The sequence below is a fragment of the Globicephala melas genome, chromosome 15 (assembly GCF_963455315.2).
Source record: "Globicephala melas chromosome 15, mGloMel1.2, whole genome shotgun sequence".
Taxonomy (NCBI): Eukaryota; Metazoa; Chordata; class Mammalia; order Artiodactyla; family Delphinidae; genus Globicephala; species Globicephala melas.
This window is the reverse complement of record NC_083328.1, coordinates 44,566,432-44,638,520: the sequence shown is the minus strand read 5'-3', so window position 1 is coordinate 44,638,520 and position 72,089 is coordinate 44,566,432.

Sequence of the window (72,089 nt, the reverse complement as noted above, 5' to 3'; positions counted from 1 at the left end):
GCAGGGGAAGCCTGAATAGTCATGTTTTTGAAGTTGTCCCCAGGAGCAGCTAAGGTTGAGAACCTCTGCAATAAAGGAAACCCTATGTTAAAGGACAAGGTATCCAAGCTCTAGGTTAGGAGGTCTTAAAACGTGGTCCTGAATCAGCAGTATCAGCATCGCCATCAGCAGCACCTGGCAACTTGTTAGCACGACACATACTTAGACCCATCCCAGACCTACGGAATCAGAAACCCTGGGGGTGGGGGGCCCAGAGATCTGTTTTAACAAACTCTCCAGGGAAATCTGGGGTTCGCTCAAGTTTGAGAACTACTACTCGAAGCCCTTGGCTTCCCCCCAGATGACCCCCTGGAAGCTGGACTCGAGAGCAGTAACTGAGGCAGGGTCCACAGCCAGCTGCAGGCACTGCTGCTCAGATAGTAGCTGGGCTGGTGGAGGGACAAGGAAGGAGACCATTGATCAGGCTGTCAGGGACATCTGGCTTCTAAGCTCAGTGAGATAAGTTCTGCAAGTGACTTTGTAATGGGTGTCACCCTTGAACGCACAGATGCAGGCCCAGCTTTAGGCAGAACTGGGAGGTAGCTAAAGCCAAGCTTGGATCTTCCCTTTTTGCATTCCTGCCCCCTTCTCCCACGTTTCATCCACTACCCCCAATTCTCCGATGAGGTTGCTGTCATGGCCTTCATTGCTATTAAGGTGAAACCCAAAAGTGACTAATTACTCTTGAAAGTGTCACAGCCTTCCAAGGGTATACTCATTTCAACAGGGACAACTGGGATGGGCAATGCTTAACACAGCAGAATGTGTCTTCAAGGGTGGAATATTGGGAACTTGACTCCTAGTAGGGAAATAGATTGTATTATTCAGACGTTTACCTCTAGAGGTCATTATCTCTGCCCGCTCTTGTTCTCCGTATCCTAAGTAGAAGCAATATGGTATACTAGTGGAGGCTACTTTGCACCTCGAATCTGGGCTGAGCTTGTGACTTGCTTTAGCTAATGGGACGTTAGAAACGATGATGCAGAGACTTGAATAGCGCTTGAGCATTGGGGCTTGCTTTCTTGCTGAGACAACTGTGTAAATGAGCCCAAGATGGTGGCTTGAGAACGAGAGGCCGTGTGGAGGGGGACCAATGTACTCCAGCCGTGAGTGAGGCCGTCCTAGATCATCCAACCAGCCAATTTGCCAAATGACCGCAGAGGAGCAAAGCCCAGCAGAAATCAGCCGAGCGGATCCAGAGAGAAGAATCACCCACCTGAGCCCCGAATGGTGAACTAAATAAACTGTTGTTCAGAACCACTAATATTTCGGTGGTTGTTTTTTGTTTTTTTTTTTTGCGGTACGCGGGCCTCTCACTGTTGTGGCCTCTCCCGTTGCAGAGCACAGGCTCCGGACGCGCAGGCTCAGCGGCCATGGCTCACGGGCCCAGCCGCTCCGCGGCATGTGGGATCTTCCCGGACCGGGGCACGAACCCACGTCCCCTGCATCGGCAGGTGGGTTCTCAACCACTGCGCCACCAGGGGAGCCCTGAGTTGTTTTCTATGCAGCAAAAAAACTCACTGATACTCCTGATTACACTAAAGACTGTCTTCATCACATCTAAAGATTACCTGGAAAGAGAAATCACCTCAGAAGTGTTTCCTCTTCTGCAATGCCTTCCCTGACCATCTCTCCCCACATACCCTCAATTGCTAAGTTGCTAACCCCTCGTATGTTTTCCTACAGAATCGGTATTTATGTCTGCATAATACTTGCCCCTATAATTTCTACTTATGCTTCTCTGCCTGCCCTTGACCCTCGATCTTAGGGGCAGAAACCTTGTCCCAATTGTCTTTGTCTTTCAAGCCCCTAACTCATTTCTTTGTGTTATGCTGAGCTGAACAAAATGAGATACTTGATTAAGAGGGAGCGGGGAGTGAGGTAGAGAAATCTGCCAGGGATGGTTTGCTTTACTCACAGGCTGCAGCCTAGACTCTTCCCCTTGGACAATCCATTCCTACCAGGCTCACAAGATCCAAAAGAACTAATGTTTATCTGGCCCAAGACCCATCAGAACATGGAAGTCTTTGTCGTGTGAGCCAGGGAATATCCACCCCCTTCACTTCATAAGAGTTTACAGGTAAAAAAAGTTTTATTCAAATATTCCAAAGACATCTAGTTTGCATTATTTTCCTCATGTTACCATCCATAACGGGACAGGAAGAGGCCCAAAACGATAGCACAAATCCAAGACAACTAATTCGACTCCTTTATCCAAACACCTGTTTCCCTCAGTCACAGGAAAATCTGGACATAACTAATGATAAAAGAAAAAAAGCTTGTTTATCCAACTGCCATTAGGACCCAGCATTATGCTCTGAGCTCTCCATGCATCACTTACAGCTCTTGAAGAAGTTATTATGATATGCATTTAACAGATGAGGCCTCAGAGACTCAGAGATGAAAAGATTGACGCCCAGGTAGAGGACCCAGATTTTCCTGATTCTGAAACGATATTCTTAAAATTATGGTGATGCTGAAATGCATGCTATGGATGCTGTCTAGCTATCATTTGGTATCTTGTTTCCCTCACCCACCCATGTTGCTGACTTGCTTTGCAAAGGAGAAATCATCTCCGGAGTGTTGCTTTGCCAAAGGTCACTCAGCAAGGGATGGTGAGAGTCCCCGGCCAGGCAAGCCTGCATCGTTGTTTGGCCCGTTACGAAGATGGGCTGCCTGAAATGGCTTCAGCAAAGCTGCCACCTGAGTACATCATTAGCATAAAGGGTCGATGGGCAGTGGCAGGCAGTCAGACGGGGATGGCAAGGAGGAAGATTAAAATAATTACAGCTCAAAGTGATCAGCTCTGCTCAAGAGGAGATTAAAAGGGAAAAGGCATACTGAAGAAGGCACTCGACATCCGCCCTGGGCCAGATTCCATCTGCCGCTGTAGCCAGACCTCCTCCCCGCCCTCCTGGCCCTCGCTCAGTCCAGCAGCCCACGATGCAGAGCCCGCGCCACAGCCCTGATGAAAGTCACTCTTTGTGGAAGGCATCAGGTCGTGCTCCCGTGAAGAACTGCTTTCACGAACAGCAGGGAGGAAGCAGCTCCGAGCAGTAGATGGTGGCCTCCTGTTGGCAACCCCCCAGCACTGGGCTGCCAACAGCATGTGGAGAATGGGGAAGCAGATGCCAAGAGCCAGGCCGGCCCGGGGCAGGAGACGGGAGCAACAAAGACAAGCCTGTGCCTTGTCATCCGATAACCTCACACCCGCAGACACAGCCTGGGCTCCAAGAGCACCAGCCCTGCTTTCAGCTCGGCACACTTCCTGAATCAGCTTTTGGTTTCTTGTCATTTGGGAGCAGGGCCAGGGAGCAGTTTTGGCTTGTCCCTGGCACTCTTCCGGAGGATCTGGAGAAGAAGGGCAGCAGCAGGGACTGAGGCCAGGGAGGAAATGGGAAGGCACCTTAGCAGCGGCCCCGGCACTTGCCAGGTGCATCTGTTTCCATGGGGCCTGAGTAAGATCAAGAGCAGGAGATGGAAACAAGGGACATGAAGAAACCTCCGGGGTGCCTTTCCCGTGCGCACGGCAGGCAATCACACCTAGAGGAAGGAGAGCTGGATGGAATCCTCATACCTTATGTTTGGGCTCACTTCTGACTTGTGACGTGATGCAAAGGAGGACAAGCATCACCAGAGACCTGAGACCTCAAGGTTCACCTTCTATTATAGGAGCTGCTGCAGGAATCTGTGCACGGTTCAAAAGAGGGAATGGTGGGTCAGGAGGTCAGGGCAGGGTGGTCATTCACCCACCGTGAGGACTGTGAAAACCGAGGAAAACCAAATCACTCTGTCTCCTCACTGCCAAGGTCAAGCCAGTGCTTCTCAAACTGAAATGTTCATACCAACCACTTGGATTTGAAAGTGTGGACGATGATGCAGACGGCCTGGGGTGGGGCCTGAGCTTCTGTATTTCAGCAAGCTCTCAGGTGATGCTGACACTGCTGGTCCATGGATCACAGTTTGAGTAGCAAAACTCCAAGCTATTTTAGAAACAGAAAACCTTGTGGGATGGAAGCCCCTTTTTTTTTTGATGTGATGTGATGAAGATTCTGCTGGCTTCGAAGATGGAATGGGGCTATGAGCCAAGGAATGTGGGCAGCATCTGAAACCTGGAAAAGCAAAGCCCTCTTACTAATGCTAATGTGGGATTGGAGATCACGGCTAGACGTAAGGCTACAGTGGCCTTCATGGCTCTTTCTCCCTTCTCCCCCAACAGCTGAGCTGAGGATAGTTGCACCTTTAGAGCAGAGGCATTCTGACTTGTCTAGGGCCACAGAAGGAGAAAGTGCAAACCACAGAGCTGAGAACTGGCTGGGTCTACCAGAAGCTGACCTTGTGATCAGCTATAGCCATTAGGATAGGATAGGATAGGCTGCAGTAACAAACAATCCAAAGTCTCAGTGGCTTCAGAAATAAGTGTTGCTTTCTTACTCACATAAAACCTGCTGTGCATATGAGTGACTCTCCAGGTACCTTCAGGCACCCCCCCACACACACACACATCAACCTGAGCTCCCGTGGTCTCCGTGACAAGGGGGAATGTGCTGGAGAGCCAAGCACTGGCCATGAAATGCTCTCATCTGGAAGTGACACAGGTCACTTCTGCCCACATTTCATTGGCCAAAGCAAGTCACATAGGGAAGAGCAGATGAGGAAGAGGAAAGAAGGACGACTGAACTCATTTCCTTCCGGTGGGGCGTGAAGGCGCAACCTTCACTTGCAACCTCCACAACAGTTTGTTTTGAGGATGAATCATGGTTTTACAAGAGGCACTCTTTAAAAACGGATGTTATATTTTTACATTTTGCATATTCTAACATGATAGTCTCCTTTGGGGTGACTTAGGAGAGCTTTTGTATTGGGGATTTTTCATATGATTTTATGTTCTAATCAGAGGCGTCCAGGCCAGGAAGCCAGGAGACCTGATTCTTGCTTCCAGCTCATCCTCTTCTCATTCTATGATGTTAGATGATTGATTCATCTTTTTTTTTTTTTTGCCTGTAAAATTGTACTATATTGAAACCAGGGTTGCTATAAAGATGCATTGACATAACAGATGGGATGTTAAAAATGCAAATGTGCCAGGCTTTTGTTACATGCATAAGTCTGTCACAAGACATCTCTTTGGTCGTTCTCTCACCCTTTCTGTGAGAACACCAGACTGTCCTCGATTATTTTAAAAATAATTCTGGGTTTCCCAGGGATTATCTCCCAAATCTCCTATAGTCTTCAGGCTTCAGCTCTACCATCTTTTTCCTCTCTCCTTCCAGCTCAGGGGTGGAGTAAGAGATGGGTTGCAGCTCACAGGCTGAATGCAACAGGCTGTGCTCATAACCCTGCCACAGCTGAAACTTTGAGAACTGATTTTAGGTCCTCTAAAAATGCCCAGGGTTAAAAACGACATGGCAAAATGTCAAAACGTCATGTTTTCATGCCTTAACCTGATAAAGGATATTTCATAGCAAAATGAAACCATACCCCAAAGCCATCCAACATCATCCTTGATGGTAAAATGATAAATGATTTCCCTTTGAGATGGGAACTCCTCAGAATAAATCTAATAAAAGATGTCTACCCATAAAAGTATGAAATTTTACTGAGAGAAATTAAAGAATACACAAATAGATGGGTTTGTAAGATGATACTGTATAGATGTAAATTCTAAGTTTGAGAAATTAAAGAATACCCAAATCGATGGGTTTATAAGACAATATTGTATAGATGTAAATTCTAAGTTTATGTATAGATTTAATGCAATACCAAACAACATCCCAACTGTCTGTGTTTGTGTCAAAATTTATAAACTGATTTTAAAATTATTAATATAAACAAATGCAAAGAGCCAAAAACCCAGAACAGTCTTGAACAAAAAGAATAAAGTTGGATGATTTACTTTCCCAGACATAAAAACGTACTATGAGCCTACAGTAAATAAGTACACAAGAACAGATAATACAGCAATGGAGCGTAATAGAGGTGGGGCACTAACTCATGCATAGATGGACACTTGATTCATGACAAAATTTGCAGAACAGAGCAGGGGAAAAAGAATGGATTTTCCATTAAATGGGGCTGGATAAACTGAATATCCACATGGAAGAAAATGAGGCCTTTAAACAAGTATTAAGGAAACAGTGAAAAATGATGTACAAAAATCAATTCATCAATTGCACAGACTGCAAATCTAAATGAGAAAAGTAAAGTAATAAAGCTGTTCAAAAACCCATAAAAGAATATCTTCCTCAACTTAGAGTAAGCCAAGATTGTTTTAAGAGTGTACAAAAAACACTAATCATAAGGAAGAAATTGTTAAATTGACTATATTAAAATTAGGAACTTTGTTCATCAAAAGACACCATTAAGAAAATGAATTGACAAGTCACAGAGTGGGAGAAGATATTTTCAACACACTCAACTGATAAGGGGTTCACATTCAAGCTATGTAAAGAGCTACAAATCACTAAGTAAAAGACAGATAACGCAACAGAAAAATGGAAAAAATATTTGAGTAGTCACTTAAGGAGGATTTTCACACAATTAGTAAATACACGAAGAAGTAAATACCATATTCAATCTCATTAATCAGCAAGAGATGGCAAACTAAAACCACTAAAAGATACCACCACACGCACTCTAGAATGGTTAAAATTTTAAAGACTGATAATACCAAGAATTCAGAAGAATATAGAGAAACCAAAATTGGTAAGAGTGAAAATTGGTACCCTCACTTTGGCAAACTGATTAAAAGTATTCATAAAGTTGAACATATATTTACCCCATGATCCAGTAATTCCACATGGGAAAAAAAAAAGAAAACATGAGCAAGAATGCTCACAGCAGTACTATTTGTAATAGCATAACTGGTAACAACCCAAATGTCTATAAACAGTGAAATGGATAAGTAACTATGATATATTCATGGAATAAAATACCATATAGCAATAAAAATGAATGATCTACATAACAATATGCATAAATCTCACAAATATACTGTGTACTGGAAAAAAGCCAACCATAAGAAAAGTACATATCACATGATATGTAATAAAACAGATAGAACAAATCATCATGTTATAATTCTGGATAATAGTTACCTTCAGGGAGAAAGAAGAAGAGAAAGTAACAGGATGGGGTATGAGGGGGCTTCTGCAGTGCTGATCACGTTCCTGGTCTTGGCCTGGGTGTTGGATATGCAAGTGTCATCACTTTGTAATAATTAATTGAGCCAAACATTTACCATTTGTACACTTTCCTGGAAGTATACTTCAATGAAACATTTATTATTAAACACTTTAAATAAATTTTTAAATGTTATGCTCCCTACTGGACATAAGAGTCAGGGAGAATCAATAATCTGTGACCAACATCTTCAAGGAATTTTTTCTAATGAAGGGAGGCCAAGATGTACAAAATAATTGGGAGAATAAAATTATTTTTTTCAAAAACAGAAAATATTTTCAAGCTTTTATGACAAACATTATTTGTACAAAGACAATAATTATCCACTGAAAGAAGGTTCCCTGGGCCAAAGAACGGAGTTTGTCATTCTCCAACAAAGAAAATTTAGAGCAGTAAGTGAGTCTCTGGATATTTTTACTTTGGAAAGGTTTATGTGAAGATTCCTCTGGCCTTGAAAAGAGTCAAACAAATGGGATAAGGAATTTGAATCCCCTAGAAACACATAATTAATTGCTAGATCTCCTGTCTTGTAATTCAGTGTTTCTTAAAAGCCATCATCCAGCCATCATCATCAACCAGCCATCATCCAGCACACAACTCCTGACATTTATTTGTATTGACCAACTTAAAGAACATCACCAGGCTGTGACCAGGGTGCAATTCCTGTAGAGGAACTGAGCAGGGTCAAGGGGAGAAGTCCTTTGTTCTCCTGTCAGTGTTGGTGTGTCTATGAGTGTTGAGGACGCAACGTGCACACGAGTATGAATCCTGCATTCTCAGTTCCTTGAGTCTCACAGGACATCCTGTGAGGAAACAGGATCAGGGATGATAAATCTGGCAGACCCATTCTTCTCATTACCAGCAAGTTCCCTCTGTCTATAATTTTAATAAATGGAGGTCACAAATAGGAGCGTCTTGACACTGTTTTGAGAATAATAATGCCTACAACATTTGGAGTGCCATTCCTCTACAGCACTCCACGTGCTCCCCACTTGTTGCTTTCATGAGCGTTCACAGCACTTAGCACTTCAGGTGTCTCAGACACCAACAAGTAAGCACTTCAGAGAAACCACCTTAGGGCAAAAATGATCAGTATTGTTGAATACACACTTGTCAAACGTTGTCCCACTAGCAACAAAAATGTGCTTTCAAACACTCAACAAAATGAGTTCAACAGCAGACTTCAGTCTAATTGTGTCAGTAAGAAGCCAACCAAAATAGTGCTCTAGAGAGGAGAGCCATCACGCTCCATTCCACCATGACTGCCTCTCTTAGGGGCCTTGTAGTTCCTCCCATGGACTCTGCAGTAGCCTCCTAGTTCACCCCCAACACCAGAGCTACCCGAAAGAACTTTCTGTGATGTTGGCAATGCTCTATGTCTGCACCACCCAATATGGCAGCCATGAGGACTGGAGACAAGATGGTAGAGTAGAAAGACCTTGAGCTCACCTCCTCTCACAAACACACCAAAATCACAATTAACTGCTGAACAACCATCAATAAAAAAGACTGGAACCTACCAAAAAAAGATATTCTACATCCAAAGATATAAAGAAACCACAATATGGCAGCCATGAGCCCCACATGACCAGTGAGCACTAGAAATGTGGTTCGTGTGGCTGAGAAAGTTTTTAAATGTAACTTAATTTTTAAACAGATACAAATGTTCATGACTGCCATATTAAACAGTACAGCAGTAGCTCCTCCACAGCATTCCTAGTCGATGTCCCCAGCAAGATGGCCCATGGTAGTGACACAAGTGACAAAATGCATGAAAGGTGGGGAGTGAGGGTTGCAAAAAATACCCCAGAGAAATGTGGCCTGGTACTCACAGATCTCCTTTTTTCCTTCAAGGAAGTTTGAAAATTGGATTATTTTTATAATGTTAAGTCTCTGCCATGAAAAAAAATTTATTAAAAAAAAAATATCTTGGAATCAAACCAACCCTTCCTGCTGGTCCCATCCAGCCCAAGGGACACCAAATTGCAATTTCTGTACTAGTTAACTTCCTAGGAGTAGATATAACTTTGTTCCAACTCTGCTTCAAAAATCATTCTCCATCACCGATAAACAAAGCCCAAACTGCCAACCTGGCACTTGAGGACTTCCCCGTCGTGGCCTCAACCTTTCCTCCCAGCCTCCCCTGCACCTGGCCATCTATATGCGCTGGATTGATCTGGTGCTTAGTTCTGCACTTCATCCTCTGGAATGGTTTTCCATGTCCCCCACCCCTTAAATAAAACTCATCTCTTCTCCTAGGTTGCTTACAGTCTACCTTGCCATGGAGCCAGGAGTCAGCCCGCTTGCCAGGGAAACCATCCTTGTACAGCTCTGCTGTGAGGGCTTTGCCTGGCCTGAAGCAGCTACTTCATGAATGTCTGTCAAAGTCAGATGGATTGAACAGAGATTCCTTCTCATAGTATTTTTCTGAGACCTTAGTGTGTTCTAGAATAAACAGGCAATTCGAGTAAAGACAACGAAGCTAACTTAAGCAGGAGCAACTCGCTTGAGTTCTTGGTCACATAATAGCACAGTCCTTGGATTTTCACAGCTCAAAGCAGTCAGGGGCCCAGAAGAAAAGAAATCACACCCTAACCAAAAAAAGATAAAGCAATTCAGCTGATAATGTAACCACCGCAGAAAAGGAATATAACAATGGTAGTTCTTTTTTTAAATATTATTTAAAATTTTATTTTTAATGTTATTTTTAAGTTTTATTTTTAAAATTTTCATTTTTAAATGTTATTTATTTATTTTTAAATTTTATTCATTATTTATTTATTTATTTTTTTGGCTGCCTTGGGTCTTCATTGCTCTCCACAGGCTTTCTCTAGTTGCGGCGAGCGGGAGCTACTCTTCATTGCGGTACACAGGCTTATCATTGCGGTGGCTTCTCTTGTTGAGGAGCACTGGCTCTAGGCATGCAGGCTTCAGTAGTTGTGGCATGCAGGCTCAGAAGTTGTGGCTTGCAGGCTCTAGAACGCAGGCTCAGTATTTGTGGCACACGGGCTTAGCTGCTCTGCAGCACATGGGATCTTCCTGGACCAGGGCTCAAATCTGTGCCCCCTGCCTTGGCAGGCGGATTCTTAACCATTGTACCACCAGGGAAGTCTGGTAGTTGTTTTTCTAGAGTAAAGGAATAAAGAATAATTCGAGAGGGAGTTTTATTCTTCCTGCTTCTTAAACATTTTTCATTAAAATGTTATTTCTAGTTAAAAAACAAGCTTGAGGGCTTCCCTGGTGGCACAGTGGTTAAGAATCCACCAGCCAATACAGGGGACACGTGTTGGAGCCCTGGTCCAGGAAGATCCCACGTACTGCAGAGCAACTAAGCCCGTGCCCCACAATTACTGAGCCTGTGCTCTAGAGCCCGCGAGCTACAACTACTGAGCCCATGTGCCACAACTACTGAAGCCCGTGCACCTACAGCCTGTGTTCCACAACAACAGAAGCCACTGCTGTGAGAAGCCCACACACCACAATGAAGAGTAGCCCCCACTCACAGCAACTAGAGAAAGCCCGTGGGCAGCAACGAAGACCCTATGCAGCCAAAAGTAAATAAATAAAATAAATAAATTTATTTTAAAGAAAAAGCAAGCATGATTATGGAAGAAAAATAACTGGAAAAGAAAATGGTGGAAAAAGGAAAAGACAGTCACTCATAATCTCATTATCCCCCAAATAACAATATGACAATAATGCACACATTAGGCTTTTCTACAGCTTTTTTTTTGCTTTCTGCCAGTATTTGATATTTTGTTTTAAAATCATCATTATAATAGGAAAATTTTTCTTATTATACAAATAAAATTTGCTTTTTATAATACTCCCTCAAGTGAATATACTATGAACCATTCCTCTTTTGTCGGCCATTTAAATTATTTGCAAATTGCATTCCTAGAAATAAAATTTGAGGAATATCACCATGCATACAACTTTTCCCATATTTAGAACTATTGACTTTGAAAATATTTTTAAAAATAGAATGCCTGAGGCAAAGAGTTTGAATATTTTAATGGTTCTTAAACATAGTGCTAAATTCACCACTTTCATGTTGAGACGTCAGATGTGGAAAACAAATTTAGGGAGAGGAGGGGGCAGAGCTGCTAGCCAGCACTCTCTGCTTCAGTTTTCTTCATGACCTGCCTGCAGGGCAAGCCCATCGCATTGTCCAGTGGAAGCGTATTCTCAGGGCTCAGGCCAGTAGAGGTGTGAGCCATGAACTGGCAGACCTTCCTTTGCCAATCGCTTCTGACTTATTAAAAAAATAATAATCTTGCCCCTGTGACCAAGCCAGAATTTGGCCTCTAGCTATGGTTTCAAATAGATTCACAAAGTTCAATACACAAAATCCACATATGTGAGGCTTGTTCTGTCTTCTTTAGTAGGAGGCATAGGAAGTAACACTAGACCAAGCCTTTGGGATGGAGGGGTGCAGCACACATGAGGACATTGTGGGAGCTGGGAGGACGCAGCCCTCACCCCTGCCTCCATCTTCTGGTTTGTTCATCCTCTTCCTCTTTTCATCTGATTTAGGAGGACAACAAACAGAAGTGACCTGGAGGACCTACTTTTGTATATTAATAGTCTCTTCAATAATCCTGAGAAAACAGGAAACCATTCTTTCAATCTGGGAACCCAGGATTCTTTTGAATCCATATTTATTCTCATCTTTCTATTAAAAAATGAGGGAGCCGGGCTCTTGGGGTTAAGCTTTTGTCCAGATGACTGTGACTCTTCTTTTCTTTGCCTTTTTCTAATTTTGTAAGCTCTGACCAACCTTTTCTAATTTTGTATGCTATGACCAAACTGTTCTTGACCAACTGAGAGAAAAATTTGAGGAAGGCAGGGCAGCAGCCTTGTCACCTTGCCCTCGAGTCTTCACGTGCCTTCCGAGTATTTGGCAATATGGCCTTTCAGTCCTGGTGGCTTAGAACCACGATCATCATTACTCCAATCCCTAAAAAGCCACTTTTGCTCTAAACTACTTTTTATGTGTGTGTTCTCAGACACCAACAAGAGATCCGTAAAGCATTAAGGGAATTATTAAGCAAGAGAGGATACACTCCTCACCCTGACAGCTGTACCACATTGGATCCAAGCAAAGCTTTCGAGTTGTTCTCACCTGGTAGCCAGAGCTTGTTTTGAAAAGTCTTGAGTCTGATGTGTCCATACCCGTTCTCCCCTGGTACGTTTGCAAGGAGGTAGAACAGATGTTCATCCAACATTAGTAAAGAGAAGGAAGCTTCCCACAACCCACCCACCTCCCCCTCCGGAAAGAAGGCAGCCTCTAAAACATGAAAGAAAAGAAAACATTTTGCTCGTGACATTCGTTTGGAAAACCTTCAGGAAGCATAGACCTGGGGAAAGCACCTTAGAAGTTTGGTAAATCAGAAGTGGAGTCGTCTGAAATGAAAATCAGGAATCCTAGCTTGTCTCTTTGAGACCAGCTCTGTCTTGGAGGACAGGGCCTCCTGCGGTCCACACGGGCGGCAACGTGCTTCTGGCCACTATCTCCTCAATTCCTCTGAACACACCCCTGCTATTCCAGCCAGAGTCCACACTGTTCCTTTCCCACCTCCTGCTTAAATGGCCGCCTTCAGAGCTGGTTTGTGCCTAACACCTCCCTCACCTTGGAGGCTCAGCCAATGTCCCACGATTAGAGGAGCCCTGTTCATCTTCTCCTGCTCTGGACTTCTCTCCACCCACACAGTTCTTTTCCTCCCAGGATTTCCCCTGTGGCCACTCCCCCTCAGTTTCCCAGCTAGGCTGGAAGAACCCCCAGGACAAGAACCAGATCTTAATTTAACTATATTTTTACCTTCTGAAAACCTAGCAAAAAGTGGAGGTCATAAGAAGCGCTCAGTAAATGTTCCTACAGGGGGGAGATGAAAACACCAAGAGGCAGAGAGGTTAAAAAGTCCCCCTGAGCACTGGAGTTAATAAATGACAGAACCAGTATTCAAATCCATACTCTCCAGCTCACAAGCCATTGGATTCTTTCCCATATAAAGCAGATTTATTTTAAAAGTTCTCAAAATGGAATGAATTATCACAGTTGGTATAAGCAGTTTGATTAAATAACAATTCCAATAGTTGTCCTTCATGGAATACTTGCTATAGACCCACACTAAGCAAAATCCTTAGGGCCATCGCTTCCATACCTTTTTTCCACCCCAGCTCTACTGAGGTATAATTGACAATTAAAGATTGCATATATTTAAGACGTACAATGTGATTTTTGGATACACAGATATGTTGTGAAATGTTTACTGTGATCAAGGTAATTAACATATCCATCACCTCACATAGTTATCTTTTTTTTTTTTTTTTTTTTTTTTTAGTGAGAACAAGTAAGATCTACTCTCGGGCTTCCCTGGTGGCACAGTAGTTGAGAGTCTGCCTGCCGATGCAGGGGACATAGGTTCGTGCCCCGGTCCGGGAGGATCCCACATGCCGCGGAGCGGCTGGGCCCGTGAGCCATGGCCGCTGACCCTGCGCGTCCGGAGCCTGTGCTCCGCAGCGGGAGAGGCCGCAACGGTGAGAGGCCCGCGTACCACAAAAAAAAAAACAAACAAAGAAGATCTACTCTCTTAGCAAATTTCAAGTATACAATACAGTATTGTTAGCTATAGTCACCATACTCCTTTAGATCCCCAGAACTTATTCATCCTCCATATATGAAGCTCTGTACATTCTGACCAACATCTCCCCATTTCCCCCATTCCCCACCCCCTGGTAACCATCATTCTACTCTCTGCTTCTAAGAGTTTGACTTTTTTAGATTCCACATATAAGTGAGATCATGCAGGATTTGTCTTTCTGACTTACGTTAGAGCAAAATATCCTCCCATTTCATCCATGCTGTCACATGGATGAAAAAAAATCCTTCTTCTTTAAGGCTGAATAATATTTCGTTGTATATATGTATGTCATATATGTCACTTTCTATATCACTCATCAATAAACACTTTGGTTGTTTCCATATCTTGGCTATTGTGAATAAAGCTGCAATGAACATGGGAGTGCAGATACTTCTTCAAGGCACTGATTGTATTTCCTTTGGATATATACCCAGAAGTAGAATTGCTGGATCACATGGTAGCTCTATTCTTAACTTTTTGAGGGACCACATACTGGTCTCCATAGTGTCTGAACAAATTTACCTTCCCACCAACAGTGCAAAAGGGTTCCCTTTTCTCTACAACCTCGTCGGCACTTGTTATCTTTTGTCTTTTTGATAGTAGCCATTCTAACAGGTATGAGGTGATACCTCATCACGGCTTTGATTTGCATTTCCCTGATTATTAATGCTATTGAGCACTTTTTCACATACCTGTTGGCCATTTGTCTTAAGAACCACAAATCTCACCTGCTCCAGGCATGACGAGCTTAGCCTTCAGTTACACATGGGAGTTCCCCAGGTTACAAAAAGGTTAATGTTCCCAAGAGTTTTGAGTTCCTTTTGGGCTTAGCTGTAGTCCACTTTATTATACTTCTTTTACAGACTATATAAAAACGAGTCGAAACTTTTAGATGACAATCAAGCTAAGGACAGAAACAAGATTAGAAGCAAGAAAGCACGGTAGATAATAAATGCTTAATTGAGTGAATGAATGAATGAACAATGAGTCAATGATGAAAGGATGCCTTAAGAGGAAGGAAATTACACTTCTCAGTTTTCCTGTGAGGGCAGTGTGAATGCATCTTCCACGCCCACTGAGAGCAGAATTGAGGAAAATAGACATTTGGGTTAACAACACAGAGGAACCTCTTATTTCAGAATAGGGATGGCCAGTAACATTCTCCACGAACATCTGAATTTTCTCTGCTCACCAGACTCAGACCAGTGCACATTATGAAGATAAGATGCGGGGCTTCCCTGGTGGTGCAGTGGTTGGGAATCCACCTGATCCTCCAGGACCAGGTTCGAGTCCTGGTCCGGGAGGATCCCACATGCGCGGAGCAGCTAAGCCCATGCACCGCAACTGCTGAGCCTGCGCTCTGGAGCCTGCAAGCCACAACTACTGAGCCCACGTGCCGCAGCTGCTGAGGCCCGCGTGCCTGGAGCCCATGCTCCACAACAAGAGAAGCCACTGCAATAAGAAGCCCACACACCGCAACGGAGAGTAGCCCCCCACTCACTGCAACTAGAGAAAGCCCGCGCGCAGCAACAAAGACCCAACGCAGCCAAAAATAAAAATAAATCAATTAAAAAAAAAAAGGTAAGATGCTCTTGACTTAGTTTTACCTGGAGGAAGGAACTGGACCTTATAACCACTGGAAGTATTTCTAGGTCTGCTTAGTGTAAGAGGCAGTAGAACATAGTGTAAGGGCCATGAGCTCCCTGGGTTAGAATCTCAACCAGTTGTGTGTATCTGAGTGAGTTATTTAACATCCCTGGGCAGCTGGTGACCGTCTGTCAGTGGGGAATGAGAACAGTACCTGCTATGTTGTAATGACTGGAGACAAGGCTCATAAAGTGCTGGATTCTTAGCACCTCTCCAACAGCTGGGGGAGGTGGTTGTTAGTACTCCTTGTTAACACTGAAAAGATAAAACGTCATTGTTCCTCAGCCTCTTGCCAAGCCTGGGCAAGACAGAGTTGACTGGACTTGACACATGCAAAGGTTTCCCCTCTCCTGTGGGACTTGTGCTGGTCCCAATGCTCAGAAAATGGACCAGAGCATATAAGAGCTCAGGCTGCCCGCCCACCCCTGAGTGCCCCTGGGAGTGACCCAATCCCAGCGCATTCTCCACTTCCTTTCAGACTCACCGCCCTTTCAGCTGCTGCAAGATCACCTTTTAGAGGGTAAATTCAGTCTCATGTAACTAATCTTAAAATCTCTTCCCCAGTCCTGGGAGGTGATAAAGGACAGAGCCCAACTTTCTAGGCTGAAAATAAAAAATCAAGTTGAACTCATTTACTGAATTGAGCTCATTGACTCTAAATAGCCTCTGTATAACAACCAAACCACCTCTAATTAAGTCTAAAATGATGATCTCCTATGAGCTGTTCTTTACTGACTACACTTGGCTCAGTACTAATCAATCATTATATCTAGGATTTCTGCTGCAAGCTGCAACCGATGAGTGAGGTTTCATAATGCTTCAAGGGATGTGTGTGGGTGCAGACTGTAGGCTGGAAGGTTGACTAAGCCCAGGCTGAGGTTTCTACCAGAGGTCTTTGATGCATTCCTCTGTGTCCCAGTGAGGCCCAGGTTGCTGGGTCAGCACCTGGAGATCAGCTCCAGGTATAAGGACTCCTTGTGTTCCTGGACCCAAGGGTTTTCTCCAAAGACTCAAAGATTCTGTGTATAGAATATCTACAGCTACATAGTAAGCCACTCAAAACTTCATGGCTGAACACAACAACTATTTACTCATGATGCTGTAGGTTGGCAATTTGGGCTGGGCTCAGCTAGCTGGTTCTTCTGCTTGTCTCAGCTGGGCTCACCCATGAAAGTAACATCAGCTGCCAGGCCAGCTGGGAGTTGGTTGATTTAGGACGACCTCTGCTGAGACAGTTCATCTCTTCATGTGTCTCTCATTCTCCAGCAGGCTTGTCCAGGCTTGTTCACATGGCTGCTCAACAAGGCTCCAAGAGCCACAGGAGGGAGCAAGTACTAACACATGAGCTCTTTCCAAGTCTCGGTTTACATCATGTTTGCTTTTGTTCCATTAGCCAAAGCAAGTCACATGGACAAATCCAGACTCAGGGTGGGCATGAGCCCACCTGAGGGCATGACCCACAGGCATGTGGACAAGGAGGCATGAGCAAATCAGGGTCAATTACTGCAACAACCAATCACAGTAGATGACCCTGATTCTCTAGCATAGTTTAAATCTACCCATAGTCTCTCATTTCTGCGAATGTTGGGGGGAAGATGACTTGAGTTCCTGACTACCTTCCATTTTCAAAATACTATCTCTTGATCACCTACCATGTACCAAGCATGACTGGAATCATTTTACATGTGTTACACAATCCACACAGTAGTCCTATAGGGCAGGTATGATTGTGTCCACTTCACAGACAAGGGAAGTGAGGCTCAGACAGTGAAGCAATGAGCCCAAGGTTGTCTCTGTTCCATAAATGGCAGAGCTGAGATTTGAACCCAATTTCACTTAAGGCTAAACTTCAGGCTCTTAACTATCAACCATCCCTTCCTATAAGCCCCTAAATATTTATTAAAATGATTTGGCAGCTCCCTTTTTAATGATGAGGCATTGGATAATTATCAAAAGAGGATGGTGATTACTATGCATACATTGCCACAAGCAGATGTGTCTGCTTCCAGAATGTTCTTCCTCAAAGGCAAAGGAAGCCCAGGAGTGACAACAATAAAAAGGCCCAGCTCTGCCCTCAGGCCTCTTCTGAAATGAGGCAGGTGAGCACTGCGGAGGGAGCCAAGGAGTCAACGTCCTCTGGTAGCATTCAGGGCTGCCGTGGGCCTGCCGGAGGGTATGTCAGGTGCTCCAAAAACAGAAAAGAGAATCATTCTCTCACTTTCCAAGATGTCAAAGCCAGCCTCACGTTTCCTTAAAGTTTCACAGAGAGCTTCGGATAACCGACCATGATTGGCAAAGAGCTTAGAAGGGAAAGGTGCCCTGAGACCCCCCCTTGGGGGTCTCAAAAGAGAACCATAAAAACAAGAACCTCAGACTAAACTGCCAGGTTCCATCTGCAGAAAGGAAGCCACTGTCACATCAGTGCCTCCCTCTCAAGTGAGCCCTTGGTGTTTACGTTCTTCTCCCTGCCTGTCCCAGCCCTGCGCTAGCAGAGGCCTGCAGAATTACAAGCCACCCATTCAATCTGCAAAACAGACTGGCTGGCTCTGCAGGAAACGAGCAGGGTCTGCCAGCGGAGCAGGTTTGCTGCCCTAATTCGTTGCTCCGCAAGGAGACTGATGAGCGCATTGCAGCATGTAATGGAGTTTGACTTACAGCATCTTATTAGACTTTTATTATAGCCCTGGAAGGAAGGCCAAGAAGGGACAACCACCTTGGTTTTGCAGATGAACATGGCACTAAACTCAGTGGGCAATCTGCCCAAGATAACACAAGGATTGTGTGGCTTGGAGAAGAACCACACCCAGGTCTTTGGGCATTATGGTTTATTTTGCTTTAAATTTTCTCTTGTGCTTGGCCTTCCTTGGACACACTGGGTTCTTGAATCATTTGAGGAAATGAGTGTTTCTAAGCATGGCCTCATCTGCCTCCCTACTTCAGTTCCAACAGCTACAAATAAGAGCCCAGAAACAATTCCTGCCTTGGCTTATGGGGCTGACATGGGATATATTGGATGTATGAGAATCAACACAACAGCAATTACTTGTTTCTGTTTTCAGAGTAGTTTCAATACTTTAGGATCCCCCTCAAAGACTAACTCACTGAGCAAACTGGCCTGAAGAAGAGAGGCAGTAAGAAGTGTTTAGGGTCTCACTGACTGATTCCCAAGCCTCTAAGGTCCTGTGGCTTGAAGCCCTCCCGTTGTCTCCCTGTGCACCAAGGACGACCGCCATGTTCATCAGCTGGTCTACAAGATCTGTCACCATTTTTCTTGCTGTTTTGTTCATTTTCCCTACATCCTCAGCTTTGACCAACTGACTCCCCAAAGGTCTCCCCAGTTCCCCTTTAAATGAGATGGACTTCCCTTTTTAGAACGTACTATATCCTCCTCTTAGGGAAATCCTGTCCATCTGCACAGGACAGCTCAGAACCCACCTCCTCCTTCCGGCCTTCCCACACCAGTCAATGGCAATTCTATCGGTCTTGTGATTCAGGCAAACACCCTGCAATCATCCTGGATTCTTTTCTCTCACACCCCATATTCAGTCCGTCAGCAAACCCTGGTGGCTCTCCCTGGCGGGTCTGCCATATTCACCACCCCCCTGCACTGTGGCTGGTCCAAGCATGAAGCCTCCTCAGGGCTGATTATTTGGCATGTTCACATACCATACTTTGTGGTCATTATTTTTACTACTTTGGGTCCTCTTTGAGGACAGAGACCAATATCTGTATAATAACCCTACTGTCTCACGTCTGTACCAATTTACAGTCCACAAGCAATTTTATTCTCACATACGGGCCCCCACCATTTCACAGGTGAGGAAAGTGGCTCAGAGACGTTACCTGCTATAGTCAAACGCACAGATCCCCCAGGTGACAGGGCAGGCCTTTGGGTTCCAAGTCCATTGCCTTGTACCCTGGAGCGGGCACTCATTAAATGGTCACTGAAAGTGTGTCTTTACCTTTTCTAAACAAGAGTAGGGAAAGATGGGAGACTCCATAATGTGAGAAGACTTGAACCCTGCTTCTATTTAGGTATATGTTTTCAAAGTGTTCACCAGGGCAATTTATTAATTTAATTAACATGGTGACCAATCAAGATACTAACCAGAGTTTTGTTTGCCTTTTTATAGACTCCTCAAAAGGAACTGAAGAGTTGTTTTCACCCAGGACTATTCATAATAGCCCCAAACTGAAAACAATGCAAATTTTCATCAACAGGAGAACAGATAAATAAATGATAGTATAGTCACACAGTGGAAACCTACAAAGAAATAATAATAAATATAAATGAAATACTGCTACATACAACAGCATGGATGAATCATACACACGATGTTGAGTGAAAAAAAAGAGAGACACACAAAGGAATACATACAGTATGATTCCATTTACACCAAGTCCAAGAACAGGAAAAACAAATATTGATGACAGATGTCAAAATAGTGGTTACCTCTGGATGGATGGGGAGGGTTACTCTCAATTATGAAAGGATACAAGGGAGCTCTGTGAGGTGCCGGGAATATCCCATAACAAGATTCAGCAGGCTAAGGCCATGAGCCAAATCTGACCTTCTGCCTGATTTGGTCAATAACGTTTTCTTGGGACATAGCCAAGCCCACTTATTTACATATGGACCTGGCTGCTTGTGCCCTGCAAGGGCAGAGTTGAGTATTGCAAACAACAACTACTTTGCCTGCAAAGTCTAAATTATTACTGCTTGGCCCTCTACAGAAGTCTGCTGACTTCAGTTGCATACCATGATCTGAGTAGTGGTTACATGCATGTTCATGTATGAAAAATGTCATCAAGCTATATACTGTCAATGACTACCCTAAACACTAAAGAAGGAGGAAAGGAAGGGCAGGAAGGAGGGAGAAGGGAAACTTTAAAAATACAGAAATACGTTCTGGAGGAAGTCACTTGTAAAGGTCACGCCATGCATCACACTGATGGATGGGAAGAGATACAACCACGTTGTGAGCGAGAGCTGTGTCTCGAGCTGCCAGGAAGGGGGAGTCATGTGATTTTCCAAATGGACTCATTCAAGCAAGGCATCGCAACCTTTTGTGGGATCACAGACACTCTTGTGGTGCAACCTGAACTTGAATCCTTGCCCTCCTACCTTTTTCAATGTGCAACTTTAAACAAGTAACTTACTATCTCCAGCCCTCAATTTCTTCATCTGTAAAATGAATATAATAATAATCCCTACCTCAGTGGGTTATTATGAGAATTAAAGGGCATCAAGGTGTGTTAAGTGCTTAGCACAGTAGCTGGAAAAAAATCTCAGTACTATTGATTAGCAATATCATAAAAACTATGAAGGCTCTCGCCAGAAAAATAAGCTCACTCACATGCGCAGAATAACTGGGTGGTCAGGACTGTCCTGTAAGCCCCCAGTGGTCCTAGTTCTTGCTGTTAAGGCATCACAAAGGCATGGCAGGCCCTGGACTGGATCCAAAGCCCTGAGGATGCTCAGGGCTGGCATAGAGCAGCCCCGCTCTCATCGCAGATGACAATCAACAGCCCTGAGGGGGCCTCTACCCACCTGGTGGCAAACCGACGTCTAATTGTACCAGCTTCCACGCTAACTTGCCAGGTGATGGGATCCAGGGAGAACTGCAGGGAAAGCAGTGAGTGGCACCTGCAGTGGGACAAAGCCTGTCCTCCACCTGGAGCCGTGCCTGAGTGTATGGAGATGCAGACAGTGGAGCCTGCGGCAGCAAGGCTAAGGCAGAGCAGCTGGGATAATGGCTCGTCAAATTCATTCATCTCCACCACCTTCGGGGACCATCACTCATTTGCTGGAGCACAGCTGGCCTCCCCGGAGGTACCTTGTTTGTAAGAACAGGGGGCAGTCATGTGCCAGACAGCTGGAGAGGCCCCCACTCCACCAGACAGATGTGGTGATGCATTCCTTGGCGTGGGAGCAGAGACTTTCTCTACATCCAGCAGGGGGAAGGTGTGAGCGGGTGCCTGCCTGTGTGATGTTCCCTGGCACCGTGGGGAATCACGTGAGGAGTAGGGCCACCACCTGCTCCCTGCAGCCAGGACTCTCTGGCATCTGGCCGAGGGCCCTGCATCAGGTGCCATGAAATGACTGAGAATACGACAAACTGCTGTCTAACTGCAGGGAGCACGTAGAGGAAGCTTTGTGATTTGTCTGTGAAGGACAAGAGGGTCTCTTATCATCTGTTTCTCCAGCAGGAAGACAACCTAGATTCCTTAGTGTTTTCTAACACCTTCTTCATATGTGAGCAGTAAGAATCAGACCCCCTTACTATCTCAGAACCTTTATTTCTAAGTAGGGATTACCTTACTTGGTCTATCTGGGTTTGGGGGTTCTCGTAAGAGTCATTGACATCTGATGGATCTGCTTCCAAACCCACTCAAGTTGTCAGAATTTCCTGGCAGCCACACAACAAGGCTGTTGGCCAAAGGCCACCCTCAGCTCCTAGAGGCCTCCTGCAGTTCCTTGTCTCGTGGCCCTTTCCATAGGCTGTGTCATACCACATGGAAACTTGCTCCTTCGAAACCAGCAAAGGAGAAAAGAGCAAGTCTATTAGCAAGGCAGAGTCAATATAATGCAACATCATGGGAGGGACATTCCATCACTTTGCTGTATTCCATTGGTTAGAAGTCAGTTTCTACCCATGTTCAAAGGGAGATGATTATACAAAGGTGTGACTCCTAAGAGGCAGGAATCACAGAGCCATCTGAAAGTCTGCTCAATCCCAGAGAACAAAAAGAGAAGTGCCAATCTGAGGATATAGAGGGATCCAGAGGAAGTGACCAGATGTCAGGGATCTTGAGAACCAGAAGAAGAAAAAATCAATGTATACTGGTATTACTGAACTTCACCTTGAAGCATAGACTAGGAAAAAAAAAGAATATATATATATATATATATATATGCATAGAGCTCTTAGAGTTTGCATTACAATCTCATATGTCATTTAACATTCCTGCACATCTTGCAGTGGAACTTCACTGGACAGGAGAAAAAGCTTAGATTCTGAGAGGTTAAGTAACTTTCCCCGGGTCACCAGCGGATAGATGACTAAGCCAGTATTGTTCTGCAGGACTTCTAATCCCAAAGTTGAGAAGGTGGAGGAGCTGAGAGTGACATCAGCAGGAAAGATGGAATAAGGACCTTCGAAAATCCTCTCTTTAGGAAAAGCAGTAAGAACACTGGCAAAAAATAAAAATAAACTTTTAAGAACTCTGAAAATTAATCAAAGTCTTGGAACAATGTAGAGAGTCTTTATTCAATAAAAATGTTTGAATCTTGGTAAGAACAGAGAGCTTTACAGTGTTTTAACTTGTTCTATACCCATCTCCTCTACCCAGCTCCACGGTAGTCTTGGAAACTAACAGTCACAATTACAGGGAAAGCCAGCAACCTAGGGTCCGCTGCAGGACAATACTCCTCAGACTGATCTACAAAATGTAGGTAATCACTGTCAAAATCCCAACTGACTTTTTTGCAAAAATTAACAAACTGATCCTAAAATTCTCATGGAAATGCAAAGCAGCCAGAATAACTAAAACAATCTTGAAAAAGAACAAAGTTGAAGGACCCACACTTCCCAGTTTCAAAACTTACTGTAAAGCTACAGGAATCAAGACGATGTGGTTCTAGCATAAGGATAGACATATAGGTGGAATAGAAGTGAGATTCCAAAAATAATTCCTTATATTTATGATCGATTTTCAACAAGGATGCCAAGACAATCCAATGGGAGAAGAGCAGTCTTTTCAACAAATGGTACTGAGACAACGGAATATCTACATGCAAAAGAATGAAGTTGGATCTCTACCTCACAACATATAAAAATATTAATGCAAAATGGATCAAAGACCTTAGAGTAAGAGGTAAATCTCTTAAGAAGAAACCTTAAGCATAGATCTTGTGACTTTGGTTTAGGCAACGGTTTCTTAGATACAACCAAAAAAAGCACATACAACAAAAGAAAAAAGATAAATTGAACTTCACCAAAATTAAAAACCTTTGTGCTAGGATACTGTCAAGAAAGTAGAAAGACAACCTACAGAATGGGAGGAAATATTTGTAAATCATATGTCTGAGAAGGGACTTGTATTCATAATATATGACAAACTCAGAACTCAATTATATAAAAACAAAGAACCCAATTTTTTTAAGGGGCAAAGGATTTGAGTAGGCATATAAGCAAGTGGCCAATAAGTACATGAAATGATGCTCAACACCATTAGTCATTAGGGAAATGCAAATCAAAACCACAATGAGATACAACTTTGTACCCTCTAGGATAGCTATGATAATATATTTTTTTAAAAAACTAGATAATAACAAGTTATGGAAAGAATGTGGAGAAACTGGAACCCTCACACACTGCTGTGTTAGACTGTTTGGCAGTTCCTCAAATGGTTAAAGATGAAGTTACCATAAAACCCAACAATTCTACTCTTAGATATATACTCAAGAGAACTGAAAATATATGTCCACACAAAAACTTTTATACAAATGTTTGCAGGAGCATAATAGATAATAGCCCAAACGTAGAAACAAACTAAATATCCATCAGTTGATGAGTGGATGAATAAAACTTGGGATCTTCAGACAATGGAATATTGTTGAGCCATATAAATGAGTGAAGTACTGATACATTCTACAACACGGATGAACCTTGAAAACATTATGCTAAGTGAAAAAAGCCAGACCCCAAAGGCTACATGTTGTATCACTCCATTTATATAAAATGCCCAAGATAGGTGACTCCATAGACATAAAATTAATTAGTAGTTGCCACGGGCTGAGGGAAGGGAAGAATGGAAAGTGACTGCTAATGAGTACAAGCTTTCCTTTTGGGATGATGAAAGTGTTCTGGAATCAGGTAGTGATGAAGGTTGCACAGCTTTGGTATTGTACTGAAAACTACCATATTGAGCAGTTTTTAAAGGCTGAATTTTATCGTGTGTCAATTAGATCTCTGGGACTTCCCTGGCGGTCCAGTGGTTAGGACCCCACACTTCCACTGCAGAGGCCAAAGGTTCGATCCCTGGTTGGGGAACTAAGGTCCCGCAGGCCACACGACACAGCCAAAAATAAAATAAGATTAAAAAATGAATTATGTCTCAATTAAAAAAAAAGATTGTTGAACTAATGAATGGGAAAGAAACCTGAAGTGTGAGAAATACACAATCATACAAATCCACGTGCTCACTATTAATCTTAGGATCTTTTGTGAGATTACTAATTAAATATTTGCCTGGATAGCCTGTAAGCATACAAAACCCTATCCACAAATGCTTAGGGCATCTTAAACAGTATGTCTGAATGAGATGGGAGGAAAGACATCTCTAATATTGAAAAACTACTCAAGAATCACACACATTTCTACTCTAATTTGAAAAGATACATGTACCCCAATGTTCATAGAAGCACTATTTACAATAGCCAAGACATGGAAGCAACCTAAACGTCCACTGACAGATGAATGAATCAAGCAGATGTGGTACGTATACACAATGGAATATTACTCAGCCGTAAAAAAAGAATGAAACAATGCCACTTGCAGCAACATGGATTGATCTAGAGATGACCATACTAAATGAAGTCAAACAGAGAAAGACAAATATGTGATATCAGTTACATGTGGAATCTGAAATATGATACAAATGAGCTTATTACAAAACAGAAACAGACTCATAGACATAGAAAACAAACTTATGGTTGCCAAGGGGGAAAGAGGGGTGAGGATAAATTAGGAATTTGGGATTAACAGATACACACCACTATATATAAAATAGATAAACAACGAGGACCTACTGTATAGCATAGGAAACTATATTCAATATCTTGTAATAACGTATAATGGAAAAGACTCTGAAAAAGAATATATATATTTAGTGGTGTATATATATATATATATATATAAATAACTGAATCACTTTTCTGTATACCTGAAACACTGTAAATCAACTATACTTCAGTTAAACAAAGAATCCCATACATTTCTCGTTGGAGTATAAAATGGTACAATCACTGTTTTGCAGATTCTTATAAAATTCAACAATTTCATTCTTAAATATTTACTGAAGGGCAATGAAGGGATGTGGCCACAAAAAGACTTGTACAAGAATGTTCATAAAAGCCTTAGAAAAACAACTCCAATCTGGAAGTAATCCAAATATCCATCAACAGGAGAACAGATAAAGACACTGTGGTACAGTCATGCAATGGAACACCATTCAGCAATAAAAAATGAATGTCTCGCACAATGATAAAATTGAATTTCATCAACATTACATTCAGCAAAAGAAGCCAGACCCAAGATAGGCTACACTGTAGGGGAACAAGCTAAATTAATTTACTGTGAGAGAAGTCAGAAAGCGCTGGTCTCCAGGGGAGAAGAGAATTGACTGGAAAGAAGCATAAGGGTAATGGTCTAGAGTGACAAAGAGGTTCTTTATCTTACTTTGGCTGGTGGTAATGTGACTGGATACAATAAACCCAGCTCATCAACTGAATACTTATGATTTAGTGCATTTTATTATATGTAATTTATATCTCAAAACAAAAATGTTATATGAATTATACATTATATATCATTATATACAGTTAAAATTTTTTTGACTGTATTGTGATGTGCAGTCACATTTAGGGAACCCTGATTTCCTCTAACAGCTCATTTTTCCCTTAAGTTTCAGCAATAGCCTGTAGAGCAATTTCTATTCACCAACATTTCTTGGTCCTTCCAAGGCTATAGTGATGGGCTCTCAACAGAATCAGCCTTGACTGCCTAAGGAAGCACTGTTTTGAAGGGTAAGCTGGGATACAGCGAGAGAGTAGAACTGACACATATATACCACCAAATGTAAAATGGATAGCTAGTGGGAAGCAGCCGCATAGCACAGGGAGATCAGCTCGGTGCTTTGCGACCACCTAGAGGGGTGGGATGGGGAGGGTGGGAGGGAGACGCAAGAGGGAGGGGATATGGGGATATAAGTATACATACAGCTGATTCACTTCTTTATACAGCAGAAACTAACACACCATTGTAAAGCGATTATACTCCAATAAAGATGTTTTTAAAAAAAGAATTAAGCTGTACATTAATTTATTTTATGATTACCAATCCAGCTTTCTTCTGAGCTCTTCATTTCAATCATCTGTCTCCTCAGGCCAGAGCCTGGCTAAATTCTGTACCTATGCTATTTCTCTAAAATTCCTCGTGCAGACGGAATATAGTTGCAAGACGTGATTGACGTTTTAGGGCATACACTGTCACAGTCTGTTTTCTGACTATTGGAGGTGCACTTGGAGTGGAACATGAGGTTTATGTTTACAAACTTGGCAAAAGAGATCTTCAAAGTGTCTCAGCTAAAGCTGCCGGTCACAGTTATTTTATGGGGAAGTTGGTGGTACTGTCTGTGTACAGAAAATTCCACCTACATCAGAAAGTCCTACATCTCCTGCAAGAGACACCTTTGCCAGCAGAGGCTCGCAGACAACCTCCCAGCCCTCAGAGCTACCCTGGTAGGGGGAAAGATCAAATAAGCGCTGGAGATAAAACGCATCCCAGAGAGCATGTGGACTCTGTACCCAGAGAATTTAAAACCAGCTCCAGGGCTCAACGTGACACCTTTGACCAAAGAACACTGAAGAGCTGGAGTGCAGGACCCCTAAGTCTATAGAAGAAGATTCAACAGTCCCTCGAAATGCAAACACGGCACTTGCTAACCCCTGAAGCCATCAACCAGGCATACTCACTCTTAGTTTTCCCTATGTTAAAAAAATAAAAATGAAAATGAAAACAGGATTGAGTATGATCCCTTGGTACTACAATACAACAGCCTGTGAGCAATGTCCTTGAATACAGTTTGGAAGGATGGTGGGCAACTCATTATATTTTCTAATAAAAATATTAATAACTTTATTGAGGGCATGCTACATGGCAGGTATTGTTCCGAGAGCTTTAAATACAGGACATCATTTATTTCCTCCAAACAACCGTATGAGTTCAGTATCAACATCATCGACATTCTGGAGTTGAGAAAATTAAGGCCGGCAGTGGAAGTTAGTGATTCCCAAGGTCAGGCAGCTCGTAAGGATCTGAGCTGCGTTTTGAGTGGTGTCGGTCTAACAAATTTGGCTGCAATTTGAAATGACCTGAGAAGCTTTAAAAAATTCCGATGCGGGCTTACCTGGTGGCACAGTGGTTGGGAGTACGCCTGCCGATGCAGGGGACACGGGTTCGTGCCCCGGTCCGGGAGCATCCCACATGCCGCGGAGCGGCTGGGCCCGTGAGCCATGGCCGCTGAGCCTGCGCGTCCGGAGCCTGTGCTCCGCAACGGGAGAGGCCACAACAGTGAGAGGCCCGCGTACCGCCAAAAAAAAAAAAAAAAAAAATTCCGAAGCACGGGAACGACTCCCAGAAATTTTGATTTAGCTGGTCGAGGGGGCACCCTAGGCATCTTCATTTTTGGAATCTCGCCATGCAATTCTAATGAACAACCAGGGTCGAGAACCACTGGTCTGGAGACCGCACAGTTTGTGGCTCTGGTCTGCTCCCTTCTCTGAATCATTGACTCAAATTCTTCTACAGCGTGTCTTCCTAACCCAGGATTTGCAGACACCCAGGCTACAAACGCTTCCAAAATTGGGTATTTGGGCATGTACGATTTTCTCAGTAAGATCATTTCATCAGATTCTCTGTAATAACCTTGACTCAAAAACCAGTAAAGAACCATTTCAAAGGAAAGTAAAAATCACAATGTATTGTAGCAGATGCCTCAGTGAATATTTAATTTGTTTGGGTTTTTAAAAAATTTATCTACTCTAGTAGCAGAGGAGCCAAAAAATCACTTAATTTTCAGGAGAAAAATCACAGTAGAAACACAAAAATGTCCTTTTCCCTGAAGAAGGCAATAGAACCGGAGTAGCAATGTGGTCTAGGAAAAGGGGTAAAATGAGAGTTTAGTGTACTTGAGGGAGGAGAAGCCGTCATTCCCGAGAAGTGGAGTCAAGAGGCTACAGGTCGTGGTGGGTTGACAACCAATCCACCTGCTGGCTTCCTAGGGTCCCCGTTATATTTAGAACTGATAAGCTCAGACTTTATTTGTTTTGGGTTTTTTTGTTTTATTTTTTTTGGTTTTTTTTTTTTGCGGTACGCAGGCCTCTCACTGCTGTGGCCTCTCCCATTGCGGAGCACAGGCTCCGGATGTGCAGGCTCAGTGGCCATGGCTCACGGGCCCAGCCGCTCCGCGGCATGTGGGATCTTCCCGGACCGGGGCACGAACCCGTGTCCCCTGCATCAGCAGGCGGACTCTCAACCACTGCGCCACCAGGGAAGCCCAGCTCAGACTTTAAAACCAAAAAAGAACATGCGTGGTGGCCCTGATAGGGTAGGTGTCCCCACCCAGGTCCCCCTGCAGCTTAAACCAGCATTGTCCCCCAGGCTGAAAAATTCTAAAAAGAGAAATAGTGCCGACCTGGTGTAACGGGGTGTTATCAAAGGATACCAACAGGCAGGATACAGAGACAGAGACCATGAAACACCTCAGGTCTTTTGAAGGGTCCATAAGGAAAATAAAATAGTTTTATTTGCCGATAACTGCCAACTGCCACTTTGCTGGCTGCCTGTCGATCAGCCTCTCACCCAAGGAAAGAGAGACAAAGAGGACGATGAGTTTTCCCGTGAATTTTCTTATTTGTAAGAGAATAAGAATCAAGAGCATCCTTTCAGCATAAGATAAATCCAAAATCAAATATCTTCTCTGCCATTGACAAGTGATGCTGCTTTGAAAAAGATTCTCAGACTCTCTGATTTCTCATCTGGTAAATGGGGATAATAATGTTATTTGCTTCCTAAGTTTGTTAGGAACACAAATGAGGCATGCATCTGAGTGTTGACAGTGTCCAGCACACAGCAAGCCCTCAGCACAGGCTGGCTGTCATTATGGAAAGGTGTCTGATGAGGAACACAGTTGGTACTCAGTAAATGTTGGCTTTCTTTACTTCTTTTCTTTCTTCCCTTCCCTTCCTGCAGTAGATTAAAATGGCTGCAATATCTTTGCAGCTCTTCCCACTAAACGATGGAGTCTATTCCCTCACAACTTGACTCTAGGCTTGCCTTTGACTTGCTTTGATGTCACGCAACTTCTGAGTTTAAGCCTCCAGTGGTCTTTTGGCGTCTGTTCTTGCCACTTGGATGCTGCTGTCATGTGAAGAAAGCTGAGATGGGCTGCTGGAGATGTGTGACCAGCTGCAAGCCAGAACCAGCATGCCCAACATGTTAGGGAGAGCAGCCTACACCGTCCAGCCCCAGATGCGCCTCCAGACGACTGCAGCCACACAGTGACCTCAGCCAAGACCAGCAGAAGAACCACCTGAATGTGCCTAGTCTAGACGGCTGACACGCAGAACCAGGAACAAATATAGTATTTGTTGTTTTAAGCCACTAAATTTGGGGGTGGTTATTTACACAGCCATAGATAACTGATACATTGTCCTCGTTTCTTGTTCAATACCAATGAGTCTCCAGATAATTCATTAGAAATAGTTGAAAGCTAAGGGTTAAGGGATGATGGGAGAAGCCAGAATTTTCTAACAGCATTTTCTGACTCAAATGCATTCTTTTTTTTTTTTCTGTACGCGGGCCTCTCACTGTTGTGGCCTCTCCCGTTGCGGAGCACAGGCTCCAGACGCGCAGGCTCAGCGGCCATGGCTCACGGGCCCAGCAGCTCCACGGCATGTGGGATCTTCCCGGACCGGGGCACGAACCCGCGTCCCCTGCATCGGCAGGCGGACTCTCAACCACTGCGCCACCAGGGAAGCCCTCAAATGCTTCCTGGCAGTTGCAATAGGGCTGCTTCCTCTGGAACAATAGATGGATGTGTTTGCTTGGTTGTCTTAAGGAAGCTCAGTAACTTCCACCAATATCTCTGCAATTGCCCATTAGCTCAGTTGAAAAACAAAATGCAGAATTGAATGGAAAAAAATCAATCTAACTGCACTATATAGACGTAACCTATAGATAACAGCAGCAGTTTAAAGAAAAAATACCAAAGTATCTCTTAGCATCATAGAAAATGTGTACTGTGCAATTTTTATGTTAACCAATTAAAAACTCAAGCCCACTTAAGTCTATATCACTCAGTTGCCTGATCAGGAATAAACAGTCTCATTTATCAAGGACTTTGTATCAGGTACTACTTAAATGTTTCATATGTGATTAGTCATCCTAACTAACCGTAAGATGGACGTACTGTTTTGTCCATTTCGCAGATTAGAAATGCCTCATTTAACGTACTTCCCAAGCTCTCACAATTAATCACTGGCTTAAGTAGAATACAAACTATCAGATTCTTTAATGAGAGCTTTTGACCTTCTCTAAATGCTTTGACCTTAAGGTTCAGAATTGAGGTTTTGAAGTTACCAAACAATAAATAATAATAATAATAAAAAGATATTCAGCCTATACCCTCCATAGAAGGGCTTGGAGACATACTCAATGGCAACACTTCTATCTCTTTCTGTTAAATATCCAAGCCTAGAGACATCACTATACAAACTTCACTATAGGACAGGTTGCTGGTAAGGTCTCTGCCTCTAACGCTCCTGACCTGCTGGGCTGTGAAGAAAGATTTTCTCACAAAAGAGTCAGCAAGCTCCCAGGAGATCCATTCTCCAAAATGAGTCCCAAATCTACCCAGCTGATGTCCCTGGCAACTCTGAGTAGATGATTTTTCTGGTTCTTTAAGGATTTCAGGGCCTCACTTCCAGAAAAAATATTTCTTGATCTTGACTGAACATTAGAATTACCTGGGGATTCAACTGACTCATTTTTTTCTTGACAATTCCTAATTAACCTTTTCAACTCTCCACTCCTGGTAATGTCCTAGGTCATGGTCAGGCTAAGGCTTGGTTGCCCACTACAGAGAACCCACACTTGGTGTAATAAGCTCTATCTTTGGATGTGAGGGGGAAATGTGGCAGAAAACATGGCTATTCTTATAGAAATGCTGTGTCTGGGGAAAGATGCACGTTTTCCTTAGGAGTAACTAAGGACTTACCCGGCAGCATGCCGCACAAGACTAAAGAAGATCTATCTCCCTACACCTTGGCCTGCAGCCATATACAACACGTTCCTGGTCTGAAGAACGAGAAAGGCCGTATTCTGTTAAGGGACCTGGAATTCATGACTCCCACTAAGAAATGATGGCGTTCTTCAGACTATATGCAGAAAATTCTGTTGGCATCTGGCTCTAAGTTGATCTCCTGGCGTGGATCCTCAACCTACAGGAACACTTTGCTCTAGACCAAACACATGTTCTACATTTAGCCAGTCCCTAGACCAGAAAAGTAAAGCCTCACAGTTGTACAAGCACCTACAACTGGGAAAGTCTCCAAAGACCTCATACATCTTTATTCATCATACTAGACACCTCAGCTCTAGTTAAGGGACACTAACCTCAGTCAAGACTCACTGCCCTACAGTCACTGTCCTTGTTCAAGACTCTCCATCCGGTGTCCTAACATATCTAATGCCTGAGATTTTGGATGGTGCCTGGTATTTCATGGCCATTTGTGAAATCATAAACCAGAGTGTTTTCTGTCTGTCACCCTGTCACGCAGTGCCCACAACAGACTATACACTTCATAAATATTTATGGAAGTAAATAGTATTGAATGACCACACCACTGGCCTCTCCACAAGCCACAATTATGCTGCCATCAACAAGGTCCTGAATACAGGCACGGCAATAGCCCCAGATGCTTGGTAGAAGCAGCTGCCTATCAGGCTCAGTCCTCTGCAGATTCCTAGATGAAATTATCTCAGACCGTGAGCCCCTAATTCATATTATAATTTCACAAAACTTCCTATTTTTCAAAGTCCAATACCAACCCCACCTCCCTCTCTTTACAGAGAAAGCGAGAGAATAAAGCACACCTTAGAATGTCCTTCCACGAGTATTACCACTCGCCATGGAATAGCCATGCCACCCCCTTGAGACAACCACTTACCAGCTTATACTTTTGGTCCTCCCAATACAGATCAGTCACTTTGTATAGATTTTCCCAGTCTATGAGTTTCCATCTTCTCCACTTTAAAAAGGTATTCAGAGATGCAAAGGACATTTCCCAAGACCACCCTGCTGATCTGCAGCAGAATCCAATCTAGAAATAAGGTCTTTTGGCTCCTGGGCCAGTGATCCTTTTGCCGACACCATAATTAATGATCGCTTGGAGAGTGATAAAATTTAAGATATTTAAGGGGGAAAAAGCCACACATAAGGTGGATTCAGTTGCTATCTCCCCTCTATTCTAGAAGAATATTATTAACTATTAGCTCTCCTAACTAGCAAGAAAGTGAACCATCTCATAATTGTGTCTCTTGTATAAAGGAGAAAAGAACGCCAATTCAATATCTAGCTTGAATACAGGAGAATAAACAAGTCCAATATAGAAGTGATCCATTTCATCAGGGAGATTCACCATGGACCTTTTTCCTCCTATTTCACTGGCAAATTAAAAGAGCTAATATTTATTGAGTGCCTACGATGTGCCTGTTTTAGATATATGTACTCATTTTATCCAATGAGTTATCCAAAATAACCAATGGAGTGAATGCTATCATTACCTCAATCTTGTATATGAGGAAACTGAGGCATGGTGTAGATTGCTTAACTAACTTAATAAAAGCCATGCTGCAAATCAGTAGTAAAAATTAGATTCACACTCAGGATATCTGGGTCCAGGGTGGTGTCCCATGCTGATACTGCCTCATCATGTTATAGGCAACATTAAAGTCAACACAGATGAGTTTGTGGAAATGAGATATATTGTTTCCCCTGCATGCATCATGTTCTGGCAACATAGTGAAATATGAGATTTCCAAAGTCTCATAGCCTTAAGACATGAATCAGAGTGGCTTCCATCTGACAGAGCAGATTGCACTGTCATCCAGAAATATAGTCTATAACAGGTTTCCTGGAGGACAGGATAGAAACCACAGATGCCCCCGTTCTCTTCCTGCTGCCCACTTGGGATAAATTCAGCTGGTGTCATCTTGTCCTGAGAACTTTTCCAGCTTGGACGTGGACCGGGTGCCCACTCACAGAACAAGTCCTAGACACTACCAGGCACACACAGGCCTTCCCATTATTCATTCCTTGTCGCTTTTTTGTTTGTTTTGTTTTTTTGTTTTTGCGGTACGCGGGCCTCTCACTGTTGTGGCCTCTCCCGTTGCGGAGCACAGGCTCCGGATGCGCAGGCTCAGCGGCCACGGCCCACGGGCCCAGCCGCTCCGCGGCACATGGGATCCTCCCAGACCTAGGCACGAACCCACGTCCCCTGCATCGGCAGGCAGACTCTCAACCACTTCGCCACCAGGGAAGCCCCATTCCTTGTCACTTTTAAGCTTCACAGCTAAAGCCATTGTTAGTTCTCTTATTGGTTGTTAAATATATTGGTGACAAAGCCAAGAGAAAAAAGGCATCTTTCTGAAGGGCAATCCTATAGAATAAACTGGGGATTACCTTGAGAAATCATGGTTTAAGCATAGTGCCATAGATCGAAAAAGTGGTCACAATCTTGCAATTCCTCCAATCAAGAGGTGGAGGCTATTTCTCCAGCCCTTTAACCTTGGTTGCCCATGTGACATGTTTTAGAAAATGTGATTAGCAAATTTGCATTAGCATTGCATTAGCAAATGTGATACAAAATGAAGATTAAAGAGTGCAAATTGAGGCTTGTCTTCTCTGGTTGAAACCTTGAGACCATCATGTAAATAAGCCCTAGCTAGCCTGATGAAAATGAAGAATCACACAGAGGAAAACCTAGCCACCCCAGCCAACAGCCACCAAACCATCAGACGTGTGAGTGATGCCAACTTACATCAATCAGCTGTCAGAAGACCCACCAGCTGACCACAGATGCATGATGGCGTCCAGCAGAGACCAGAGCAGCTGGCCCATCCAAAAGAACCTCCTGGCCAACCCACAGAATTAGGAACTAAGTATTGAATAAAATGGTTGATATTCTAAGCCACTAAGTTTTGGGGTGGTTTGTTACGTAGCAAAAGCTGATACACATGGCAAACCATGGGAAGCTGGTTTGAAAAACAAAAGTAAACAGTTCAAATCACATCCTTAAAAAAGACAAGCAAGAAATGAGAAGGTAGTGAATTTTGTTTCTTTACACCTGGAGCTAAAGTACAGGTAATACATTTTCCGAGGAAGAATGGTAAGACATTTTAGAAAACAGAGGTTTGTTTAAAAGAACAAATGGTCTTTACTGGAATAAACAGAGAAATACCCTACATCCATCTTGCAGATTGTCAAAAGGTCACCTAAAACATTCTAGTCAACATTACACAGCAAGTGTGACCCACTGGACCTAGTTCATATAAAGTACAGAACAATCCTTTTCTTCTTAATCATTGCATATTCTGTTTCATTGTTTCCACTGTCAAAAAGATTCCACTTTAATTCATACAGTCACTCCACAAATACATACCAACACATATTGTGTGTCAAAGGGCAGTGCTTGATGCTAAAGCAAAACCAGTCATGGTTCCTACCCTAATGGAGCTTAGGTTTTGAAGGGGAAATGGGAGATAGATAGATAGATTGATAGATTGATAGATAGATAAATGTGACAAGTGCCACACAGGTGATTGTGTCAATCCAAAATTAGGGAATTTGATTTCATCAGGGAGGTTGCAGAAGCCTTCCCTTGAAAAAAATGCTTGAGTTGGTATCTCGAGGATGCCTGGCATTACGCACACAGTTTGAGGAGTAAACACTTATTTGGGCAGAAGGACACAGATGCAAGGGCCCTACATTGTGAGAGAGGAAGTGAGGAAGAACAAAGGACTGAAAAAAGACCAGGATGCCTGTGTCGGTGAGGGATGAAGACCACAGCTCAACAGAAGCTCAGAGAGCAGTACTGACCTTCAAGGTAGGTAAGAGAGGCCCAGACGTTAGAAGGATCCACCTTTAGAAGATTGGATTAGTCCAGCCCTATTTTTCTCCATGAGGCAAGGAGCTTCTGGGGCTGAAAAGATGTTGCCTTCCCAGATTTCATACTCCTCTCTTTCTAGACCATTCTTCTGGTACAGGATGTACAGAATTCCTTCTCCAAAGAAACCCTCTCCTTGCATCCAAGGCCTGAATGACCCCTTTCTTGGGTCCATACTTCTTAGGGTGGATCATGTTATTGGGAAGGTACCTCTAGTCCTGAAAAATGGCCACAGGACCAGTTGGTGCGACTGTGGACAGATGTTGGATGGGTGGGTGGGGTGTCTATTTGGGCTCAAGACTTCTTTGTTTTTGTGGTACGCGGGCCTCTCACTGTTGTGGCCTCTCCCATTGCGAAGCACAGGCTCTGGACGCGCAGGCTCAGCGGCCATGGTTCACGGGCCCAGCCGCTCCGCGGCATGTGGGATGCTCCCGGACCGGGGCACGAACCCGTGACCCCTGCATTGGCAGGCGGACTCTCAACCACTGCGCTACCAGGGAAGCCCTCAAGACTTCTTTGGTATATTACAGTATGGGACTACAAAGAGTCCAGGAATTCTAAAGGAAACCCAACCTTCTAGATTGTGATGAAGGTGTATTTGTCAATAGAGAAGGATAGAAAATATTTTCTTTAACAGCTAGTTTGATTTTGTATTTTTAAATATTTAGGCATTGGAAATATGGGCTTATGGGCCCCCATTTCTACTATTCCTCAGGGACCCACAAATATTAGGCAGGTTTACTGGGTAGGTAGGTAGTGGCCAAAGAACACAAAACCTTGCAGGTCAGTGCCTCTTAAGCATTAATGTACTTGTGAATTACCTGGGGAATCCTGTGAAAATGTAGGCACTGATTCTGCATTTCTAACAGGAGTAGGGACCACACTTTATGTAGCAAAGTTGCAGAACATGTTAAGAAGTTTTGGTTTTGTTTCTGTTTTGTGGTCTTTTTTTATCCAAAGAGCCATTCTTTGGCTCATTTTAGTTCTTAAGGGATTTCACGCAACAGATATTCATTCTGAAAAGAGGACAATAGCTGGGATGTGAAGAACGAATTAAAGGGCAGAGAAATGTGCTGACTACATTGGGCAGGAGAGAAAGTAACAACACTTAGAGTTATTTAGAAGATCTGCAAGACTCGTTGAATTGGATAAGAGAGGGAGAAAGCAATGTGAGAGGGGAAAGACAAAGTTCAAAAAAGTGAATGAGTAAATAAATGCATTAATGAATTGCCCGTCATTCTCTTTTTTTTTTTTTTTTTTTTTTTTTTGCGGTACGCGGGCCTCACTGTTGTGGCCTCTACCGTTGCAGAGCACAGGCTCCGGACGCGCAGGCTCAGCGGTACAGCCGCTCCATGGCATGTGGGATCTTCCCAGACCGGGGCACGAACCTGTGTCCCCTGCATCGGCAGGCGGACTCTCAACCACTGCACCACCAGGGAAGCCCTGCCCGTCATTCTCTTAATAAGAGTTTCAAAACAGCAGGACTTAGGATAGTCTTGGTTGTGTGTGATTTCAGAAAATTGAGAGGCATTTTTCTGTTCCCTTGTGAATAGCTGGAAGCCATCTTCACCAAAATTATCTTTAACCTTCCTGGTGTTTTGTTTTGTTTTGTTTTTTGCCCAGAGAATTAAAATAATAGAAGTGATAGCAGTTATAACCATAACCATCTTCAGTCATCTGCATTCCTTCTGCATTTAGTAAGGTCCTGTGAGCAGTTTCTTCCTTTAACTAAGTGGTTATAAATGGCATATGCTCTTCTCTAAGTGATTTCTCCATTGCCCAAGTGATTGAACATAGAACACTTCTCACTCTACCCTTTCTTGGAGCGATACTCCGGACCCTGAGAGCCCAAGCATCCTTTGGGAAGATGCTCTCTCCCTGGGGGCTGCCGTCTCAAGAGACGCCTGCTTGCATCCAGGTTGGGCTCTTGGGAATGTTTCCTAACTTCAGAGGAGCTTCCCTTTCTTTGGCACGTGGGAACAGGACTCAGGGTCCTCCTGGGTTAATCACTCAGCTGTACCACCTGCAGAAGCACGCGGCTCCAGCAGAGCCAGTGCCTCGAGGGAACTGGTTATCTCCAGCAGCACATGGCACACTGGGATATGATGCCGACAACGGTTTACTGCTCTGCTAATCCCAGTCCCACCTTCCCTTTCTCCAGTTTTCCGCTATGACTCACAGAAGGCATAAGAGGTGTACTTGGAGGAACTTCCAGCCTAAATTCAGGGACAGTGTCTTAGCTTTCTCACAAATACCCAAGGAAAAATTTAAGCTCAATTCACAGTGCTCTCAGCCTCACGCATCACTTATTTCCTATTCTCACCCTGTAATGGTCCCTCCCGAAGATGGCTGGCTTGACTTGCATACATTTCAAGAACATATTTATCTCTATTTATTGTCCTCTCCCTGTCCTACTTGCTGCTTTAGAACTCTGTATCAAATATTTATGTGTGTTTACTTCCTGGCTTTAACCCACTTCATCATTCCCTTCCGCGAAGCTTTACACTTCATGAAATCCACTGCCTTCCCTCAATGCCCAGGAATAGCCCCGGCTTCCTCCCCCACAGTCACCATGTGAAGCTGCCAGACGCCAGTTTCATTCATGGGGGTCTTGGTTTCTCCCTCACTCTATAGTATCCTCAGAAGAAGGCATCTAGGAGATGTGCCCCATCCTCAGTATTTCCTTTGCCTGGTCATGATGACTCCCGGGCAAGGCCAGGTTCCTGGTGCTCACGGCTTCTCAAACATTGTGGAGCCTATGGGGCTGGGGCACCAAGAATGACACAGGCCTGGCAGTGTAGTAAGGAGTGCTGAGGCTTGTGGCAAGCTGGAGAGCACAGACCCCACTGAAAGGAGACGGCCTCTGCTCAGGCCCAGTGAACAATGGCATGCGAGAAGTCATCCCCATATTCCGCAGTTTTTCCAGCAGAAACTGGAAATCCAATTGTAATTTGAAATGTTCAGATTTTTGTCTTCTGGCTCAATTAAATAAAAATAACGAAATAGCACATCTTCAGGCCTGCAGTGTATGCCCTCTGTTCTGTAGTTGCCTTGACTTAAAGCACCCCATAAACCCCTTCCCACTCACAGGTATTTGGTAGTACGTTGTATTAGCTCACCTGGCACTTTTGACTCACAGTGCCTTGGGCGTCAAAAAGAAAATTAGTTAAAAGAGCTCAAAATGTTAGCCTACATCTCCCCATGTGTCTTCTATCAGATTGTAAGCTGAATATATAACTGGGCAAGCTTGAGGTTTCTCTTTGCTTGCCAATGCATCTAAGAACAATAAAATCTGCCTTTAGAAGCTTGGAGAATAACATTTGCCTTTATTCTAGATTTCCTTAAAGGGGTGGCATTACCAAGGGCATGAAATTCCTCTTAAAACTAATCTTTAGGTAGCTTTTTTTTTTCCTGCCCAGAGTCCCGTGCAGCAGCTGCCAGGCATCTCCCCATCTGTCCTGCTGCCTCTATATAAACCCCAAACAGTCATTTCCCCATTTTAGTCATTTCCCCTGTGCTCAGCATGTGACTCTCCCACTTGGGGAAGAATACATTGCTTTTTTTCCCTCAATCAAATCAGCCCTCCTGACCTGGAATTGTGGCAAGAAAAAAATCATACACCTAGAATGTAAGAGTCATCCTCATTATTTGGATATTCTGATACTTTGCTACACAAGCAAATGATCTCTGAAGAGTTTGTCACCATCATGCAACCATCACTCCCAATCCCCAGAGCATTAGCCATGATCACTCATAGCTCACAGGGAATCGTTATGGTCTTGAGCTAATTCTCCTTAAACCTTATTTGCTTAATGATTAGTCATCTAATGATCAAGTTATCTAATATTTAATTCTGCTCTGAATCCTTTTCAGTATCTATCCTGTTTTGAAATCTATTTGGCTCCTTAATCATTTTTAAACAAACTTGCCTACAGGCACTTCTGAATTATTCTTGTATTTTAAATACCAAATTTGCACTATTCTATAAATGTGCCCTTTGGATGTCTTTTGCTATTTTGTACGCAATTTAATATTTTAAGGATATTTTAGCCAACTGTCTAATGAACTTATTTGTGTACTTAATCAATACTTTATAATTAATGTCAGACAGTTTGATGAAAGATATCAAAGAAGACACAAATAAATAGAAAGGTATCCTGTGTTCATGGATTGAAAGAATCAATATTGTTAAAATGTCAGTACTACCGAAAGCCATCCATAGATTCAATGCAATCCCTATCAAAATTCTACAGGCATTTTTTACGGAAGTAGAAAAAGCAATTTTAAAATTCATATGGAACCACAAAAGACTCCAAATAGCCAAAGAAATCCTGAACAAGAACAGGGCAGGAGGTATCACACTATTTTGTTTCAATCTATACCATAAAGATACAGTCATCAAAACAGTATGTACTGGCATAAAAACAGACAAACAGACCAATGCAACAGAATCAAGAGCCCAGAAATAAATCCAGGCATATACAGTCAACTAATATTTGACAAGGGAGCCAAGAATATTCAATAGAGAATAGACAGTCTTTTCAATAAATGGTACTAGGATAATTGGATATTCACATGTAAAAGAATGAAACTGGACCATATCTTACACCACTCTCAAAAATTAACTCAAAATGGATTAAAGACAAACGTAAGACTTGAAACCATAGAACTCCTAGAAGAAAACATAGGAATAAAGCTCCTTGACTTGGGTCTTGGTAATGATATTTTTTGGGTTTGACACCAAGTACAAGTAACAAAATAAAAAATAAACAAGTGAGACTACATCAAACTAAAAAACTCTGCACAGCAAAAGAAATCATTAACAAAGTGAAAAGACAACCAATGGAATGTGAAAAAATATTTGCAAATCGTGTATCTGATAAAGGGTTAATATTCAAAATATATAAAGAACCCATGCAACTCAATCGCAAAAAACAACTCAATTTAAAAATGGGCAAATCACCTGAATAAACATTTCTCCAAAGAAGATATACAAAAGGTCAACAGGGACATGAAAAGATGCTCAACATCACTAGTCATTTAGGGAAGTGCAAATTAAAACCACAATCACATATAACCTCATGCTTGTTAGAATGGCCAACATCAAAAAGATAAGAGATAACAAATGCTGACATGAATGTGGAGAAAAGGGACCCTTGTGCACTGTTGGCAGGATTGTAAATTGGTACAGCCACTATGGAAAATCTTGTGGAGGATCTTACGGAGGATAAGTATGGAGGATCTTCAAAAAATTAAAATAGAACTACCATATGATCCGGGAATTCCACTTCTGGGAATACATCTAAAGGAAATGAAAACAGTAACTTGCAAAGATGTCCAAACTATGTTCATAGCGGCCTTATTTACAATAGCCAAGATGTAGAAACAACCTAAGTGTCCACTGATAGATGAGTGGACAAAGAAGTTGTGTGTATATATTCAGTGGAATATTATTCAGCCATCAAAAGAGGAAACCCCCCCCCCAAAAAAAAAAAAGAGGAAACCCTACCATTTGCAGCAACATGGATGGAACTCGAGGGCATTTTGCTAACTGAAATAAGTCAGACAGAGAAAAGCAAATGCTGTATGATATTCTAGAGAGACGTGGGCCCTGTTATCTGCATCACCCAAAGCTCTTCCTGGGAAATGTGACATGTGTTCTGGGCAGCCTAGCACTAACTACCCAAAGAAGTCAGTTTCCCTGCCCCAGGATATAAAAATCTCCCTATACAGCATGGATTTGATACCCATCTCAATAAGTTAGTAGCTGTTGGCTTTGGCAAAGTACCTAACCTCTAGCAATCTCTAGCCTAGAGTCTCCTTCATCTTTAAATCAAACGAATCATAACTACCCTCACAAAGTTCTTGTAAAAATTGAAAAAAAACATATCCATGAAGTTCCAGACACATGGGAGGCATCCATTGCGGGAGGAAGAGGAACGAGGAGGGAGGTATCATTATTTTCTACAGAAAACAGTATCTGTAACAGAACTGGCAGAAGGACACTGTCTAAGAATTAGGGAAAACTGTTCATATCCAATGGGCCTATAACCTTATGAAAAAAACAGTCTTTGACATTTTTTCTGAAAATAGCCAAAAAAGACTATGAAAGCAATCTGTAAAATGTTACTTCCAGCTGAACTAAAATTGTGAAAAAAAAATCAACCTTTAGTCCTGTCCATTGTAGCAGTGTAACTCTTTGCTCCATAGCTAATGACCTTGGAAATATTTCTGGCCGTGGTCTCGTCCAGGAAACCCTCTGAATTACCGAGTCCAGGTTGTGTTTGCGCTTTGCTGGCTCCTTCAGCCCACCTCCTCTCTAACCCCCTCACTCAACTCTCGTATTTCCATCCGCACCTGCCTTAGGCAACCTCTCTTTATTAAAAGATTAACAGGTGATAAAAGAAGGTATGAAAGGCCAGAAACACCTATGAGGCTTTTGCCCTATTGGGATGGAACTTGAAAGTAAAAATAGAAAATACTGATGGCAAAACATTTGACTCATGTACTCTGTTTTCAGGGCTCTGTAGAAAACCTGTCTCATATTCCAAAGGGAAAATATGTCAGGTGCCTTTCTGAGCACCAGTGCCATCTGGTCCCCTAAAAGCTTTAGAAACGGAATGTCCAAAGTGTGGGGCTCCTTCTCCCCGCTCCAAGCCATCTCTAAAGCTAGATCGTTCTCATTTTCCCTTTAAGCAAGGAAGCTCTCTGTCGTTCAACTCGTTCCCATTCTTCACTCTCAAGTTCAGCTTCTTACAGCATAAAATTGCCATCAGTCATTAGATGTGACCCATGACTGCTAAGTTTATCACAACATCCAGTCCAATGTCCATAAAATCACACTCTGCTTGCACCAGCCAGAAGCACCCAAGAGTCCTCAATAGCCACAATGCCCCAGGCAAGACGCGCGCTGGAGTGGAAATGTCCTCCTTGCAGTGCGCCGGCACAGGCTCAGTTCACAGACATGGCAGCAGGTGGCAGAGAATCCAGCCAGCCAGAGACTAAGAGCCCTGTGCTACCTGCCAGCCCTGTCGCTTACTAGCCGTTTGGCCTTGCACAAGCCACTCCCCATCCGACTTCCTCTTCCCCAGAGCCAGGGCTTGAGGATGACGATTCCTAGGCCCTTTCCAGCGTCACAGGGCCTCTCAGTCTGCCCAACCACCCAAGCTCCCCAGGCTCCAGAATGCCAGCTCTGCGCACACATGTGCAGAAACAATAGCGGAACCCAAAACATTTTGTGGTCCTTTTGAAATTAATGCAGATGTTTTCCATCTTTCCAAGCTTCTCCTTCCTCCTGATTGCTTTCCTTATTACAAAAGAAGCATGTGCTTATTGTAAAAATATTCATGCACACCGATAAGCAGAAGAGAAGAGAAATTGTCCACAACGTCAGATTCTTACAGTCTGTGATGCATAGGTAGAGGTTCAACAAGTTACCTGCAGCATTTTTCTATTTAATAATACATTGACACATTTCTCCTTAGCTTTTTATATCATTTGAAAACATAATTTTAATGGCCACAGTTGCTGTCTTATAAGATTGTGCCATGAATCAATTTGCCAGTTTATATAGTTTTTCTTTTGTTGATGTTTGTTCGTGCCGTCCTGTCCTCTCTTCTTTGAATATGCCTAGTTGCTCTAAAGGATATTAATATGTATATGAAGTGCTCAGTTTTCTTTAAAGCTTGTAAATTTTTTGAAACTCCTCCAGTTGAGAGGTAGAATATAATTCCACTTCTCTTTAATCCGGATTGGATTTATGACGCATTTGTCACTAAGAGAACAAGAAGGCAGAAATGATGCTGTGTGACTAAGGCTGGATCAGAAGAGGCCATTCAGCTCCCACTGACTGTCTTAAAAGACTTGCTCTTAGACTGTTTGCTCTCAACATACATTTTCTGGGAACCCAGCTGCCATGCTGTGAGTAAGCCCACGCCACACGGAGAGGCCATGTGTAGGTGTGCTGGTCGACAGCCTGTCCTTCACCCGAGCATCAGACATGCAAGTAAGGAAATCAATGTGGAAGCTAGCCAACCCCCAGCCCGCAGATGTTCAAGTCACCCCCAGCCAGTCAGGTCTCCCCAGCTGAGTCCTCAGTCATCATGGAGCAGGGAAGAGTCCTCTACTTTGCCGTGCTCAAATTCCTGGCCCACAGAATCTGTGAGCAAATAAGAGTTGTTGATTTATGCCACCAAGTTCAGGTGGCTTGAGCCAGCAATAGTTTTCAGAGTGCCATAGACTAAAACCCATATGATTAAGAGGCGTGATGGAAAACACATTCTAAAAGACAGAGTTAGAATAGGAAAGTGGCTAAATGAATTTATTAACCTTCAGGGGAAATAAAAAGACTACAATTCTTAGACAATTCTGTGTCTCCTATATAAATTTGTCAGCTGCGTTCTGTTTTATGTTCGAAACAGCCAATCATGAATGCTTAAAATATAACTGAAGTTCTTAGAAAAAAAGAAGCTTACAATGAAAACAATTACAATGAGTTTAGATACAAAATAATTTCAGCATCTTGGTTTGGAAGGGGGATCACGGCTTACTCTGAAAGGGGAAATACTGAAAAACTGTTCAGAGCAAAATTTTGGAATCAGATTCACCTGGGTTTAAATTATAGCCCTATTGTCCCCTTACCAATCCTCTCATCTCTAAGACAGAAAGAAGATCTCACTCCCAAGCTTGCTGTGAGGATTAACAGATGTAATGGACATCATATAGTCGGCATAGTGCCTGGCAGAGGTGTGCAGGGTCAACAGTCACTGTTATTACTGGTGTTCCTGTTACTGCGACTATTAGAGTTGTTCCAGCCCAGCAGAGGAGGAAGGATGATTGTTTTGGTTGGAGACAGAGAAAACACAAAAAAGAATATATTATTGCATTTTATGATTCTGGTCATTGCAGTAGGGAGAGAGCTTATGGAGTAGAGGAGGAGAGATCGTGGGATGGTTGGATGGAAAAAGGGAAAGGAATCATGCTCAGACCATGTGGGATCCTAGGGTAGAGCCCTAAGAGATTCACATTCAAGTCAGAAATGTACCAGAGGACTTGAGTATATTCCCTTTCTTTACTGCGTTGGTGAGGCTTAAAATTCATGTGCTCAACCACTCATCTGGTTAGAAGATACTTGTTAAGTATCCTTATATGCTGGGATCCCTGGAAGGCAGTGAAGACACAGAAAAATTAATAATAAACAGGACCCAGTCCTCTTTAAACCCTCCTCATTCATGGACAAGTTCTGTAGCTCACATGTACTGTGATGTAAGATTATAACAGTTACAAAGTGTCCTGGAGGAAAAAAGAAAGAGAGAAAAAAAAAAAAACCCCTATAAAAGTTCTAATAGTCTCTGATACTTTACAAAGCCCTATTCACGTTTACCATCTCAATGAGTCTTCCAAACAACCCTGAAAATAGATGATATTATTATTATTATTATATTCACTTTATAGGTGAGAAAACCAAGACAAAGAGGCTAAGGAAAGTATCCGAGGTCACAGGGCAAGTAAGTGACAGAGCTAGACCTTGACCTCCTCCACCTGTGCTGGGTCGGCATGTGTGTTGCATCCACCAGCCACCCAGCTTTGTGGCACTGAGGCAAAGACACTAAGCTCTAACCAAAGGCTACCTGTGCTTTGAAGCCTCTCTTGTAGTCAGTTCGGGCCACGTGACTAGGATTTTGCGCTAAAGCAACACGAGTACTCCTGGGCTAAGGCAGTTAAGTGCCAGTGTCCCTCTTCCATGGCTCTCTTCCTCTTGGGAAGGTACCATGGAGACCATGTGTTGAAATGGAGCCTCTAGGGCAAGGAGCCTGGACACCTGAGTGTCTGCTTTGAGGAGAGCCTCTGCTAGTACATCAGACCTTGCACAAGAGAGAAACTACTCCTTGCTGTGTGAAGCCTCTGAGATTTCAGGGCTTGTCACCCAGCAGAGTCTCTCCTACCTGGCGAATACCAAACCCTATTATTCTGCACCCAGCATCATGCAGGGTACTGAGTGTAACTGGAATTGGAAGACAGTCTCTGCCTTTAAGGAACTGACGAAGTGATTGAGCTATATGCAAAGGACAGGGTTTTCTGAACAGATGGCCAGGCTGAGCCAGCAACTTAAGACCCGTAAATACCATTGACAGGCCCTGTCATCACATTGTGCAAGAGTTGTTACGTAGGCGCTGTTAGGTGGTGGCTGCCATTTTTAAGATGCTGTTGCAGGGTGAGTTGGAAGGTCAGCACTGAATCTGGACTCTTAGAATCAACCCACGTTGTCTGACTCTCCTCCTGGAGCTCCCGTATCTATCTTTGCTCATTCATGGTTTTGCTTCATTTCAGGTATGTGATGGTGGCATCTCTCTCAGCACCTTTTGTCCAGACACCTTTGTCAAGGCCACCATTTCTCTACATTTCCCTGTTTCATACTTGCCTCCTGTCTTGGAGCCAAAGTTTGCCCATGATGCCTGGTTTCAATCATGCTGTAACCCCTCTCTGGGCAGTCAGCGTAAGCACCATGGTCCACACCCTGTTGGCTAAACAGCTGGTCACCTCAGTCGGGAGAAACGGTCTCCACCTCAGCCAGTGCGTTGGGTTTCACCTATAACAAACCACTCGGTCTGCTCACCTGAAGTCAGATAGGATGCACACCAAGGTGTCTCCCATTGAAAAAAATAATTTTCATGGTCACATAACTAGTCAGTGCCAGAGAAGGGATTAGAACCCCACGTTGGGCCCATTGCCCTATTCCATCTGACACACGGTGGGGCTCAATGATTACTTTTCATTTGATACGTGGAAATTTCTTAGGATGGCCACCCAAAAGCTCAGGACAATCCTTATTACTTCCATAAATAGGGTTTTGAAATACTGATTACTGGTTGACAAGGCATATCCTCATGGCCTTGCATTTTATCAACCTTGTCTCTTGCCGTTTTCTCTCTACTCTGTAGAATAAAGGAGAGTTGGCTCCATCATTCAGTCACTTAATAAACATTTATTGAGTATCAATACTCTTCCAATGCTGTGCTAGAGCTGGAGATACCAAGATAAAACGTGAGCCCTGCTTGAAGGACCAAAGCCTTTTTTCAGAATATAGGCCCATGTTCAGGGGCATCATGAGAGTAATAATATTGGGCCCCTACTTCAGAGTCACTCACATAGGGGTCTTGGAGTGTAGCCTTGAAGCATAAGTAAGAATTCACCAACTCTCACTGCCTTGTGAACCTTTTACCCAATTTACTGTTTAAGGGCAAACTCTCAGGTCTTCTAAGGAGAACAAACAAACAGCATATTTACTTTCCTTTTTCAACAGCCTGGTTTTTGCACTTGACTTTTGAGATCCTTGCCTCATCACAGACTCAATAGCATCTATTTAGAATCTCCAAAGCTAAGGATTCAACTTTTATCTTACTCTGAGTAGTTTTGTATCTTTCTTTCTCTGGGACAATCAAACCCAGCTTCTCTAGTTCTAGAAATGCAAGCCTGGTAGGGAAAATGATTTCTAAAAAGAATAATTGCACAGGACAATATGTCAAAATATTACCCCTGTGACAGAGAATAGTCCCAAATACCCACGAGGCAGCAACGTAGTCTTTTACTGAGTCAAGGAATCCAGTTCCACGTGCTCTGGAACTGCTGCAAGGCCAAAAATTTGCATCCTACTTATGGCGAGCGTGTTAGGTAGGGAAAAGTCCCTTCATGAGAGAGGCAAGGCCAGGACTCCAGCATGTCACCAAGATGTCACCAGTGACTTTGTGCTTCTCTCCTCATATAAGCACTAATCCTCACTAAGGGTCTGAAGAAACGATTTACATTTTCAGTAATTTATTGACTTCTCTCACCCCCCTGACCCTCTCACCTACAGCACCAAACACTCCTCTGCGATAGTGGATGCTGTTGTGATTCCTCCACTCTTAATTCCTTTATCAGAGGGAACTTCTCCATTTTTACTCACTATTGCACCCTCAGGTTTAGGAGAACAGTGACTGGAACTCAAAAAACTATTTTTCATGTGGATTGCAAATAGAAGGATTTATAAAATCTTTAAGGAAAATCTAGAGTTCGCCCTCCTCATGGGCCTGCCCCTGGATTCTATCCTTGGGGAAGTACTCGAAAGCAAAAATGCAAATATGTTTTTTGAGAGGATTAAGAGATGAAGCTAAAAGCCATCAAACCCAAGTCATTATAGCAAATACCTAAGACAGTCTAGACCCTAAATGAACCCCAAAGAGTCGAGGAGCATATGGGATCTCACGCATAAGGAAAGCCAGCGATGGGCTGGGTAATACCCAAGGGGCAATGGGTCTCCATGGTTCTGGAGATGGGAACAAGGACCCTCACTCAAGACAAAGGGAAGAGGGATGGGGGTTGGGGCAGAGAGGAGGAGTAAGTCGGAAACAAGTGCTAGAGAGCCAACATGGGGAAAGTCAGGAAGGTTGTTAAATCCCAGGGTAGGAGTCCAGAGTTGTGCACCAAAGTCTAGACATGAATCCACAAGTCAGAATCTGGGAGATGAGATCAATCCAAAGAAGACTGAGTTGTGTGAGAGTGGGTGGGCCTGCGAGAGGAAGAAGAGAGCTATCAAGAGCATTACCAGTGGTGACACCCTTACACCAAGACAACAGGGGTTGCTGCCCTGGGAGCTATGCTTTAGAGCTGCAGGGTCTAAGAAAGCTACAAATGCAAACCATGCAGATCATGAAGTTTTCTGTAACCACATTTTTTTAAAGGGCAAAAGAAACAACTGTAATACATTTAATGAGATATGTTACATTCTTTTTTTCCTTGTACTACGTCTTCAAAATCCAATACGCACTTTCTAATCAATTTGTTCAGCAGATCTCCATTTGGACTAGCCACATTGCAAGTGCTCAAAACCACATGTGGTTAGTGGCTACCATACTGGATAGCACAGCCTTAGGAGGATCCACTCTGCTCCTCTTCTGGCTACACCCCTCATCATGGGGGCAAGGAATCTGTGAGGCCAAGGGGACCTAGCTACCTAGATCCCCACACCTCCTTCTAGATTATTCACCAGATATCTGAGATTTTCAAATTCCCTACCCAAAGGGTCCACAGTCCACTTCCAGGATTTGCACAGATCCTTTCTCTGAATCCATCACAGGGAAGGGGCCACCCTTCTGAGGATGAACTATGCTGCTTCTCTGGGCACTCCTAGACTTGAGGAGGTCCAAAGAGATGCCTGCTTGTGGGAGAGATAGAAACAGAGCACGGACAAGTGGATTGAGATTCCTGTGCAGGACAGAGCTGGGGCCAGGAAGAGAAGACGGACAGGTCAGGTACTGGCCCGGGGAGCCCGGGCATCCCTCTCCACACCACCACATGCCAGGAGAGAACTCTGAGGTGTCTAAGAATTCTATACTTGAAGCTATAATTGACAAGCTAGGAAAATAGAACATATTTTATTATTTAAGAGTTTGTCAGCCTAATTTATAACTTTAAATATTCAGCCATAGTACGTAAGCCTCCATTTTTACTCCTGTCCTTGACCCTACAAATGCTGGACGCAAACCTGATCCTCAGTTTTTATGATTGACTGTAATATGTTATTTAGTTATTTAATTTCTTATTTGTCTTTAGGGAAAGTGTGAGGACATTGGCCCATCTTAAAACATCAGGGGTACAATGAACTCTGTGGAATGCAAGAGAAAAAACAAATTATTTGGCATATGCATTCAAGGCTCAATTTTATTGAAGGAGACGAAGTTATATTCCTTCCACTGTGGAAATTACCCCAATTCTAATTAGCATAATTAATCACAGCTTTGTTTCCACAGAGCACTTTATTCAAAATTTCTTTTTTGTAGAAAATATTATGTGTCTTTGTTTTCTTCTGAAACATTTGTTATTTATTTTGGGAAATCACAGATCCTTTAAAGCAGGGGTCCCCGACCCCCGGGCCATGGACCACTACCGGTCCGTGGCCTGTTAGGAACCGGGCCACACAGCAGGAGGTGAGCGGCGGGGAAGCGAGCGAAGCTTCCTCTGTATTTATAGCTGCTCCCCATCGCTCACAATACCACCACCTGAGCTCTGCCTCCTGTCAGCATTATGATGAGTTGTATAATTATTTCATTACATATTACAATGTAATAATAGAAATAAAGTGCATAATAAATGTAACGCACTTGGATCATCCTGAAACCATCCCTGCCCTACCCCCCTTCCCTGGAAAAACTGTCTTCCGTGAAACTGGTCTCTGGTGCCAAAAAGGTTGGGGACCGCTGCTTTTAGTATACTGAAAACCAAGAGTCCTCTCCCCAGGAAAAAATACAACATATGCACAATGGGTAATACAATGTCAAGGAGTTCATGGATTTGAGGTCCCGAGTCTGACTGGGCTACATGAGGGAAGGCACTGATTCCATTCTGTCCCATCTGAAATACAGTAAGTGCCCAAGTCAGAGGGGATGAATAAGCGGGATGTTTCCGGTATCTATTGCTGTTTAACAAACCATCCCCAAACTTAGTGGCTTGAAAGAACAGTGACCATTTATTGGTCAGGATTCTACTGCTCAGGCAAGGCACAGTAGAGATGGCTCTGCTCCACGTGCTATTGGCTGGGGCAGCTTGATTGGAGAACAGAGGAGCCAAGATGGCTTTGCTCACTTTTCTGGTACGTTGGCTAGAACCCCTGGGGGCTGGCTGGACTTCTCTCTGTCTCTCTTTCACTTTCCCTATAGTCTCACTGCCTCCAGGGCATCTCTCCACATGAACCCTCCAGCAGGATTGTCTAACTTCTTTCATGGTGGTCCAAGCCTTCAAGAGGGAGTTTCTAAGAAATTCTGCAATATGTAACAACATGGATGAATCTTGAGGACATCATACTAAGTGAAATAAGCTAGTCACAGAAAAACAAACACTGCAGATTTCGCTTATATCAGGTATCTAAAAAAGTTAAATTCACATAATTAAGGAGTAGAATGGTGGTTGCCCGGGGCTGGTGGCAGGGGAAAATGGGGAGTTACTAATCAATAGGCATAAAGTTTCAGTTACGCAAGATGAATAAGCTCTAGAGATCTGTTACTCAATATAGTACCTAGAGTCAATGATAACGCACTGTACACATAAAATTTTATTAAGTTGTTAGATCTCATGTTAAGTGTTCATACCACAATAAAATAAAACTTAAAAAGAAAAAGAAAACAAAAAGAGGGAGTTTGTGCTGGTGTCATGCTTGCTAACATCCCACTGGCCAAGACAAGACCAAGTCCAGAGTCAGTGTGAGAAGGGATTGCACAAGAGTAGGAATACCGGGATACATGGTTTACTGGGGGGCACCAGGTAAGCAATCTACAACACAGCCTTCTCGGAAAAAAAAGGGTAATTATTGAAAGAGCAAATAATCCCTTAACAATATACTTCTTGACAATGGTGGGGTGTCTATTTAAAATTCCTCCCATTAGACCAAAAGCCTCCTTCTCAGGGCATCTGATTAGATCACATCTTCTGGTTAGGCACTACCCAAGAACCCATGCCTTTCTTCCTAGATACATATCATAGCTTGTAATGATGTATTAGTATGAACATCTGATTTCCTATTACCCAAACTAAATGATGTGCTCTTTGAGGGCAGGGAACATGACTGCTTTGCTTACCACTGTATCCCAGTTCTGGGCACAAGGTCAGGCACATGGTAGACTTTCATAAATATTTGAGGAAGGGAGGAAAAAAAAAAAGAAAGAAAAGGATAAAGGAGGAATGAAGGGAAGGAAAAGGAAATTCCGTACCGTATAAGTTACAGGAATTCAAGATATGATTTGATTAACAGTAACATTCATTGGATAGTAGTATGTGCCAGCTATGAGGTTAACATCTCATTTAATCTACAACAACCCTAAGAGAGAGTTAGTATTACTCCCTCCATTTTATGGATGCGGAGACTGATGTTTACAGTAGTTATGTGATTTGCCCAAGACTGAAGAGCTGGCATTTGACCTCAGAGCCCACGCTCTTCATCACTCTTAACCGTGATATCACCTCTAAGGACAAATTAATGTTTAGAAGCAAAGGAGACTATGTAACAATGCAAACTAACCTGAGCGTCCTCGCAAGGACATTCTGAAAAAGGATGAAGGCAAACTGGAAAGAAAATGAAAGAAATGCTTGTGGCTTTGGTGGGGCGGGGGGAGAGGTTTCAAAAGAATGGTGGAGATTAAGCAGGAAAATGGCCTGAAAAGTGAAAGCATCAGGAAGATAATGAGGCAGCAAAGACCGACAGGGAAGGACTCTTGAGTGGGTGGACCCACAATTTTCATTAGAAAGGGGGTGATGCAGACACCTCCCAGGAGGTGGGAAGGAGGATTAGCTAGTTAAAGTATTCAAATTGGCTTAGCAAAAGGCAGCTCCCAAGATGAGTTGTAATTTCAAAGAATTATGGACAAAAAGTGTGCAAAATAGAAAATTTTACAGCAGGTACAAATTTTTATTAATCACAAAACTGTCATACGAGACTTCTGGTTTTCTGCTACAAATAGAGATAAAATACATAAATCTTTCTCTACGGAAAAGTTTAAAAGGCCTATAACCCACACCCATCAGAATAGCTAAAATGAAAAAGAGATGAAGAAAACCAAGCATCAGGGAGGACATAGAAACAATGGAAGACTCATACCCTGTTGGCAGGAGTGGGATCCATTGCACCCACTGAGGAAGCCTGTCAGCATCTATAGAAACTGAACACACATGCATATTCTATGACCCAACAATGTTGCTCCTGAGTATCTATCTAACAGAAATGCATCCATGTATTCATCCAAAGATGTACTAGAATGCTCACAGCAGCACCATCCAGAATGGACTCCAACTAGTAGCCACTCAACTGCCCATCACCAGTAGAGCAGATAAATCAATCATGGTCCTTCACGCACTGGAATACTACACGGTAATGAGCATGAACAATGCACAATTACGTACAAAACTATGGACAAACCTCACAAACATGAACATTTAAAGTTAAAAAAAGGCAAACTACACTGTAGGAAGTCAAGATAGTGATTACTCTTGTGGGGAGAGTGAGTTGTACCTGAGGGAGACTTCTTGGGCCACATGTACACTTCTCTGTATGGATATTCTACTTCCATAAAAATTTTCAAAGACGTTGTAGCCATGTTCAAAAACAAGATAAACATCGTCAAGAACCCCAGGCTAAAGGGAGACACAAAGAAATAAGAAGAGTAAATGGAGTGGGCAGGAAAAAGTCAACAGAAGTCATGTAGCATCTCTTAGTCACAACCTGTTAGGGAACATGAGGGGATCGTTCTGGAGGTTCCAGGAGGAATATTTAGGGTGGAGATCTTGGGAGAGTTCACATCCCTCTCTTGCGATGTCCTTGTTTTAACAGAGAGTACCTTTCTGTTTTTCAACTCTAAGAAACAGAAAGATACTCTCATCTTTCTTTCCCTAGCTCCATGCATTGTGCCTTACACATGGTGGGTTCAGAGTAAACATATGGTAAATGAGAGATGAATACACAGAACTAAGCATCTCTTTTCTAAAGGTTGTGTTTTCAGTTGATTCCTCTAGCAGCAGTCCCTGACACAAGAAATGTATGAGGTTGTGAAGGTGATGACCCCAGGAAGCACCTAGAGCAGAGCAGGGAAGTGAGACAGAGAAGGGAAGGAGTCGATACAATGTGAGTTAATGGATAGATTCCCACTCTGGCCAACTGGGGCTCAATCCCACTGGGGAGCTCACAGTATGAAACAGAGTGGTCCCACCCAAGGTGGAAGCTGGGGTATTGATCCTCCAGCTTGCATTTGTCCTTGGTAAAACTGTGCCCAGAACGCCCTGGCATGTCTTGAGAGTCACGAGTGCTTCATTTAGGATATCTTGGAATGAGGGATGCTGAAGGGAAGAGGGAAGGGCATCAAAAGCATTACTAAAGAGGGCCATGAAAAATATTCACTGGGAACATAATGTTTTCCTCCAGTGATGGACATGGGCCATGACTGAGGACCAGAAAGATAGAACTGAGGTTCAAGAGCTAAAAGTAGAAATCATAAAAATCTTCGTAGGAAACAACTTTAGAACGCTCTTCCCTGGTCACTCTTGGATGTTTAAATCCTTCCTCATGCTATCCACTCAATGAACACGCATGAAGTAACTCACCTGAGAAGAGCTAAGGAAAACAGCAGCTGAATTCCAAATGTTCCATGTCCTTCCTTGCATCTGTCCACCCCACACTTTTAAATAGTTCACTCTGAGAACGGACATGGCCTATTTGGTCCCTATTCTCATGCAACGTACAACAAAACTACTACAGTTTTCAACGATGAGGCATTGTGCAAATTGGCTGTCTTCTGGTTCTGTTCCAGGATCAGTTAAAGCTCGAAAGAAGGCAAGATTCATTTTGAAATCTCCAGAAAAGTCATTCAGATGCCAAATTTTAAGATCGGTGTTTAGAAGGTCTAAGCGTCAGCTACTTTGGAAGCAGAGACATTCCCACCCTGCTCCCACCCAACACCATCAATCTCATTAGAGTTCTCCCCACCCGTGACTGTTAATACTAATTCCATAATACAGTAAAGCACTGATGTAAAATTTAACAGTTTCTCAGTTAATCATCAAAATTAGCCTATCATGGTAAAGAAGGGATCTTCCACTGTTTCAGTGCCATGTAATTTCAGATAATAAGTGAGACGATGAAAGAGGATTTTTAACATGTTATAACCCCATAACTGCTTGCGTAGAAGTTTTGAAGTACCAGACAGGGAGAAAAAAAATTTTTAATAAACAGTTCCAAGCGAAGTCCATTTGGACACAATTTCCAGAGGGGAAGGCATCAAGAGCTTGAAGATCTGGCGAGGAAAGTTTATTTAGAGATGCTCTTTCATAACCACTCCTTGGAAAATAAACCAAAGTCCGTGAACGACCTTTTGGTTTGTGATATGGTGAGAACTGAGAGCTACCAAAGCTGAGACCAAGTCTGTACATTGAGAAGATTTATGACTGGTTATGAATCTTAAAAAACTTACATTACAAGGGATACCTACACAATAAGAGTTACTATCAGCTTCATAAGGGGGCTGACCATACCTAAGTAACAACAAGTATTACTGTTCATTAATCTTCGATGGTGTCCATCCCAGTAGGGGGTACATAATAGGTTCTCAATAAACTATTGATTAAAATAAATATTTTAAGGTGCTTTGCATGGAGCCACATTTTTAAAACTTTACCTGGAAATAATTTTCAAACTTATAAAATTTTCAAAATGAGCTGCATCTTTTAGAAAATTGAAATAGTCTGGTAAACCTGGGAGACTGTAGTGACAGCTGCAAAATCTAGAAGCACATTTGTAAAGGTGCTGGTAAGAGCTGCTTTCTCGTCCTGGAGCAGGAGCACCTTGTGATGGAAAGGAAATGGTTCCGAACATGTGACTTGCCCTGACAGCTTACTTCTGTTTCTCTGTCTTCATGCCCCATCTTGTGGGAAACTATAAATGAAAGCATTTCAACTGTTAGCAGCATCCCCCTTCTCTCATTTTTCTTTTGTACTTAGTTTTTGCACTAGTTGAGCGTCATTTCCTTAGCATCTGTAACCCCAGGGTTTCTAGGAGCTTCATAGATATTAAATCAGTTCCACACAAAAAGATTTGAAAAATACATGAGATAATGATGTGTACAAGGTGGTTTGATCTGGGTGACCCTCCCAGCTTCCTTCCTCCTCCTGGGAGTAGAAGGCAAAGCTATTCTGTTCAACGGTTTTGTTTGGTTTGGTTTGGTTGTTGGTTTTCTCTTATACCAGCATTCTCCCAGACTTCTGAATTTCCTTGTCTCTTAAACAGATCAGGGCTACTGAGTGAACAGCTTAGATCCCTTTGGTTTTAGACAACTTTTTCATCTTTGCCCCTGGCGGTCATGTTCGTTGCTTGGGTTTTACTTTTCTTTGTGACTGACTTGTTGTAGCTGGATACTGATGGAAGCAGGTAGTGGGAGAAGGGAAGGACTCACATGATAACACTGTGTCAATTCTATTAAAGCCAGGGAAACATGGGCCCAAATATAGATCTTGGGTCAAGTCAGAGATTTTGTCTTTGGCCATCTGTGGCTGAGGTACTTCTAAAGATAGCCGCAATGATCTCTCACACCCTCTGCTTTTCTTATAACTATGACACCCCTCCCATTGAGATGTGGTGTCTATCCCCTCTCCCCCTGAGTTGGGGCTTGTGACTATGGCAGAAGTAATGCTATGTGACTTCTGAGCATAGGTTATAAAAGGACTGTGTTCTCCTGGGACACCAGCTTGGAGTCCTAAGCTGCCCTGTAAGCAGCCTGACTGTTCTGAGGCAGCCATGCTGTAAGGAAGCCCAACATAGCTCATGCAGAGACCATGTGAGAAGCTCTGAGACCACACAATGGGAGAGAGACATCTGACAGCCACCAGTTGTGTCAATTCTGTTGTTCCTGCTGTAGCCACCTTCCACCTGCAACCTCTGGACACCTGAGCCACAACCACCGAGCCAGGCCCTTCCTGAATTCCTGACTCTCAGAAACTATGATGATAAAACGATTGTTGTTGTTTCAAGTCACTAAACTTCTATGCCCAGCAATAGATATCTGGAACACCACCCATATCTTTAAAAGTTTGACAATTCTAAATTGAGGAGGAAATAGTAATTAGATGAGACCCCATTAATATTATATTATTTTCTTAGTGATAATTAGTGTAATACTTTTTTGAAAAGCTGCATATGGTTCATCAACCATGTGATTTTAATTCTTCTCAACTAACTTATTTCCAAAGCTTTGAGTTCCAAGACCATTTTAGGAAAATAAACCTAATACGTCTCAATCATGTAAACCCAACAAGCCAAGCTGTGATCTTGGTGTTTAGGGAGGAAATTACTTTAATTCAACCTGTCAGACATCCACAAACATGGTAACATGTTATATAATTGGTTTTCAAACAGGAATTATCCCCAGTTTTGATAGTCTGATCTTACAAAAGGCTAACTCAGTAGGGACTTGGTTTACTTGAGTCAGATGCACTTGACTGGCCTTGATCTGTACTGTGCAAGGTGAAAGAACTGAGCTGACATGTGTACTGAATGATGATTCAATGTCAAAGGGGGCCTTAGTGATGTCATTGATAAAAACATATGTCTTGAATGGAGAGGAGCTAACTTTTTGGAAGCCAAGTCCTTCAGCACATGGATTTTCAATGATTCAGGAACTTCTTGGCTTAAAGTGTACCCCATTCAGGTAAGTTGCCACATGCTTTGAGAATAAAGGAGTATATCAGTTAGCTTCGGCTGTGTAACAAAACACCCCCAATTTTAATGGCCTAAAACAACCATTTTATGAATGATTCTATGGGTCATTTGGGCAATTCTTCTGGTCCAGGTTGGCTTAGTTTACCTCTGTTGGAGTAAACAGAGGTAAACTGCTGGACTCTCTTGTGTGACTATGGTCACTTGGCAGGTTGACCAGAGGCTGGGTAATCTAGAATGGCCTCACTCACATGCTTGGCAGTTAAGAGGCTGTCAGGCAACTGGGGGTACTTTGGTTCTCCTCATGGCCTCTCATCCTCTGAAAGGCTAGCTTAGGCCAGGTAACATTAAGGGTCTCAAGATTCCAGATGCAGCAAGAGAGAGCAAACCCCAAAGTACAAGTACCCTTCAAGCCTCTGCTAACATCCCATTTATCAAAACAAATCATGTGTCTAAGCCCAGATGCAAGGTGTGGAGTAGAGACTCTACTCCTGATAAAGAGAATGGCAAAGTCACGTTGCAAAGAGGTGTCCATTCAGGGAAGGGAGGAATTTGGGGCCATTTTTGCAATCTGCCATCGGGAGCTGCTCATGACCTTACTCTAAACCTACAGCAAAAACTTCTGAGAACCGCAGCTTTCATTCATTCACCAGTTGCTGCCAAGAAAGCACAAGAGGCAGCAAACAATCCCACCACCCTGGAAAGCTCTCTAACACCTTGTCATATCCCCAAAAGGGGCCAGCATATTCAGTTCTGGACAGTTAGCTCTGAGACACAGAGCATAATATTTTTTTAAACACATAATGATCCTGATTCAATATAACAGCTATGAAAAGATCATAAAAGAAGAAGTTAGGGAAAGTCCCATCAGAAATAAGATTAGAGATGATATTTTAGCTCTGCAGATTTCACTGGGCCCCAGGAAGAGAAACACAGGAAAAAAAGGTTAGTTAATTTTCTCCCTCCTAATGAACATTATGAGGACAAATATTCTGTCCACATGGACCCTTTTGGCAGCCCGGTTAATTTGTTAAGCCCAACTGGACACATAAAGAGAGCCCTTTATCTTCATTAAACCCAATGAGAATGAATGGCAAACTGCAGCGTCATTAATCTGGCCTGATGGGTTCTATCAAAAGACCTGGAAAGCTCTTGAAAACCCAGATGACTTTAGGGTTGGCTGGGTTAGGGCTTGTTCATCTCCTCTAACAAACATTGGCTGCTTTTAACTCTATCCATAGACACAGACAAGCCACAACCAGCTTCCAAGGGCATACAGCAGAGAAAGGCACGGGTGCACAAGCACACATGAGCGCGTACGCAACCCCCCACATGCACAGATCAACCAGCATGATAACTGGGATGGAGGTATAAGAGAAAGAAGGAAGACCTCCGTTAGTATGATAACTAACAGTATGATAGAGATAGTATGACCTCTGTTCTCTCTCTGGCCATATTGACTGGATGTGAGCCCATAGGAGGAGCCATCAAAGACAGTAGTTAAGAGCATGGACTTCTGGGGCTTCCCTGGTGGCACAGTGGTTGAGAGTCCACCTGCCAATGCAGGGGACGCGGGTTCGTGTCCCGGTCCGGGAAGATCCCACATGCCGCGGAGAGGCTGGGCCCGTGAGCCATGGCCACTGAGCCTGCGCGTCTGGAGCCTGTGCTCCGCAACGGGAGAAGCCACAATGGTGAAAGGCCTGCGTACCACAAAAAAAAAAAAAAAAAAAGAGCATGGACTTCTGAACAGACTGCCTGGATTTGAATCCTGACTCTCCCATGTTCTAGCTGGGTTCCTTAACCTCGCTGTGCCTCAGTGTCCTCACCTGCTAAAACGACACAACAATAAAACTCATGAGGTAACTGGGAAGGTTAAAAAGTTACTATTACTTCCTTAAAAAATTGAAAATACAACTACCATATGATCCAGCAATCCCACTCCTGGGCATATCTCTGGAGAAAACCATAATCTGAAAGGATACATGTAGCCTGATGTTCACTGCAGCACTATTCACAACAGCCAAGACAAGGAAGCAACCTAAATGTCCATTGACAGAGGAATGGATAAAGAAGATGTGGTATATATATACAATGGAATATTACTCAGCCATAAAAAAGAATGAAATAATACCATCTGCAGCAACATGGTTGGACCTAGAGATTATCATACTAAGTGAAGTAAGACAGAGAAAGACAAACATATGATATCACTCTTATGTGGAATCTAATTTTTAAAAAAGAGATAAAAATGAACTAATTCACAAAACAGAAACAGACTTACAGATATTGAAAACAAACTTATGGTTACCAAAGGGGAAACGATGGGGGGAGGGATAAATCAGGAACTTGGGATGAACACACACACTACCATATATAACATAGAAAACTAGCAAGGACCTACTGTATAGCACGGGGAACTCTACTAAATATTCTGTGATAACCTATATAAGAAAAGAATCTATGAATGAATATATGTATATGCATAACTGTATAACTGAATCACTATGCTGTACACCTGAAACTAATAACATTGTAAATCAACATTGTAAATCAACTTCCAATAAAAGTAAAATTTAAAAAGGAGTTACAAGAGTGCCTGCCCCGTAGTAAGCACTATGTGTTATTGAAGAAGTCTGACTACCAGGGCCAGCATGAAACTGCTAAGGACTGGCTTTGTAACACTCTCAGATGCTTTGGAGCCCAAGTGACAAAGTGTGGCTGAAATCTGGAGATGCAGTTCTCTTCCTGTCTCAATGCTGAACCTTTACCAGCTTTGGAATGTACTGGGAAGTTCTGGAATCATTCTTCTTAAACAGGACCTTGAAGTGAGAGTTGCAGAGTTGGCAAAGGGATGGGGTATCTCCAGGCAGCATCACAAACAGGAGAAGAAAGACAGTGATGATGGACCATGTGACAACAGCCAAGACAAGAGACAGACTGATTTGCGGGTCCTTTGTGGACCTTCCAGAAATATGCTGGGGGTGACGTGATGGTTGGGGTTTGGAATCATCAGGAAGTATCTTCATCCATATGTCTGGCAATTGATCCTACTTTCTCCTGGGGTCTTCTCTTGGATTACCAACTGGAACATCTACAAATGGCCTCTCCATTGGCCTGAGCTTCCTCATAGCATGGTGACCTCAAGTTATTCCCTGATCTCTGTGGCAGGTCAGTGCTCCAAAAGTGTCTCAGCTAACAAGGTAGAAACTGCATTGTCTTATGACCTTGCCTCAGGAGTCACATAGCATTCATTCTGCTACTTTCTGTTCATTATTGAGACACAAGCTTGCCTAGATCCAAAGGAAGGGAGCGTAGACTACATATCTTGATGGATGAAGTATGAAGGTCACATGGCCAAAGAACATGTGGGATGGGAGATACGGTTGCAGCTAAAGTGTAATCAGCAACAGGCGTTATCAAGCCAGAAGATATTTGCATTATTCATTTTCATTTAACTTATTTTAACTTTATCTGGATGAGTAAATTATCCACTTAGCCTACACAATCCTTTTCTTTTTCAATGGCAATATTACCAAGGGCAATCCCGATATTATGCAGCTATTATGTGCTTCCTTATGGAATGGAAATAGAAACCTCAGAGTCAATTGTGTCTTTTGAAGCCTAGCAATTCTATAAGGTAAAGGGTTGACAGAACTTGGTCTATTAGTACAACTGGGTTAGCAAGCACAGAAGAGGATGTAAGGGCTCAATGTATTGGCTTGTGTAGGCAGGAAAGATGCTCACAGAACTGAAAGGAAGACACCCATGACTCAGGATCTCCAGGATAACAACTGGGGTCCCAATCCTACAAGCACCTCTTTCTCTGCCATCTGTCATCTCTGCTGTCTCTTTCCTTTTTGTATGTCACCCTTGTTGTCTCTTGCTAAAGACATGGGACCTTCTCCATGAGGCTGAGAAAGTGACCAACCAGTAAACCACATGCTAAGACAGACATTTTTTCTTCCAGCGTCAGTGTATTAGTTCCAGGGAAAGTTTCTGATTGGCTCTGCTTGAGTCACATGACCTCACCTTGGTATTACTATTGCCAGAGGATGATGCTCTGTACTGACCCCCTGGGGGCTGTATATTTACTTCTTGGCTCAGGGGTCAGGATCTGTTGCATCTACTGAGTATATTTCTTTATCTAAACATATGTATGTGGGCTTCCCTGCAGGGACATGGGTTCCAGCCCTGGTCCAGGAAGATCCCACATGCCGCGGAGCAACTAAGCTCATGTGCCACAACTACTGAGCCTGTGCTCTAGTGCCTGCGAGCCACAACTACTGAAGCCCACACAACTAGAGCCTGTGCTCCCAACAAGAGAAGCCACCGCAATGAGAAGCCTGTGCACCGCAACGAAGAGTAGCCCCGGCTCGTCACAACTAGAGAGAAGCCCGTGTGTAGCAAGAAGACCCAACGCAGCCAAAAATAAAATAAAACAAAAATTTTTTAAATAAAATAAACAGGGCTTCCCTGGTGGCGCAGTGGTTGGGAGTCCGCCTGCCGATGCGGGGGGCGCAGGTTCATGCCCCGGTCCGGGAGGATCTCACGTGCCGCAGAGCGGCTGGGCCTGTGGGCCATGGCCGCTGGGCCTGCGTGTCTGGAGCCTGTGCTCCACGACGGGAGAGGCCACAACAGTGAGAGGCCCACGTACCGCAAATAAATAAATAAATAAAATAAAAATAAAAAAATAAACATATGTATGTATGCTCATGCTTGGCCATGAAAATAAACAGTAACTCAAAGTCCTTATTTGCATACATTCTAATGTATTCTGTCGTCCATAGGAATCTTGATTGGGAAAACAGCTGGCTATCTTAGCTGTAAAAGCAGACCAGTATACCTGTCTGGCAAGGACTAGAGAACATTTACAGACATGCCAGGTGCCAGCTGGAATTCACAAGGAAAGGAATTATGTGGTGTTCAAATCTTCTATTTTAGTACCTCGAATCTTCGAGGGTCCCTTGTCCTTTGGAAAGATGACGCTGGGTGCAATGTCATCCCCTCCTTCTGGATCAGAATATGCTTCATGTCATTCCCACTGGGTACAGAGCACTTCTCTTGGAAGACTAAAATCAAGACTAATGACTGCTTTTGTGCCGGGCTGGGCCATGCCATTCAAATCCAACCCTTTTATTTGGTTCTAAAAACTTTTCCAGTGGCCCTTGCGGGATCAGTGACCACCCTCAGTTTTTAGAGTTTCTTAGTGCCATTTCAGCAGCCCCGAATCTCTTCAGCCTGTTTCCATCTTCTTACAGAGCTTGACAAACGGCTGTAGGCAGAAGAAAATTTTAAATATGAGATTTGATCTCTCGCTGGCTAGAAATCTGCAACAAAATTTCTATCAGATACCAACATGAGCCTTCAGACTGCTGGACTAATTGTTTCCTAGTTAACGCCTCCGCCCCAAAAGCAATCACTTTTGCCCATCCGTCTCCAGGGACTGAGGAGAACTTTCCAGCAGCTTGGGCACATCCCCTCATGATCAGGTGGTCTGTAGATCATGCGCCTCGGTGCATTTTACAGTTGCCCAATCGACCAGCATGATAAAAGTTTGAATTAGGTAATGCTCCTTTTTATGATCAGAAATGAATTATCTCATGGGACCAGCAGATGCACAAATGCAGTGCGCCTTTCCCCTAAGTGGAAGGCTATTTTTCAATCAGTTTCCAACTGATGCAGAAGACAAAAGCAAAATAACCACATTCCAAGATTGCTCAGTATCAATACTGTAGCTTTCTTTTTCTGGATTTATTGCTGCTCGTCATTCAATAATAAACAATATGATAATTTCCATAGCAACCATGGCATACCATTAGGTCAACATTAAACTCCAAACTTTCAGTGTTCCTTCTGATCCCAGAACGGGAGGCTTTCTGCAGGGCATGGTGAAATGTTCATACTGGAGTACAGTTCCGTTTTGGTTCCCAGTAGACTCTGAAATGCTGGTAAAATAGCGCATTATGCTAATAAACATATGTAACACCAGCATCCATGTTCACCATAAAAGAGAATATCATACTTTGCTATCTGAGTGGTGGCATATCCCAGTGACTTTGAAAGCTCATATTTGTTTTTAATTTTTAATAAATTTATTTATTTTATTTATTTATTTATGGCTGCATTGGGTCTTCGTTGCGGCACGCGGGCTTCCTCTCTTTGCGGTGAGCGGGGGCTACTCTTCGTAGCAGTGTGTAGGCTTCTCATTGCGGTGGCTTCTCTTGTTGCAGAGCACGGGCTCTAGGCACACGGGCTTCAGTAATTGTGGCACGCAGGCTCAGCAGTTGTGACTCGCAGGCTCTAGAGCGCAGCTCAGTAGTTGTGGTGCATAGGCTTAGTTGCTCCGAGGCATGTGGGATCTTCCCAGACCAGGGCTCGACCCCATGTCCCTTGCCCTGGCAGGCAGATTCCTAACCACTGCGCCACCAGGGAAGTCCCCGTTTTTAACTTTTAAACAAAATTCATCACATAATGAGTAAATGCATACTGCAAACGAGGGATGGTCCTCTAATCTTCTCTCTCTTGGCAATCCACGGCCTTGGACCAGGACCCTTGGATATCCAGCCTGTGTGTTCCTCGGGGGTGAAGCCTGAGTGCATCTATCCCGATGCCACCTGAGACCAACAAGGTGGAAGAAGGTAGCTCAGGGCCCCCTTCTTGGGGCACTCCAAGTCCTGGATGCTGTGTTTCAAGGGGGCACTTTGTCCTGGAGTAGCGCCCTGCCCGCCTCACCCCCCCCACCCCCGCCCACATCCTCCCATTCGCAGGCACAGCCAGGAGGGTGGCAGGGCGGAGAAAGGGGATGGAGTCTTGCCATCTCTTTCCCAGTCTCGACATTTCTGAGGACAATCCTCCCTCAGGGGACCAAGCGTCCTGGTCCCGAGCCAGTGCTGAGAGGACAAATCTTAAATGGATGCCTTTGCCAGCAAAGAGCTTTCCACCCATCGGGGGCAGGAAGCCACTTTCCTCCCTGAGGACGACCATTAGAAACAGATCCAAAGTCACAGGCATTCCGGTTCGCAGACTGTCCCTAGACCAAAGCACACTGCGAACCCACTTGAGCACCAGGCGTTGCTGTCAAGGTGCTTTCAAGAACACTGTAGAGTCTGGAAGCCAAAAGACCGAACCCTGTGCTGTTTTGTAAACATCAGAAACTGCTTACCTGATGTGGGCCCTTTCCAGGCTAATCTATGAAAATAGAAAAAGGTTTCTGAAGAAATATTCAAGAAATCAAAATGACCGAGAAAACTGTCTGCAAGGACTCACGACACCTTTGAATCCAGGTTGCTGTTCTTTATGGCAAAGGGAGTCTAACTGGTTTGCCAGCTCCAGCAACAACCCAGATAAGGAAATGTGCTTGCTTTGCAGCAGATGGATTTAGTTTGAACAGAGAGAAAACTTACTGGTAGGAAAGGCTGTTAGGAACTGCAGTGGATTACAAAGAGCCCCTCAAAGGCATGCTTTCTGCAAATTCACTGAGCACCCACTACATGCACAGCTCTGTACAGAGGGAATTTACTCACCAATAGAGCTCAGATTCCTGCCCAAGTGGAGCTTACATTCCAGCTCCGTGGGATCTCAGGGGGACCAAACCAATGAGGCTCAGTGTGACTGAGAGATGCCAGGCCCCTGAGCCCGGTGTAGGACGGTCCTGTGAGGGTCCAGTGGATACAGCCACGTACAGTGATGAAGAGGACAGAGCTTACCTCCAAGAGAACCAGGGTGTGAAGAAGGCAGGTGTATGGACTAAGAGTGAATGAGTGTGAGTCTGGAAATGAGGTTTTGAGTTTCAACAAGGGCAGAACGGGAAGAAGCTTGCAGCCACACTAAAAAAAAATGGACTGCACCCTGGAGAGAAAAGCATTCATGGTGAGGTGGAAGAGGGCTGACCTGATGAGATGGGTAAAGGATGCTTGGAGAACGGCAGGGCTCAGAGCAAGAGACCAATGAGGCCGCTTTAGCAATGACACAGGTGAGAAATGATGGGACCCTGAGTGAAGGGCTGAAAGGATAGGATTCAGTTGCCATTTGGGTGGAATCTGTGAGAAGCAGTGGCCAAACCTTGTGACTGGAAGTCAGGTGGCACCATGAGCCCACGTGGGGGGGAAGGCAGGAAAGAACACACGTGCTGAGTTCAGTATTACTCGGATGCGTGAGCAGACAGGGCCCCAGCACAAGTCTGCACCAGGAGAGGCAACTCAGGCAACCACTTGCTGGGTCTGCCTTGTGTCCTGGGTATGGCCCCAGGTCAGGAGGCTCAAGGTATATGAGGACCACAGAGGTGGGTAAATGAGATGCCACAGCCTCAGAGGGGAGTCGTGCAAGCCTCGCTCGGGTTGACCGTGGGAGAATCAGTTCTGGGGTTCAGTCTCATTACTCTTCAGAATCCTTTAGAAATGTGGTCTCCAGACCCCTCACCTCCAGCGACTCTGAGTTGTGACTTTCCCTGGATGTCTGACAATTGATTCAAACCCAGGTCCTCTGAGAGCTTGAAGGGGGACTTACCTGAGTAGGGGAAGCGTATCCACATCCCTGCTAATCCACCCTGCCAGTGATTGGACTAAGCCCTCTTGACACCCAAGCTCCCAGAAAAGATCCCTGGTTTGGGTAACCCAAGTTCTCCAGCCCCGCCCCCCCGCTCTGTCCTGAAGGTAGCATGATTTATGGCCAGGGCTCCCCACTCTGTGGGTCCCCCCGGAAGAGTAGCAGTGGCTGCACTAGACTGAGCTCCTCTCCAGCTGGCACCAGCAGACTGGCCACTGCTGACTTCACGGCTGCTTGTGCTGTGGAAGCGGGTCTCTACCAGTGTCTCCAAGCCTGGCAGAGAGGCAGCTGCATTCACGCACTCCCTGGCTTGGCTCCAGGACACTGTGGTTTTGCTTCCTTGCTTTGTGATGTCGGAGGGGTAGGGACAGTCCCAGGCAGGTCAGCAATCCTATTACTCATAATCGGAAAACTTCCTGTTCTTCACGGATCCCTAACAGGGACCTGTGGGGTGTCACTGCGGTCCACTCACACACATCCACTCAACATGAGACAGTCCAAGGCATCATTTCCCTCGAGATGCTCAATGCACTTTCACAATAACCAGGACCTGCTCCCCCTGGAAACACCGTGTGATCTCAGTCAACAGCAGACACCAAAAGATAAAATGGACAACGCAAGCATGAGGCACCCTGGAGCCCTTTTATCCCTGCACAAAGGGGCGACCAGAGTCACGGGGCGTGGGTACACAAGCACAGGGGTCGGCAAACGCCTTCTATAAAGGGGCACATAGTAAACTTATTAGACTTTCACGGACCAGATCTCTGTTGAGACTGTTCCACTCGGCCACTGAAAACACAGAAGCCACTGGGTATGCTTCCTATAAATCTTTATCAATAGAAGCAGGCAGTGGACCACATGTGGCCTGCAGGCAGCAGCAGGCCAGGCAGTCATTTGATGTGGTGCAGAGAGAGAGCAGGAGGAAAGAGAGGACAAAGCCACAAAACAGCGAAGTTTAAAGGATGAACAGTGTAGAAGCCAGACTACAGTGGGTTAAAGAGTCGTGGTTACATATGTGTGTGTGTATACACACGTATAGACATGTATAAAATATGTGTATATGTATACATGTATGTATAGACGTGTATATGCATACACACATATATTTCTGTGTGTGCGTGTATATACACAATATAGACATGTATGAAGTATGTGTATATGTACACATGCATAGAAGTGTATATGTATATACACACACATATCTCTGGGTGTGTGGATGTGTGTGCATTACACATATACATTTGAGGATTCTTGTCTCTGGCAGCTTAGAAGATTGCATATACTGAATAAGTGCCCTCTCGAAAAAGCAATTCTGGATAAAATAATGCATCTCTGACCTGGATTGGGAGGAAGGAGTCCTCAGAAGAACCCAGAAACAGAGTGAAAGGAGCAGCCCTGTGTGTGTGCAGCCAACCAGGAAAAACATTGAGCTTTTCCTGGGTCAGCTGCCTGGGCTCCAGAGAAAGGCCCAGAGTCTCACCCAAGGGACGCGGGGAACCTGATAGGCGCTCCCACGGTGTGTACCGCACACCCGTCATCTTAGGCGTTCCACTGCCGGAAGGACCCACAGGGGTCAGTTCACACTCACAGAAGAGCTGACAAAGGACTCAGCACGGGGGCAGCAGCAGAAATATGTACGTGGAAAGGGATCAGGAGACCACAGGCCACAGCGTCTACGTCCTCCCATAGCTGGGTCTCATTGAAAAGCCTTATCTCTAGCAAACACTGGTGTGTGTGTGTGTGTGCGCACCTGTGGAGGGGGTGGAGGAGTGGGTGGGTAAAGCACCTTGGTACCAGCAAGCCAGTTCAAGCTGGGCATCTCTTATAGACACGTTCTAGCTACACGAGCAATCTTAACCACTGAAACCCAACCCCACTCCCTGGCCTCCACCAAAACCAGGAACAAATCATAAATCCAAATATTCTTACTAATCAACACTGACAGGCTGCTACCTTCTGCTCTGAGACGACCCACTGCTCCACGATTCCAGATCACTGTTTATCATTAATGAACAGATGCCGACACCTTGGCCCAAAGTCAGTAGCTCGGGAGATAAACATGTGCCAATTCCGGCCAGAGGAGGTGACCCCATGATATGCACCATGCCCAGCTGGGACGCTTCAGTGGCAGGAATACCTCTGTGGGCCAAGAAACCCCCAGAGATCATTTGACTTAAAGTGGCAGCACCCCAGGTAACAGGCAGGGACACACAAATCCTCTGTGGAGAAGCTCTGCTTTAACCGGGCCTCAAAGAACTCACAGATCAAGTTCCAGGGAAAGTGGGCAGTTCACAGACAAGGTGCCTGAGCAGGAACAGAGATGTAGGTTAGGTTTAGTATATCCAGGCCAGCCTGAGGAGTTTAACCAAAGAGACTGATATTCTATGAACAAATTGCCCTTGACCTTTAGCCGAGGACATTGGAGTCAGGGAGTTTCTGTAAAACCAAACTGAACCTTCATGTTACAGCACTGGGACAGTAAACACACTAAGTAAATAAAATATTGGGATGCTGGATCTTAACACAGCTATGATAACAGCAGGATCATCAGAAAGAATCTTGCAAACATCGTCTCTCTTGCTGTCAGATAAGTTGACAGATGTTTCCTAGGAAAATTATCCTTAAATATTCACCGAAGGATTGATGGGAATCCTCAAATGATGTGATAAGGAAACAGCTTTTCTAGTGCTGATTTCTAAAAGAAGACTGTCTATAGTTTTAGAAGCCAGAAAACAAGGAAGTGACGAGCAAGGTAAGAAGAAAGAAGGGGAAGAAGGGAAGAGAATGGATAAATTATCATCCTGATGCTTTGAGAAGCACTAAAAGGTGCCAAGGTGGATTCTGGGCCTCAAGTGAAAAAGTGATACCATTCATGAGGTCCTTGAGAACTTCCAGATGACCTGGCATCACAGAGAAAGCAAAGAGATGAGGGTTCACAGCCACATCCATTCCTCAGGCAAGGAGCTTGCCTCTGAAGACGCCATCAGCCTGCCGCCCTTTGTGTATGGGGCACCCAGCCCGGCGCCCAGCAACGAGAGCTCCATAAAGGTCTTTTCTCCTGCCAGCCCAGCCCTCCTCATATCTGGGTGTTTATCTTTTTGTGCCCTCATCCTCAGCTGCTCCTGACCTCCCTTTTCTTCTCTTTCAAAGAGCCAGCACTCCATAGAACAAGGCTGTGACTTAGGATGGGGATGCATATTTGATCAAGACCTATGTAAATTCCACTCACCAACAGAGTGAATATTTTCCTTTGCTTTGAAAATACAGTTCACCTCTGTCTGTATTTGTATTTCTATAAGCAGCAAAGCTTTCATTTACTGTTTTCAATCACCCTTTTATATTCAACCTCTCTCATTTTAAATTCCTTCTTGAAAAAGTAATGTTTCCCCCAACAGATACACACCTTTACCAAAAAAAAAAAAAAAATCACAACACAATTCTTTTCTACCTTGTGTCCATATGTGAGGTGTTTTCAAGAGCATCCTTAAGCCAAACGCTTTCCATTTATCTTTGACAATTGTCTTGACTACAGTTTTGAATCACATTTTGCCTGCAGATGGTAGCCTTTTGAACTTAAAATTTTATTTTAAGTATTTAAGTAGTTTTTTTAAACATATACTAGTGTGTAATAACACAGGAGTCATTTTCACTTTATCACATTAGGGCAAAAAATATAAATTTCCTTTTTTTCCCTCTTTTTTTCCTTCTGAGAAGCCTTGTTACTAGATTGTCCAAAAGGACAGTAAGAACTACGTGGGGATCTTGTTAAATACAATTCTGATTCAGTAGGTCTGGCGTAGGGCTAAGGTTCTGCATTTCTAACCAGTTCCCAGGAGAGGCTGAGGCTGCTGACCTGAAGACCACGTTTGAAGAAGCAAAAGGACCAGAGCAGCGGTTCTCACCTTGGCTCTCCATGCAAATCCCTTGAGAAGCTCTAAAAGCAGGGTTGCCTGAGTCCCATCCCACAGATGCCAATGGAATTGGCCTGAAGGGTGGCCTGGCCTCAGAAATAAGTGAAAGCACCTGGGTGATTGATGCCAAAGTGCAGCTCAGGTGGTTCACAGTGGTCTAAGCCCAGATCCAGCTGACGGGCAACCCTCATCCTCAACTGTGCGTGTAGAGTCTATGGCTCTGACATCTCTTCCTCCACGAAGACTTTATATCTAGATCACTATGGAAGTAGAGCTTGTTCTCAATACCATCCACGTGCTTAAAATTAAACCTGACTCCCCTGAATGATCAGGCTCCCTTCCCCACTTACATTGAGAACCTGCGAATTTGGGTAGGTAGCTCCCGTGGACACAATCTGAGTGGTCCAACGTGAGAGGTCTTGGGGTCCTGTATCTTTGATCTCATGTAAGCATCACATACAAAAACTCTGGGAGGAAGAATCAGTCTTCTGCATTCTCCAGATAGGAAGACTGAGGCCAAGGGAAATGAATTATTTGGATAATTAGGGGCTCACCTAAGGTTGTGTTTCCCAAGAAGTAGTATTCTATCTCCACCTGTAGAACAACTTAAGCACACTAAATGCTTTGGCAAAGACTTAAGGTAAGGAACTTAAGTTCCTGAGGACTTCAGAATCAGCTTGTAATTCTCAACGAGGCCCAGGCTATAGCTGCTCTGCTATTAAGATGGGCACTCTGGGTTGTGCTCCTGCCTGGCTCAACAACCCACCAGGCTGTCCTCACACTTGCAGAGACCACACCTGTGTAGATAGATACCGTGTGACTATCAAGGTTCCAACATAGGTTGAAAGAAAGACAAATACAAGAAATGCACTGTGAAAAGCAGATGTGGCTGAGGACACAGGTAGAGAAGGGATGCAAGATGCAGAGCATTCCTTGGGCTAATTTAAAAGGCCTCTAGGCATCTGGAATTGGTGATACCTTCACTGAGTCACTTTCGGAAACCTGTCTCGAGTCTAGAGTTATAACTCGTCACTTTACTACCTATTGGCAACTGGACCCTAGGTTCTGGTGAATTTTTCTAATATAGTTGAACTTCTATATGAAAGATCATCATTGCCTCCATTTATTTTTATCTCCTCCCTATGACGTCTAAGGAATAATTCACAAATGCCATTGTATAATGAGATGACTTTGAGGACACCAGATGAACACTCTAGTGGCCAGATTCTGCTGGGTCAGAGAGATCCAGTGGTTACATTCACGGCAAGGTTCCTACTGCACACATCTCTATTCTGCCATATTGATGTGTTGGTAAAACAAACCAGTGGGGCTTCCCTGGTGGCGCAGTTGTTGAGAGTCCGCCTGCCGATGCAGGGGACACGGGTTCGTGCCCCGGTCCGGGAAGATCCCACATGCCGCGGAGCGGCTGGGCCCGTGAGCCATGGCCGCTGAGCCTGCGCGTCCGGAGCCTGTGCTCCGCAACGGGAGAGGCCACAACAGTGAGAGGCCCGCGTACCGAAAAAAAAAAAAAAAAAAAAAAACAGTGAAAAAGGATTGTTTCAATGGAGAGTCCAAATCCGGGGCTCACTGTGAAAGCCAAGTGTAACCAATCATCACCAGCACGTGAATGCAGATGGGGATCATAATGATGGGGTGACCGTCAACTTGCATTCAGACTTCAGCAAATCTATTCCATGTATCTCTGAGACTCCCGGCTGGGGGGTGTTCTGGTATGTGCTCAAAAGTCTCAAAAGGCACTGCTGCTGTCCTGCCAGGTCCCACTCCCCTCTGACATTCAGCCACTAAATACTGCTTGTCGGCAATCTTGCCCAAAGGGCACCAAGTTAACTGCACCTTAGCAAGGTCCCCAAGTAGGGATGCTTGTGCCCCAGTGTGTTCCAGTGTTTCAGTCTCTGAATCTAGAACCCAGGTATCCGTGGGTCTCTCTGAAACAAACCAAATTTGAGTCCCAGCCACCATGTCTATTCACAATGTCTACTCCCCTCCCACATCATCCAAGAGTCTTCCTACAGCCCTTTTTTGATGGTGAGTTTCCTCCCAGAAGACTCCAAGCAAATAAATGTCAGCTGGGCTGTCCCACTAGTCCACGAGTCATGCCCAAACCTTCTGGACACAAGCAGTGGTCACAACTGACACTAAGAAAAGATCATAAAAGCAGAAAGGTGTTTGGCCACAGATCCAAAGAGATAAATACAATTTTTGCTTTGGGCTCCTTTTCAAAGCCAGCACGTTTAAGGTGACAAATAGTGGGTCGTTTGCTGTATCTGATATTTGAAATGAAGCCCCACATTTCCAGAACAATAGGAATCTACCATGTGGTCTAGTTAGAGATGTTACTGGGATCAGAAGAAACTTACCAAATGGGAAAACCCAAATCAAATGATTATTCAGGTAAACAAATTGAAAATGAAGGCGTTCCCAGGTGCTTTTGACAAGGGACAAATGGACTCCTAAATCAAACACTCCATAAATAAATTAGCAAAATGCATTATGTAACACTAACATTAATGACACACACCACATTGCCAAGGTTCTTAACCAAATATTTTCAATCTAGGCGCTTATATCGTGAAAGGCTTGGTTTTTACAGACAGCTCATAACACAAAGCAAGTCTCTCCAATGATGTTTCTGCCGTCACGAAATGTTTTTCTTCTGATCTGTCTCCAGGCCTGACATTTTTGCAAATTAAACTGGATTACATTACCCACGATGGCTGAAATTCAATTATCCAGATAACTAACCAGCCAGCTCCGTGACTAAACGATTCACCTGCTGCCTGAACTTTTGGGGTTTGACAGCATCGTGGGTTCATTTTGGCTTTGAAAAGTAGAAGTAGACCTGGATTTCTCTTGGAAGAGAACCTAGG